Source organism: Lynx rufus, unplaced genomic scaffold (genome assembly GCF_022079265.1).
Source record: "Lynx rufus isolate CCGP_SWC_20201006 ecotype Redwood Valley unplaced genomic scaffold, mLynRuf1.p SCAF_8, whole genome shotgun sequence".
NCBI lineage: Eukaryota > Metazoa > Chordata > Mammalia > Carnivora > Felidae > Lynx > Lynx rufus.
Window position 1 is genome coordinate 22,244,320 of NW_025814896.1, and position 70,662 is coordinate 22,314,981.

Here is a 70,662-nt window from a genome sequence, read left to right on the forward strand (position 1 = left end):
GGGGACATGCCACAGTGAGGGAGTGCAGGACCTCGAATGCAAACCCAGGCAGAATTCAAGCCCCTCTGAGAACGATACTCTGGCGGTTCTGTCCTGCCCAGACCTTCTGTGAGCCTTGGCCTTCACAGCCTTCACCTATTTCACATCCAGAAGGGAGAGGTGGGACACATGGAGCCTGGCCCAACTGCTGATCTCCACCCCAGTCCCCTCCCTGAGCCTCCATTTCCACCTCATCTCCAAAGGCTCCCAGGCTTGTTGGAAAGACGGACTGTAGCAATGTTTTGTGGGAGGGCTTTGAAAAGTAGATACCAAAGAAGCAAAAATGTTAATACTATACTCCGCCTTCAAGGAGAGGAGCATAACTCCTCCATTCCTTAGTGACTTCCTTCCTTCCAAGGAGGACAGCATGGAAGGTGGGGCAGGGAGGTAACTTTGCAGTAGAGAAACCCAACAAACATTGCCTCAGCCAGGTGGTCAAGGTTGACATCAACAGGGATAAATCATGGTGATAACATGTGCCCTTGATAAGATGTGATGAGAACAGCACTTCACCTCTGTGGTCTTCTTCCCAGGAATCCATAATCCCAATGTAACCATGAGAAAAACATCAGACACATGCCAGTAGAGAGATAATTCTACAAATATTAGCTCACCCGTTCTCCTTAAAACTGTCAAGGTCATCAAAAGCAAGGAAAGTCTGAGAAATTGTTACAGCCAAGAGGAGCCTAAGGAGGAGACACGATGATTAAATATAATGTGGCATCTGGGGCGCCTGGATGGCTTAGTAGGTTAAGCATCCGACTTTGGCTCAGGTCATGATCTCATAGTTCATGAGTTCAAGCCCCATATCAGGCTCTCTGCTGTTCCCCCTGCCCCCCCACCCCCACCGCCACTCCCCTGCTGGCTCGTGTGCACACGCGTGCTCTCTCTCTCTCTCTCTCTCTCTCAAAATCAATAAACTTGAAAAAGAATGTTTTAAATAAATAAATAAATAAATAAATAAATAAATAAATAAAATGGGGCATCCTGCATGGGATCCTAGAACAGAAAAGGGAAATTAGGGAAAAACTAAGGAACTCTGAGTGAAGTGTGGACATTAGTTAATAATAATATACCACTATTGTTTCATTAGTTGTAAGCAATGTACCATACCAATGCAAGATGTTAACAATAGGGGTATATGCCACATTATGTTCTAGAGCCAGAAAAAAGAAAAAAAGGGGGTTTTAGGACAGGCAGGAAGCCAAGAAAGCGGTCTCTAAACACTTCCTTCTAAAGCTGGGGAAACTGAAGACTGAAGAACAGAAGGGACTTGCCCAAGGTCATACCGCAAGTTTATGACAGCCTGGGCTAGGATCAAAGTTTCTTGATGTCACAAGAATTTATTAAATGTCTACTGTATACAGTGCACCAGCCTATGTCCTTGTCATGGTGAAGGTGGGTTGAGAGGTTCAAAGATTTGTCCTTGGCTCAGCGACGTCTTTGGGCCAGGTGTCCAAGGACACAGACCCTGCCCCTTGGGGACTCTCAAATCAGAAGGGGAAACAGACGCTGAAACATCCTGAGCTAGAGGGCCAGGAGCCATGAACTTCCATGACCGAAGGATCCAGCCCCACCATCTGCAACCCGTGGGACTTTGTGAGGCCTCACTCTGCTGCTGGTGACGTCGAGCACCTGGTGATTGATTGTACCAACTACCAGTGACGCTGAGAGATTCCAATAAAGTGTCAAGGCTGAGAGGTAGCTAGCACGGTGCCTTGAGCACTGCACAGACTCAATGAACGGTGATTCCTTCCGTCTATTTTTTTAATGTTTATTTATTTTTGAGAGAGAGTGAGTGCAAGTGGGGGAGGGGCAGAGAGAGAGGGAGACAGAGGATCCAAAGCAGGCTCTGTGCTGACATCAGAGAGCCCGACGTGGGGCTCGAACTCACGAACCATGAGATCATGACCCGAGCCGAAGTCGGACACTCAACCGACTGAGCCACCCAGGTGCCCCATTTCCATCTGTTTTTAAGTTCAGTCTGTGGGCTGGAGGAGCTGAGAGAGGTAGCCATTTCTCAGCTTTCTCCGGGAGGCACCCAGATGAGGGACATTTAGGTTGGGTCCTGAAGGATAGGAAAGGGTTTGCCAGGCAAAGAGGAAGTGGAAACTGCGGCCCAGGCTTCCGGAATTCACTGTCTGGTCTGGCAGAGAAAGAGACGTCAGGGCATTTCCACACGACAGGACTTCCTCTGGCCTCTCCCTGGGCTTTGGGGCTCACCACTACCTGAGCGGAGGGCAGAGGCAGCAGGGGATGGGCCAGGGTGGGGGCAGGCACCAGAGCCAAACGACTCCAGGACTCGGTCTGGAAACGAAACCAAGTCGTGCCTCCCACTCACCAGCTGAGTGTCGCTTATAGAACTTCCTCCTTCTGTTCCTGTTTAGGAATTACCAGGGCAGGCTCTGTGGTGGCTAGGGGATTGCCCCAAAGGCCAGGCCTGGAGCCTCTGGGTCCTCTCTGGCCCCTCAAAGACTCCCAGACCCTTTGTCTGGTCAGTCTCCTCCTTGTCCTATTCCTGCCCTTCAACACATCCTTTCTCCTTTCTGCCTTCACACATCTGCCTGTGCATAGGCTCCACCGTCTCCTCTCGCTCTGCTTGTCCAAACCCTGCTTGCCCCTGGACCCCTCCTGGAAGACTTCCACAGACACCCCTCCCCATCCTGGCCTCTGTATCCCATTCACAGGTCTCCTATATGGCAAGACTTGTGCCAGGACAGATGTAGCAGTGATGGTCCTTTGAAGCTTGGGCCTCTAACCCCTATGTCCTTGTCCGTCCATCCCGTATGCTTTGTTCACCCCCGGAGGACAGAATCGAAAACCAGGACCCCAGTCCAGTGCAATCTCTCCACAGTGCAGCCTTAGGCACGTCCCTTCCCCTTTCTGGCCAGCATTGTTTCCATAGCTGCAGAGTGAAGAGGTCAATGACACATCCAGGGAGCCATAAGAAATCGTCAGGAAGGATGACGAGGCCTGCCCTCACCCCGCCCTGCCAACCCCAATATAAAACCTCCCCCTCCAAGTGGAACTCGTAAAATGCATGCACAAGGCTCCAATTCATGTGAATTTCTGGGTGGAAACAAATATGGGGGCCCAGGAAGGAGTACCCACCAGGCGGCCAAATATCATTGTTAAGAGCAGCTACAGACACCTGGCTTTGAATCCTGCCTCAATAGCCCTGTGGCCTTGGGCAAGTCACTTGACCCCCCCTCACCCTCACTTCTCTCATTTGTAAACTGAGGGGAACGGACACACCTCCTGTGGCTCTTCAGTGATTAGCTTGACATGCGCATGTTAGATGTTTGGTAAATGGATATGTTGTTGTTGTTACTATTATTTCTGGTGCAGCTGGCCCAAGGTTTCATTAATAAAGTGGACAACATAGCTCTGTCTCTCAAAAATGAATAAACATTAAAAAAAAAATTTTTTTAAGGGGGGCGGGTGCCTGGATGGCTCAGTGGGTTAAGTGTCCAACTTCAGCTCAGGTCATGATCTCACGGTTTGTGGATTCATACCTCACGTTAGGCTCAGTGCTGACAACTGAGAGCTTGGAACCTGCTGCAGATTCTGTGTCTCCCTCTCTCTCTGCCCCTCCCCTGCTCATGCTCTGTCTCTGTCTCTTAAAAATGAACAAATGTTACAAAAATTTTTTTTAAATAAAATAAAGTGGACAACGTAGGCAGCCTTAAAATTAACAATGTAGATCTATATACTTTGCCATGGAAAGAGTTCATGCTGTATTAGTAAATTAAATTATGTTACAGTATTAACATATAATCCCATTTCTGTTAAAAAAAAAAAAGTGGGCATAGGAAAAAGAGATAAACATCAGTAGGTTTCTAGCAGTTATCCCAGGGATAGAGGATCATACATGAGCTTAATCATTTTTTTCTTTTGTGCTTGTCCTTACTTCTTTAAAATTTTTTTCTTTAAAAAATTTTTGATGCTGTTTATTCATTTTTGAGGGAGACAGAGAGAGCGAGAGGAAGACACAGAATCCAAAGCAGTATCTAGGCTCTGGGCTGTCAGCAGGGAGCATGGAGCCCGACACAGGACTGGAACCCATGAACTGCAAGATCATGACCTGAGCTGAAGTCAGTTGCTTAACCAATTGAGCCACCCAGGTGCCCCCAGGCTTGTCTTTACTTTTTAAGTCTTCTACAGTAAGCTCATGTTCCTAGGGCAATAGGAAGTAATACAGGTTATTTGTGACTCTGACCACAGTGGGTCTTTGCTCCCCGACTGACCTGGACACGCAGTACAAGGCCTGGTCACAGAGCTCCACAGCTCAGGGCTCCTGGGAATCTAAGTCCTCAAGGGTGAACTGGTCGCGCGCTTGACCTCTCTCTGCCTCATGTGGGCTGGCCCCTGGAGGTGCATCTGTCTGGGATCTTGGTGCTCATTTTGCTCCTGGCTCCATCTGATGAGGAAGAGAGAAACTCCCAGGGGAAGTGCCCAGTTCTCTCCCAGGACGTCCCAGAACCCCCTCTTCCCCTTCCCCCTTCGCCTTGACTCACTCTGTTTACTTCCACAAATCCTTCCTGCGGGCGGAGGCAGTAATGAGTGGGGGGGCTCTTTGGCCCTAGGCCTAGGTTTAAGGCCAAGGACACAGCCAGCACTAGCCCAAGAGTCCCGAAGCTTCAACTAGACTTTACCTTAGCCCTCCCCGCCCAAAGCAGAGTGTGAGACAAGCACTCACTCGGGGAGGGATCTAAGAAGCTGCAGAACCTAGGAAGGAGAGAAACCAAGAGAAGATGTGCTATCCAGGTCACTGCTACAGGCCACAGGAGCTTCAGTCCTCTGCGACGTCCAATAGGTTTCCACATGCGTCCCAGAAATGTTTCATCCATCCTAAGCTGGGGGCTGGACCCTTTGTCCCCCACTCCCATCTCCCTTGGCTTTGGGGTGCTCTTAGGGCCATTAGCTCCCTCACTTCCTAGCCAAGCCTGCTCCCTGCCTCCAGGGAGCCAGAAGGAGAAGATCTGAGAAGGGACACCACCCAGTTATCCCCCCCTGGCTCCCCAGCCCTCGTCTCCCCACTGTCCTGCAGACCCCTACACCCATCCATTCATCATTCTGCAGGCCTTTCCCTATGACCTCCCCAACCCCCACCCCGGTCTCCCAGGTATCCCTCTTTTCCTAAACAAACACATCCTCCACTCCCTGAAACTGGCCCCTCCTGTGGCCCCAGTTAGAGATAGCTGCTCCGTCCTCCCAGGCACTTCAGCCAGAAACCAGGCATTCCAGCCTCCCCCCCCCCCCGCCAACACACACACACTCAAGACCTGCTGCCTCTACGCCTCCAGCCACCCCTCCTTTGGCCCCCTCTCCTGTGCCCAGGAGGAGCCTGGCTCATCCACACACCATCCCGTCCTCTGAGCTCCTGGCCTCTGGTCTCCTGTTCCCGATTCATCCTATAACAGCCCTTATGCTCCTCTTTCCAAAACACAACTCTGGTCCTTCACTGACACTCTGTGGCCTCTGGCCAGAGCCCATACTTAGGAAGCCACACAGGACCTGCCAGCCTCTCCAGTCCCAACTCCATCTTGGTCACCCCCGCACCTGTGCTACTGTCTCACCTCTAGGCTTTTCTCCTGTTTTCCCTCTCACTTGGGGTGTCCTCCCTGCCTCTCCTCCCTGGTTAATCCTGTTCATTCTCTGGTCCCTCCTCTGACCTTCCAGCCTAGGCCAAAGCTTCACAGGCCCCATCTGTTCTTCCTACAAGGAATGCTCAGTTTAACCCTTCCACTCCCCACCCCCCCCACCCCCCCCCACCTCTACCCACAGACCTAGAGCTCCAGGAGTTAAGAGTTGGGGCCTGGGTCATGCTTGTGCCCCAGCACTGCCCAGACCAGGACTTGACACTGAATAGGCCCCATGCTTGTTGGGACAAGAACTTCAGGCCTGGATTGCCCCTGTCTGCTGGAACAGTGCCAGGCCTATCCCAGCCCCTGCCTGAGGCTAGCATATTAACACAGGCTTTCAGACCAGGAACGGAGCCAACCCTGCCCCAAGTCACGCCCTGAGTCTGGCCTCACCTTCTCCCCAGACCCATGCCAGCTCAGTGGGGTGGGGATCTCAGGAGGAGCCAGGAAGGATCCCAGCCCCCGTGTTGGCCCAGGCTTCGGCTCCCTGGGGCCACGGTCCCTGGCTAAGACCTCCCCCGTCCAGATGGCTGGATGGGGGAGGCCCGGAGCTGGCAGGGAGGCTTCTCCCCACAACACGAATTTGAACCAGGCCTCTTGCTGCTTGCGGTCTGTGCTCTACTTCCCACTACAGGTACTTCCCAATAATTAAGCGTATTTAATCATCCAATAGTTAAATTAGCTCCCTGGGCCTTGAACTAGCTCCCCTGTAGGCTTCCCATTCCTAGAGGTGCTGGTATCTGTGTTTCCAGGGCCTTGGGGCAGGACTATTTGACTTGATTCAACTCAGCAAACACATACAGAGTGTTTTCTGTGTCAACAAGAGGAAATGTGCCCCGGGAAATATACAGCAGGTGAAACGGCCAGCCTGGGCGGCATCCCCGCCCTGCTGCACCTTGCGCCAAGGCAAGGAGGAGTCCATCACCAGCCAAGCCCCTCTATCTGCCAGACACTGGAAACTCAAGGCCCAGAGAGGGTGAGCAACTTCCCCAAGGTCACAGAGCCCAGGTCTGGATATCCACTTGAGGCCTTGAGAATTGATGAAACATTGCCCGTCTGGTGGTTGCACACTGGCTGATAAAATACACACAGTTCCTGCCTTTAAGATCACAGGTTGAGATCTTGAGAAAAGTGAGGGGTAGTCAATAAACCAGAGAGCAACCCTGCTGATGCAGAAACACAGACTGTGCTGTGTACCAGGGCAGGAGCCAGTGGGGGGAGGCGGGCAGGCTGGGGGGCAGGGGGCGTGAGGACAGGAGGACAGGAATGGCTTCACACAGGAGACGGATTTTGGTGAAAACCTGAAGGACAGAAAGAGTGGCCCTACAAAGATTGGTGGGGTTCAGGCAAAGGCCCTGGGGTGAGACTGACCTGCGTGGGGGATGCAGCTGGAACCTAGAGCCTCGTGGGCTGTGCTGAGGGCCAAGGAGGGAGGCACATCCCGCGGATGTTTTTGAAAGATCTCACTGGCAGCTGCGTGGAGGGGGAGTGGAGGGGCAGAGAGGGGCCGGGCAGCCCTCTGGGAGGGGGTGCAGTGCTCAGCCCTGCCAGGAAGGTGAGCAAGGAGCACCTGATTCAAGTGCATGGAGGAAGACCAGGGTCCTCAGTTGGATGGGGAGTGTGGGCACACAGAGATGCCGAGTCAAGACCGGTCCCCAGGCTTTTCGTTTGAGTGGATGGAGTTGCCATTTACTGAGATGGGGAAGCCTGGGTAGGAGCCCGCTGAGGGGAAAAAGTCGAGTTCAGTTTTGGCCAAATTATGTTGGAGAAACCCTTTAGGTATCCATGGAGATTTTGAAAAATTAGTAATACTTCAGCCAACAGTTATTGAACACACTGCTTCAGGCACTAAGCGCCTTATTTGTGTTAACTCATTTGATCCCTGCATCATCCCCTTGGCAAAAGGTGCTTTTCTGTATGCTCATGGGGAAACTGAGGCCCAGAGTAGGACATTGTGTATAGGGTGAGAAGAAAGCAGGCAGTGTCCCAAGGAGCCTTCGTGTCTAACAGGCTGAAGGGGGGGAAGGTGCCTGGGTGGCTCAGTAGGTTAAGCGTCCGACCTTGGCTCAGGTCATGATCTCATAGTTCGTGAGTTCAAGCCCCATGTCAGGCTCTGTGCTAATAGCTCAGGGTCTGGAGCCTGTTTCAGATTCTGTGCGTGTGTCTCTCTCTCTGCCCCTCAACCCACTCATGTCCTCTCTTGCTCTCAAAAATAAACATTAAAAAAATTTTAAAAGGCTGCAGGAGGAGGCCTCTGAAAGGGTCAGATGTTGCCGGGAGGCCATAGGACTGAGGACAGGAACACAGGGTGTTCAGGGGATTGAGCCACAGGGCAGCTGTGGCTGCACCCCAGGGGAGCAGTGGCAGGGGGGTCGGGTGGAGGGGCAGAGGGAATGAGAGGAAGGGTGGAGAGCAAGTGGGCACTTTCCCGGGGGCTCAGCCTGGCTAGTAAGGGCAGGGGTGAGATGGGGAAGCTGACAGACTGAGGATCCTGCCCACCTGGGGTCAGGGACTCCTGCCATTTGCCAGAGGGACAGACACTTCTGAATAACAATTTCCTTTTTGATATCATCCAGCCCACTGTGCGCCTAATCCCTTTGTCAGCCTCGAGAGCTCTCCCCCTCCACCCCCGGCCAGGGCAACTCTGCAATTCTCCCGTGGACTGAGGACAGGGCGCGGGGTCAGGGGAGGGAAGGGTGACTCACTCCAACCTCTCAGCTTGGGCTGTTCCCACATGAACTGGGACTTGGTCGGAGCTCAGAGGGTGGCAGGCGGCCCTGTGCTCCCTGAGGAGTGTGGGCCTAGAAGATGCGGAGGGCAGAGGCATTGAATGCCAGAAAAAGGCAGGTCTCTCCTGGCTGCTGGACAAAGCACTCTCCAAGCTCAAAACTATAATCGACACTTTCCCCACCTCAGAAAACCAGACTAGGGAGACCACGGCCATCAGAACAGTCAGCCACCCCCCCACAAATGCATTCTAGGGAGGCTCAGGCCCAGAGTGGGGGAGGGGCTTTCCCAAGGTCTCATTCCATCCCCTCCTTTCATCAAGGCCACCTGATGTTAATCCTCTGACTGTCACCTCCCTGGAAGCTTCCCCTGACTCTCCTCCAGGCTGAGGTCCTTCCTCTGCAGTCCCAAAGCCCCTCCGGAATGATATCACCAAGCTTGCCACAGTCTATTGTAATTGGCTATGTGTCCATGTGGCCCCACAGGTTGAAGGCAGGGGCCACATCTGACCCACTTTGGTGTCTCCAGTGTCCAGTTTAGGGTCTGGAGAGAGTTGGGGCTTGGGTGTGTTTGTTGAACCAGGCTCGACTGAACTGAACCACTTGGTGCCTGATGAGGGCCACAGACCTTGACCCTTCTCTGGCTTTGGAGGCAGAACACCGTATTTCAGGTTCAGCCTTTCTATCAGGTGGACGTTTAGATGCAGATGGCCCCCAGATGATAGAAAACCAAAAGGGATATCAGACTCCCTGCCCTCATTTTCCAGAGGAGGAAGCTGAAACTCAAAGCAATGAAGGCACAGTCCATGGGCCCACGACCAGTGGGAATGAATCATACTCAGATGGCCTTGGCCCTGCTCCACGGCTCCCCTTCTCTAAGTGCTAAAACCTAGGGTTCCTTGTCTGCAACACTGGGTGAGGCCCAGCAGTCTCTAAAAGCCCAGCCTCGTTCAGTTCTATGAACCCACAGGCCCCGGGCCCTGCAGTGAGGGGAGGAGAGATCATTCAAGAGGCTGTTTATCATCTTGTTGTACCCCCCCTCTGAGCTCTTGGAGCAAAACATTCCCAAGAAACAGGGTGATTCATTCACAGCACCATTTGCCAGTTCCAGAGAAAAGGCAGACCATGAAATACATTCTGCAACTTTGGAAGAGAAGACAAAATAATCTCAAGATGAAGTTTCTCTTTAGTGGACTCAGGCTGGGAGAACATATATATTTTATATATTTATAGACTGTAAATATTTATATATTTCTATTATACATTTATATATTTTTCCTCTCAGAGAGCCATACTTTGGGGGAAGGAAGTTGTCGTCGTTTAAGCCAAATTCCCCCCAAACACAAGGTACGGCCCTCTAAGAACACCAAAGACTGCATGGCTTTTAAAACACTCTTAACACCGATTGGATGTGAGTTAAGGCCAAAGAAGACGAGCTGTTTGGTTGTTCTTTTAGTTTGTTTGTGGGGTTTTTATGTGGTTTTTTCTTGTCGTTGTTGTTGTTCTTGACGCTAAACCTTGTCTGAACTCCAACGGTCAAGGAGAAAGTGAGAAACTCATGCCTTCTCCTCTTAAATTAAGTAGACGGAAGCTTGCTGAATGTGTTGGAGGCCTTGGACATCTTGCAACCAAGAAGACACAGTGAGGGGGGCCTGGGAGGCTCAGTTGGTTAAACGTCTGACTTCAGCTCAGGTCATGATCTCACAATTCATGAGTTCGAGCCCTAAGTGCTGACAGCTCAGAGCCTGGAGCCTGCTTCATATCCTGTGTTTTTTCATATCCTGTGTTTTCCCCTCTCTCTGCCCCCCTGCTCATGCTCTGTCTCTCTCTCTCTCTCTCTCTCTCAAAAGTAAACATTAAAAAAATTTTTTTAATAAATAAATAAATAAATAAAGAAGACACACAGAGAGGTAACAGGTGAGCCTGGTGATAGGGGGTGGCGCTTGGGGGTAGCATGGCTTAATTGCAGGGAGTGTGAATGGCGAATGTCCACGAGTCACAGGAAACCTCTGGAACTATTCTAGCAGTACAAAGACAGATGGAAAATTCAGTCTCTCATTTTGAAGTCACAGTGCCCTGAGTTTGGGTCTCCCATAATATGAATGTTATACTCAACTCTTTAAAAATTGTACTTTTAGGGGCACCTGGTTGGCTCAGTGAGTCGAGTCCAACTTCGGCCTAGGTCATGATCTCGCCGTTCCCGAGTTCGAGCCCCACGTCGGGCTCTGTGCTGACAGCTCAGAGCCTGGAGCCTATTTCAGATTCTGTCTCTCTCTCTCTCTCTCTCTCTCTCTCTGCCCTTCCCCCACTCATGCTCTGTCTCTCTCTCTCTCTCTCAAATAAATAAACATTTAAAAAAATTGTACTTTTAGCTCCAGATCCTGAGCGGAGTAGGAGTGAGCTTGACCTCTTTAAAGCCCAAGTAAAGATGTGTGCTACGGTAAGAAAGCCCCAGAGATCTGGGTTCTAGTTCAACTCTGACTCCAAAGAGCACAGGTGGCATTGAGCGTGTCTCTGGTGCTCATATGTACCACGCATAAAAGACATACATTTCACTAACACACTTTGCACACGCAATTTCACAGCACATACATCACACAGACACGATGTCACCCCATCTTAAACATGTACTACAAACACACATACCACACATATGCCAATCATTACCAGACATATCACACAATTTCCCCATCTGTAAAATGTTAGGGAAGAAGATGGGTTGAGGGACAAGTGGGAATCTTGGAGGCATGGGCTTTGGAATCATACTGCCTGAGTTCTAATCTAACTTTTTTTAACTGTGTCCTGAAGCAGATTGCTTAAACTTTCTGAGCCTTGGTTTTCTCATTTGTAAAGCAGAGACAATAATATCCACTTCATGGGATTTGCTGACAAGTTAAACAACATAATGTATACAAAGCACATAACTTAGTGCATGGCCCACAGGAAAGTGTTTTAGTAAGGTGTAATTTACACATAATGAAATGCTCTAATCTTAAGCATTCAATGTAGGTAGCTGCGTATCAAGATACAGAATATTTCCATCACCCTAGAAAATTTTTCTTGTGCCCCTTCCTAGTCAGTCCTTCTCCTGGGAACCACCACTGATCTGATCAGTCTATTTTAGAATTCCATATGATCCAGACACCATTTATTGTACTTCTGTGTTTGTGGGTATATTGGCTTCTTTTATTCAGTATAATAGTTTTGAGAGTCATTCATATAATACTGTGTGTAGAGTAGATCATTTATTTATTGTGTGTAGTATTTCACTGTATAACACACTACAATTTATTCATTCTACTGAAGGTGAGCATCTGGGCTATTTCCAGTTTTGGCCTTTTGTGAACAAAGTGGCTATGAATATTCTAGCTAGAATTTAGTGTAAGACTTTTATGGACGAATATTTTCTTTTCTCTCAGGTAAATTCCTAGGAGTGGAGTGCTGGGTCACAGAGCAGATATGTGGTGAACTTTTTCAAGAAACTCCCAAACGGTCTTCTAAAGTGGTTTTACCATGTTCCGTGTCCAGCGGCAAGGTACAAGAGTTAACTCCATGTCCCTCCCAACATGTGGTGTGGTCAGTCTTTTCCATTTGTCATTCCAGCATCACATTGTGGCCTTAATTTGCATTTCCCTGATGACTAATGAACTCCCTCCATGTGCTTATTTAGAATTTCTTTCAAGGTAGCTCCTCTCCCCTTTGCTGCTCTGTAGCTTTCCACCTCCATCATTTGAAAAACGAGGAAGGGAAAAACTGATAGCAAAATCTACTAGAAATATAAAGAGCTCTGCAAATACAAACACAATTATGAGCTTAGCCTCAGAACCCTTCCCTTACCTCTGGTTTCCCAGGACTGAAAAGCTAAGGACCTGCTTGTCTTCCAAAGAAGCTAAGATCATGGCTAGCTGGAGGTCAGAATGTGTGTGTGTGTGTGTGCGTGTGTGTGTGTGTGTGTTTAATATTATTTATTTAAAGCAGGCTCTGTGCACAATGGGATACTCGAACTCAGACCCCAAGATCAAGCATCGCATGCTCTACCAACTGAGCCAGCCAGACACTCTGAGGTCAGAATGTTTTCATGATACATTTATCTGATCGAATAATCATTTTTAGTCATTTTCATTTATAAACTACCCACTATGCTCTAGGCACCTCATATACACACAGCATGTCTAATCTATTTTAAGATTTTTATTTTTAAGTAAAGTCAAGTCCCAATGTGGGGCTCGAACTCACAAACCTGAGATCAGGAATCATACTCTCCACCGACTGAGCCAGCCAGGTGCCCCCAGCATGTGTAATTTTTACAATAGCCCTGCAACATTATTGTACGATCTCCATTTGGTGGACTGAAAATCAGAGATGTAAATTCCTTGATAACACCACACAGCTACATCTCCACCAGGTCTAGGTTAAATGCTGTGGGCAACTGTGCGCACGCCCACCTCAGTAATCCAGAACCATCCCCCCGTCTCAAGATCCTTAATTTAATCACATCTACAAAGTCCCTTTGCCATGTAAGGTAATATAGTCACGGGTTCCAGGGATTAGGGTATGGACATCTTTGGGGGGGCCCATTATTCTACCATATGAGACATAGTATCCAGAAGAAGTGGGGACAGCAAGTTCAAAGGCCCTGAGGCAGGGCTCTTCTGACATGCCTGAGGAAGATGGAGACCGGTGAGGATACAGTAGAGTGGGCAAGGGCAGCGTGACGTCTCACGAGGGCAGAAGGGTGAAGGAGGTAGGGTGGCTCTTGCAGGCCCTTGTGGGTCCCAGTGGGGCTTTGACCTTTCCATGAGTGAGATGGGAGAAAGGGAGGGACATGGTATTACAGGTTTTTCCAGGACCCCTCCAGCTGCTGTGTGGAGAGAGGACTACCCACAAGGAGGCTGCTACAGTATCCAGCTGAGAGGATGGTGGCTGGACTGAAGCAGCAGAGGGAAATGGTGAAACAGGTCTCATTCTGGACTTCGAAGGTTGAGTCACAAGGGACCACTTAAGGGTCAGGAGTGGAGAGGAGCTGGAAGAGGGGAGACGTCCAAGGTTTTTGGCCTGAGCAACTGGAAGAATTAAGATGCTCTTAAAGCTGGGGAAGTCTACAAAAAGCTCAGACTTGGGACTGCCCATGAGAAATCAGGAATTTACTCTGAGATGTGTGTTGGGAACCCGGATGGAGAGAGAAGTAGGAAGTCGGATATGGGAGTTCCGGAGCTCAAGGCCAGGAATCTGGAGGGATTTGTTTGGGAGACGTGAGCATGTATGTAGGTGGAATTTAAAGCCAAGAGACTGGATGAGGTCTCTGAGGGATATGTGCAGAGGTGAGAGGACCAAGAACGGAGACCTAGGGCCCCTCCAATGAGGAGGACCAGTGATGCAGGAGGAAAACCACGTGAGGGGGCGGTTCTGGAAGTCAAGAGAGCAGAAGGCTACAAACTCTGTCCACAGTAAGCACGGCATGAGGGGCTGGTGGAGCACAGGATGACCCTTTTGCCTCCTAGGGCTGTTTTCTGGCAAAGAGCCTCTAAGGGAAACAATTTAAAGGAGTTTGGCCTACTGAGGCAGCCTTGTTCGTGCGGGCCAGAGGCGGCCTCTCCTGCAGGAGGCTCAGCACATCCGCCCAGCGGTCTGGCCCCCTGTCTCCCAGCATGATCTCCTTCTGGTCTCACCTCCAGCCAGGCTTTAAGACTCAGTTCAGTCACCTCCCCTCTGCCAGGTGGCCGTACTGACCACCCGGACTGAGTTGGGTGCCCCTCTGCTCGGCTCCTGTAGGATCTGCTGCACGACCCCCCCTTTGGACAACTCCCCACCCCAAGCCAGTTTCCACATCTGAGTCTCCCACTGGGCTAGGCGCACCTGGGTTTCTGGCAAGAAACCTGGTTCCTCCTTTCTGCAACCCCGGTGCCTCCCTGGTGCGAGGCACCCAAGAGACTCAGTGTCTGGCCACTCCCGGTCCTGTTACACGGAAGCTCCAGCCCCTAGACTTCCCAGACCTTAGTGGGGACGTTTACACACTGCGCCTACGGACATTCACTGAGTATTTGTTAAATACCAAGGAAAGGGCCGTGGACTCTGGTCCAAGCCTGACTTCTGGCACTTTCAATCACTTTGGACTTCATTCTCCCATCTCCAAAATGGAGGTGATACAGGCTCCTCACTGGTTGTGACAACATTCGGGAAAGTGTTTGGCAAACTGAAAAGCAGCCTGGCAAATCGGAGTTACCGTAGCTCAGGGCTTTTCCTTGGCAGATGATTCAGGGCACGTGACTGGACCTGCATGACCCACTCCACGCCATGTGAGCCTTCTACTTGGTTTTTTTTCAAGCCACTTGGAGGACAAGCAGCGTCTTCCTCTGGCAATGGGAACTGGGGAGTGAGTGGGGCCCAGCCCCGAGGGAAACTCTCACACACGCATGGACGTTCACGACTGTTTCCAGTGACTAAGGACCACATGAAGCAGTTGGCTGGACCCTTCCTGAAACCTGTCCCAGAACGGCTCGGTCTAAAGCACTGCTCTGGCCATCCTCGGCCCCACTGTCCCACTTCTCTGGGGGACCCCCTTCCCTATACCCAGGGCAGGGACCCAGCCTCCCCCTTTCCCTCAGCAGCAGGCAACACACAGGAGGTCCAGCGTGGGAGGCAGTTTATTGATGTTTATTTGCCCAGATGACTCTTCCTCACTGTTCTGGGGTTGAAAGAATTAGGGGAAGTGGAGACGTGTCAGATGGAAGCCAAAAGGCACACACTGAATGTACCATGATGGGCTAAAAAGAGGTCGGTCTGAGATTGACAAGCCCCCCATTTCAGAGGCTCAGAAAGACTGGGCCCAAGAACATGGGCCAAGTCCCTTCCATTTGCCAGAGAACCAAGCACAACCCTGGCCAGCTTTCCTGCAGGCTCTCACACCAGGCATCTTCGGACCTGGCTGTCGTGCCTGTGGGACCACCATCACAGTGGCCGTGGTGTCTTGACCTAAACAAACAGGGAAGGCCTGGCTTGGCTCCTTCTGTACTAGGAGAGACAAAGGTGACTGGTGAGCAGATCTGCGGTGCACGAGTAATGGGAGGGGCAGTGCTTGTCAGCGTGAGATCATGACTCTAGAATGTAGTGTAAATCCACAAGGTGGGTAAGTAAAGGCTGGCCACAATGATTAAGCATGGAAGTGTCACTCTGAGCCAGCCCAACTTCTGAACAGGCGGACTTCTTAGACAGCCTCTGCTCGTAGGGGGTTTCAGTCCCCTTGGCTCTAAACTGTCACGGAAGCAGAAGGAAGTGGAACTGCCCAGCTGGGGCCTGGGGACTGCCACGATTGTCCAGATCTCTGTGGTCAGAGAGCGGCCCAGCCACCTCAGCCCTGCCCCTGGGATGAAGGAGGGAACAGGACGTTGAGTCCCGGGAGGGCTGCCCCCTGGGCCCGCGCCCCGCCTGCCTGGCTCCGCAGGCCTCTTCTTCTACCGCTTCTTCTTGGCCTCCTTCTTGGGCCTCTTGCTGGCAGAAAGAGCAGCAGCCTTGGGCTTCCTCGTCACCTCCACACTTCTAGGCTCGGAGGGTTCTGCCTCCTGCATGGCAATAGAAAGGAGAGTCCCGTTTAGACGAGTCAAGCCTGACACCAGCAAAACGAGACTGTGTCTGAAGGGGGCTTCGCAAGCTAAAGCACACTGCCACAGAAACACCAGGGGCAGGAACCGTCAGCGCCGGGACCCCGGACCGCAGGTCTGCAGGGCTGCCCCTGGGGGAGCAGGGCGGTCCTCAGTGAAGAACAGAGGAAGAGGCCCCAAGGGAGGAGGCAGCCTCTGGAGTCTCAGGAGGCCTGGGTGGCATTGAGGCTCCTCCGCGTACCAGCCAAGTGACCTTGTGAGCAACTCACTTCCCCTTCCTGTGTCTTTGGCTTACCCACCTCTGAGATGGAAATAGTGATGCACGTCCCGGAGGGCTGAGGTGAGGAGGCAAAACGCATGGAAAGCGCCCCGGGGCCGGCTGGCTGCTGGCCCTGTGCTGGTCCCGGGCAGATGGCAGGTGGGGAGCCGGCTGTGGGACAGACCCACTGTGGCTTGCTCTCCTTCCGGCCCTGCTGTTCTCCTTCTCCCGTTCAACCCACAGACTGCCAGGGCCGGGAGGGGTGGAGAGTGCCGGCCGGCAGGTGGGCAACCCCCACACTGTGTTCTGTGGGGCCTGGCAGAGGTGCCCTGTGGGGGAGGGCAGAGGGCAGCCTTGGGTGGAACTCCAGACTCTCCCTACAACTGGGGCAGCCCTGGTTTGTATCTGTCGGGACTCGTTCCCTGTAAGATCTGGTTTACACAGAGGTCCTGCTGCTAAAAAAAGGTTCAAAACCGCAGATCCAGCCCTGGCCTTCGTTGCACAGATGAAGACAGAGGACTCCAGGCGAGGGACTCGGCTTGCCACAGCCACAGAAGCCTATGTCCAAGAATCTGGAGTGGATTCAGTCCTGTCAAGTGCTCCCTCCTCCCCTGGGTGATAAGTCACGCTGTGCCTCGGCCAGGCAGGATGCTAGCGAGGCAGGTCCAGCCCAGAGAACACTGACCACAGCCCCCGGGCCTCCTCCGGCCCACAGGCAGACTTCAGTTGGCCTGCAGTGTTTATTTCTAAGCATTTGAGCCAACTGGTAGACTTCCCATTCAATCTGGACTCCTAGCTTTTCTTGAAAACTTTAAACACCTAGTAACGCTGGCCCCTAATCCCCCGGTGGAAAAAAATGGGCTGGGCAGCGGCTGCCCCTTTATTCAGGTGCCCACGCTCTCCACACCCCCCACGGCCCGCTGTCCCCAGCACTACAGAAAGGAAATGTTTCTCAGTACCTGTGTCCTTTTATCAAAAACGGGAAAATAAAAAGCAGACTAAGAATACTAAGAAGGAGCACACTTCTGGAAGAGAAAAATATTTCCCCGTGTTTAACCGGCCGACTCCCAGCTTCCAGCTTGCTTTGCTCTCTGCCCTTCCCTGGCCCTGCACCTTAAGCTATGTGCTCACAGAAGCCGCGTGACCGTGGCTGGGAGAGGCAGTCCACACCTATGTACTGGCCTACTCCAGAGATCTGTCGGCTCCCTCTCATCAGCCATCACTGCCTCCTCTCCTCCCTGCCAGCCTCCAGCAGAGACACCAGATGTAAAGGCCCAGACCAGCCCCGGGTACCCGCAGGTGACCTTCCCAAGATAATGAGGGGGCTGGTCCCTCCCCTGGCCAGGTCTCCGACGGTGGCTCTGGACTTTCCCAGCCTATCTACTTGTGTGATACTGTTAATGTAACTTGGCCAAAAAAAAAAAAAAAAAAAAAGGAAGAAAGAAAGAAAAAAAACAAGTTGGCCTGTTAGAAAGACAAACAAACAAAACAAAACCTCAGAGGAGCCAGTGTGTCAAGTGCAGGAGTTGCCGGCTGCAGAGCACAGCAGGAAGGCTACTGTTTAAGGCAAACCCCACAAGGCACGATGCCTTTGGAGACCTTGGGAGCTGGAAACCGTCCCCACTGCAGTACCTATGAGGCCAGAGGAAACCAGTCAGTCCCTGAGTGCCCCAGGCAAAGGCCCCATGAGACGATGGCTTATGCACAGGGAACTTGCCAAGCCCGCCAGGATCTCCACAGATGGAGCCCCCCTCCCCCGCCACTCGAAGCTCGAAGCTGGGTGCCTCCTCCACTTTCAGTAGGGCCCAGTTCAGAATCCACAGGGACGGTGACACCCGGCTGCCATCCCCAGTGCTTCCCTCAGACCCTCTCTTAGGCACCTTATCTTTATCTCTCCTGAGCAGGCCTCGCTCCCAATCCAGCTGTCTGTCAGATGACTGGACTGGCACCTTCCAGGCACCTCCAACCCCACTGTCCCAGACCAAGCACGGCCCCTTCTCCAGCAGGCCGGGTCCTCCTCCCCACCCGAGGCAGAGCAACTGGAGTCCCAGTAACCCCAGCCCTCTCTCCTCCCAACTGTCCAATCAGTCACCAGGTACCGGTGATTCAACAACCCCTTCCACCTCCTGACTTGGTCACCCTCTCTAGCACCAAAGTCCCTCCTTTGGTCCCTCCACTGCTAACTGACCTCTCTGCTCAGTGCCACAGATCCCCCCACCTTAAACCTTCCAGGGGGCTCTCTATCCCCCACGGTCCCATGCCCCACACATGGGATGGCATCTAAGGAGGCCACATCTCCAGCTTCTTCTGGGCTCTTCTCTAGACCTCACACTGGGTCAGGTGTCGGGGCTTCTGCCAGTCACTCTTAATAAGAGGAGCGCCCTTCCTGGCCACCCAGCAAAGCCCTCCCTGTGGCCCAGGACAAGAACACACTCCTACTCACCATCCAGCCTTCCTTCCCTGCTCCTCCACCTCCAGCAGCGTCCATCCCTCCCTTCACCCCTACCCCCTCCCACCCCCAGTACCGAGGAACTGTGCATTGTCACTGTTACCTTACCACAGTAACATATTCTCCTGTTTGTCTCCCCTACCAGCTGTGAGCTCCTTGGGACAGCTTCAATTGTGAAAGAAAAGAAAAGAAAAGAAAAAAGAAAAAAGAAAAAAGAAAAAAGAAAAAAGAAAAAAGAAAAAAGAAAAAAGAAAAAAGAAAAAAGAAAAAAGAAAAAAGAAAAAAGAAAAAAGAAAAAAGAAAAAAGAAAAAAGAAAAAAGAAAAAAGAAAAAAGAAAAAAGAAAAAAGAAAAAAGAAAAAAGAAAAAAGAAAAAAGAAAAAAGAAAAGGAAAAGGAAAAGGAAAAGGAAAAGGAAAGAAAAGAAAAGAAAAGAAAAGAAAAGAAAAGAAAAGAAAAAAAAAGAAAAGAAAAGAAAAAAGGGAAGGGAAGGGAAGGGAAGGGAAGGGAAGGGAAGGGAAGGGAAAGAAAGGGAAAGGAAGGGAAGGGAAAAGAAAAGAAATGGAAGATCAGGCAAGATCTCCCATAACCATGGGGACTTCACTCTTGTTTATCATCATGAAAACAGAACACACTTAAGGGTGCCTGGTTGGTTCAGTCAGTAGAGCATGTGACTCTTGATCTCGGGGTTGCTGAGTTCAAGCCCCACTTGGGGCATAGAGATAACTTCAGTAAATATTTACAAATATATGTACATAACGTTTAGTGCTGGGTCTCAGTTTTCCCATGGGCACAGAGGACATAAGCAGCTTTGAAACCCAATATACATTCCCAGAAGCATGGCCAGACATAGCCACCAGTAATAATAACAACAACAACAGCCACAACGGCTGCTGATACTACTGTTTACAGGAGGCCGGGCCCTGGGTTATATGGTGTGTACATACCTTATTTTAGCCTCACAAAGTGCCATAACGAGTCCCATTGTACAGATGAAAGAAACACTCAGATCGTGTGACTTGCCCAAGGTGTCACTTGGTGAGCAGCGGTGCCAGCCTGTGAAGTGCGGTCTTAACGGCTCTAGGATATCATCTGTCCCCGGTTTCCTCGGGACCTCAGGGCTGGAGACTGAGAACCAGAGTCAACTGTGAAATCTATTCTCTATTTAGTAGTGGCTGGAACCACAGGTTCTACAGGTGGCCGTGTGGAACGACAAGAATGGCTTGTTCCAGATTCTGTCGATGGGTCACTCGGACCCCTTGTTTGTGACTGAGGTTCCCACAGGAGTCAGGAGGGTGGGTGAGTGCTCCCCGCACCAGGCTCTGTTTCCCACAGCTGAAAGCAGCTCTCTGTGGGCGTATGTACATGTTACCGTCATCGAGTCATCTGGATGCATGATCTGTCTCCTCCTCACCCCAGACCTCCTCCTCTCCTCCCCATCAAAGATTCTGGCATCGTCACCCACCCAGTTACCCAAGCTAGTAACCTCCAAGCCGGTTCTGAGTTCTCGCCGCCCCCTCGTGCCCCCCCGCATCCCATCGGCCCCAGGTCCTGCCCGCTCTACGTTCTGAGGGTCTCTCGAATCCACGCGGCCCCCCTGGACACACACTGCTGCACCAGGTCACAGCCCGCGGTCTGCCCCCTCACTGTGTCAGCCTCCCACACGCTCTCCTCGCCACCTACCTCACCGCTTTCAGTCTATTCTAGAACAACAGTCCCAACCATGTCTGTTTTCCGCTTTAATATGTTTCTGGTTCCCTCTTCATAGGAGACAAATTCCAAGACCTTCCTTGTGGCCTCCAGGGCCACTCCACTCCAGAGCCGGCCCTGCCCCCTGGCACACCCCCTCACAGAGCCCACTCCGTCACCCCAGGCTGCCGGCCCACCAGTATCACCCACTGCTTTGTTCCCTTTCCTGCTCTGCCTAGGTTCCCCGCACCCCCACCTATCTATCCACACCCAATGGATGCAGGTTCCGTGCCAGGCACCACGGGGTAATGAAGAGAGCACATGCTTAGTGATGCGCACCAAGCGTCCGCTCACTGAGCCCCCATCACCCCAATGAGCCAGCCACTGTGAGCTCATTTGACAAGAAGGGAAACTGAGGCTGAGTCTCGGTGACGGGTCCAATGGGGCACAGCCACCTTCCCCCCAAGCTACAGGGAAGAAAAGGCAGCTCTTATGCACATGATAAGACTCTGGGGTCCTAGCCACAAAGAGCTGTAGCTCCGAATTCTTAGCTAGTAAGGACGACTCTGCATGAATGACTGACTCGTAATTTCTCTTCAAACGCACGTTGCTGGTACAAGCGAGGCAGACTCTGAGTACCACAGCCCCACCTTTAAATCTGGGAACTCCGGGCCTCACCTGAGGCAAGTTTTAAGTTTCCTCAGCGAGCACGCCATGGCCAGCCATGGCCACCACCACCGGGAGGATCAGGAAACCTCCCCCGCCAGGTGGCTCCGGGCTCTGCGGAGGCACCCGTCCTCTGTGGACACAGGCCTCATCAATAATGAAGCAGTTCCACAGCTGCTTACGAGGCCAGAAAATTGCTGCTATTCATCAGATTCGAATAATCAAATCTGCGCCACAATGCATCAAATCCCTTCCAGCAGGGAAGGCACTCAGGATTTTATGATTTCCACTATACAGTTCAGTGTGGATTGAGTCCGATAAATCAGGACAGAATGTCATTCCACACGGGCTGAAACCACTCTCTCCTCTCAAGTGGTCCCGGGAAGGAAAACCACTGTGCTATGCTCAGGCACCCTCACGCACCTTATCTCACTTGATCCCCAAGAACTCTGGGTTGGGTCTGCACGCCCTCCTTTTATAGCTCAGGACACAGGCTCAGGGACATGAAGGGCGTGCCCAGTGCCGATGCTCCTGTTGGTCCTGGTCTCTTGCCCCAGGCCTGGGTGGGGTGCCCCCCCCCTCAGAAGACCTTGCAGGGGTAGAACTAGCACTGGCCTTGAGGGGGAGAGAGGACTGGCCGAAACAGGGAGTGGGGGAGGCCTTCCGTGGTGGCTCAACAAGGCGCACGAAGATGGAGTGTCCAGGATGCGCCTGGCAGGCAAGAACTGTGATTACAGAGAACAGCCTTGGAGCTCATTCCAGACACAATTCAGCACGACTGCAGGCCCGTCCCACCGGCTGGGCTGTGGCCCTTTGCGTCCGGCTGTCTCTCCCATGAGACGGCACACATCTCGAGACCATGTTTATACCGTCACCCTGCCCGCCACACAGCAATCTCTCCAGAAGGGCTCGTTAAGTAAAAAACACCCTGCTGCCCAATTCAACTGCAAACTGCTCCCAAGCTTAAAAAAAATACAGGGCAGAAATGCAAAGTTAGTTCTACGAGGCTGTCTCCTAAGGTGTTGAGAGTAGGTATAATATACACTTGCCCAAGTTAATTATTTACTCTGGCAACCCCAGGCGGAATTTTCCAAAAGGCTCCTGAACTTCCAGGCCACAGCCAGAGCTGGGAAGGCTCCCTCATTTTTAGGGCTCCAAATCTGCAGAGCTTTCTGGCTGACAGTGAAGTCTACGTGGGCATCACACTGAAAGCCACCACTCTTGCTGTCAATTCTGGTGAGTTCTCCACTGGATCACAATGCTGGGCATCAGTTGTCTCTGTCTGCCCAACACCCCCTTTTGCACTGGGGCTCTGCCATTTCTCTATCCCATACGGTTCTAGGGGGACTCTCAGTCACGCTGGCCACTCCTGTGGCCAGTTAAATGTGGCCTGGCCAGAAATGGTACTCACTGCCCCTTCCTATCGATGGGGCAAGGTGCAAGCATGTGGCCAAGCCAGAGCCAGGCAGAGGACTTCCATGAGACCTGGAAAGTGAGCACAGGCAGAGATATGGCTTCACTTGCTTATAAACCATGAGCAGTAAGGATGCAGACTGGGGCTGCTGCAGCCATCTTCCTGACTTGTGACGAGTGCCTAAGAATGAGGCCAACACTCACAGGAAAGCCAGGAGACGGAGACAGAGCCCTGAAGACCTTTTGAGCCTCTGCACCCAGATGTGCCTTGAAATTCCCAGTTCTGAGAACCAATACAATTTCTTTCTGGAAAAACTGCTGGAGCTGTTTCTGACTTTCAACACAGAGTCCCCATTACTGCAGGAAGAGACTGTGGCAATCCACACAAAGACAGCAGAGTGCGAGTTGAAGGTACCGGCTAGGGGCTGGCAGCCGGCTGGGGAGACATGAACCCAACACATGAAGAGATGGGAACAGTCAGCGTTCGAACTAGTAGGAGAGTCTGTGATTCACTGCCAGAGGAACCATTCCTATCTGCTAGGTGAGTCGCTGAACCAAAAGTCAACACCCACTTGCTTAGGGTTAACTGGATCAACATTCTGTGTAGAAACTGATCCGAAAGAGGCTGGGAGTAAGTTCCAGCAGGCTTTTGGGGAAGGGGGAGAGGAGCGTGCTGCCTTTATTTCCTCACTACCTGCTCCTTAAACTCCTGGAATTTGGCTCCCACCTCATCAAACTGAGAACAGCTATAGCCTGTCTTCCCAGAAAATGTGCCTGAGCATAAAGATATCTAGCACATTTTTGTTCACAATTTCAGGGACCCTGTGAACTTCTGAAGCCTATTCAGGGACCCACAGGGACCCAGGAACTCTGTTAAGAACTTTGTTCCACTGAAGCCGAACTCTGGAGGAGAGCAGCCTTTCCTCGGTCGCTCAGGAGTTCTTGTTGTGCGGTCCCCATGGGGACTGGGTTGTACACGTACTCTCCTTGAACCACGGTGGTTTTCAGGGAGACCACAGTCCCCTCTGCCTGCCGCTCTGCCCTGTCTCTCCTGAGACAGCGACAGGAACGGAGACCCCAGCTTTGTCTGCACGGCACCCCTGTCCCTCCTGGGGCGGGACCCTCCCCTCCCGCCACACTGGCCATAGCTGTCCCAAGCTGGGTCAGCCACAGTTCCTTCCCTGGGGATTCTGGAACTGGGACCAAGCAGGAAGGCAGCCTCCAGATGCTGCAGCTGAAAGACATAAACTTTGGAAGCTGTTAGTGGCCATGTTTCATCTCACCACAGGGACAGTGAGCAGAGGAAGCAGGGCCCTGGTAAGATAAATGAAAGACAGGAGATGGACAGGGAGGGAATACAGAGGAGATGCAGATGGTGAGTGACAGAGTCCCTGGTTCTCATCCCTTCCAGAGGCCCAGCTGCACCCCCGCTCTGGGACAGCACCCGCTGTCTTTTCAGTACATCTTTTCAGTATATCCACACTGCACAGAAACCACTTCAAGCAGGTTGGGAATGCCCCAGGTTCAGGCCTTTTCTGAATCTTAATTTCTGTTGAAAAGCTCAGCAACACACTCTCAGGGTTTCAAGTAATAATGCCATATTGATAAAATAATTCCCAGGCCTCTATCCCCAACTTCTCACTGGCTGTTTCTTTCCCACTTGGACGTCTTGCTATTATTTCAATCTTAACACATGTAGAACTGAACACTTCCTACCCTCCCAAAATTGGTTTGTGCTTCAGGGAAATCGTCTAAAGATTGGACCAGTGGCTGCATAATAGAATCACCAGAACACTTCAAGAAAATACTGATCCAGGCTACAGTGAACAACAGAATCAGAATCTCTATGGGGGCAGTCCAGGCCTTTGAAAACTCCCCAGGCAGGCGCAGACAGAAGGAAAGTAGTGGACCAGCCCAAGGACTCCCTAGGCCTTTACTCACAGCAGACATCAATGAGGCTTTACCTGGAGCCTAGAAGCAGCCCAGAAGCCTTTCACTATGGCCACCACAAAATCAATCAGAATGGCATGAGAGATGAAATGTACCTGCCAGCCTGGACTAGAGAGAAACGGTGTAAGGATCTACGATCTTATACTTTAGAATCCAACCAACAAGAAAATGCTTGGATTAAGTGTGGCCCAGGCCTCAATCATTCTCACACAAATGTTTATTTTCTCAGGTCTTAGTTTAATGAGGTGTTGACGAGAACAGTTCTCATTTGGCTTAGGACTGGAAGGACTTTAGTTTTGATTTTGCAAATTGGTTCTTACTCCCACTATGAAAAGGAAGGGGGTGGGGTGGGAAGCATTCGTATGTGTTCCTTCTTTCTTCCCTGATTACCCCCAAAAGAGCTTTCAAAATAATCTGCTAAGTATTGAAGTACTGAAGTCATAAACTAGTTGCAAAAAATCGGCTTACTGGAACAACAGGAAAGACATTCTTTCGCTTTTCAAAGGCTTTCCCATCATCTAGAGCCAAAAATATTATCTTCTGACCCAAAAAGCCACTAATAAACCTTGTTTCTATAGGCCAAGCAAGAGGGATGATTTTGCCCGAAGCAAACTGTCAAAAAGAGCGAGATTGTTCTCTGGGTCCTCCCACCCCCACTTCTGCCCTCTCCCACCTCCTGGCACCCTCCACTTCCCTCCTGCCCTCAGGCTGCCCGGGGTCCCCACCAGCTATTCTCACTCCACAGGTACCCTTCCTCCCTAAGAGCTCCCTGGCTCCAAGCAAGATCTTCTTTTCTCCATCCCCATCCAAATCCCACATCCCAGCTAGCTGTCAGGCTCAATCCCTGAACACAGGCTCAGCGCCCACCCTCCCTTCATGAGATGGCTTGTGCGCAGAGTGCCGTGTCCCTTTCTATCTATTTAGGAGTGTGGGGAGTCCGAGAAGGCTGCCTGATGGGGGCACCCTGAGGAAAGCTATCAGCAGAGTCTCTGCATAACTGGGGGCCTGAGGCACCAATAAAAAGTTTAATGACCGCTACTGTTATTTGTTGCTACTGATCCACCGAAAAGCTTTAAAAAGCTAAAACAGTCATGAAGACAGTTCACTTATGCGAGCCTTACTGCTCTAAACTGCAAGATAAATTAAAATGAGATGTTATGTACTCTATTTATATTTTAAAAGACGAAGCTGTTGTCCCAAATTAACCTCTAAATAGCAGAGTGGGGAAGTAGGCATATTGCTGAGCCCTTTGTCAACTCCCCGTCTCAAAAGACCGCAACCCACTGCGCCGCTAAGGACAGCAGAGAGAGGAGGAAAAGGCACCCCTTTTCCCTTGTTTGCTGAACTGACCCAGGCCTCTGTGGCTAGCCTGGAAGGGTTAAGAACATGACAGGAGGTGAGCAGCAGCTCTCCAAAAGGCCACACACCTCTGACTCTACATCTCTGCCTACAAAATAAAAACATTCATCACCTCCCTCCCTTGGGACTCTTAGCATTGGCTTCATCAGTGGCCAATGACAGTAAAAATGTTTGTTATTTATAATCGCCAATAGCATGCCGAGGCTGGGAGGACAGAGCCCCAGAGCACAGGGATTACGCTTTTAGAGTGTGATACAATTGTGGGTGGAAACACTCCAATCGTGACCTCCTTCTCCAAATACCAGAATAAGAAACAGAGATGGACAGAACCATCCGGAGGCCACGGGCCCATGTCCATGTTCACCAAAGTTCTCGATGCCCTCACTGGCTATGCCTTCCCCCCGCCTGCCCTTTAAATGCTAAATCCTCGCAGCTGTAGCCTTGGACCTCTCCTCATCTCAGCCCATGTTCTCAGCCCAGAAACTTCGTCCTCGCCCGACTTCAAGTACATCTCGACTCTCACATGTTGATGGACACTCAGCCCAGACCCTCCTCCTGCTAGAGACCTTCTGCATACTTGGCAGAGCCACCTGGTATCTTTTCTTTCTTTTTTTATTTTCTTTTTAAGTTTACATCCAAATTAGTTAGCATATAGTGCAACAATGATTTCAGGAGTAGGTTCCTTAATGCCCCTTACTCATTTAGCTCATCCCCCCTCCCACAACCCCTCCAGCAAGTTCTCCATATTTAAGTCTCTTATGTTTTGTCCCCCTCCTGTTGTTATCTTATTTTTGCTTCCCTTCCCTTATGTTCATCTGTTTTGTATCTTAAAGTCCTCATATGAATGAAGTCATATGATATTTGTCTTTCTCCGACTAATTTCGCTTAGCATCATAATACCCTCCAGTTCCATCCACGTAGTTGTAAATGGCAAGATTTCATTCTTTTTGATTGCCGAACAATACTCCATTGTGTGTGTGTGTATATATATATATATACAACATCTTTATCCATTCATCCATCGATGGACATTTGGGCTCTTTCCATACTTTGGCTATTGTTGATAGTGCTGCTATAAACATGGGGGCGCATGTGTCCCTTTGAAACAGCACACCTGTATCCCTTGGATAAATACCTAGTAGTGCAATTGCTGGGTTGTAGAGTAGTTCTACTTTTAATTTTTTTGAGGAACCTCCATACTGTTTTCCAGAGTGGCTGCACCAGTTTGCATTCCCACCAGCAATACAAAAGGGTTCCTGTTTCTCTGCATCCTCATCAACATCTGTTGTTGCCTGAGTTGTTAATGTGAGCCATTCTGACAGGTGTCAGGTGGTAGCTCATTGTGGTTTTGATTTGTATTTCCCTGATGATGAGTGATGTGGAGCATTTTTTCATGTGTTGGTTGGCCATCTGGATGTCTTCTTTGGAGAAGTGTCTATTCATGTCTTTGCCCATTTCTTCACTGGATTATTTGTTTTTTGGGTGTTGAGTTGGTAAGTTCGTTATAGACTTTGGATACTAACCCTTTATCTGAGATGTCGTTTGCAAATATCTTCTCCCATTCCATTGGTTGCCTTTTAGTTTTGCTGACTGTTTCCTTCGCTGTGCAGAAGCTTTTTATTTTGATGAGGTCCCAACAGTTCATTTTCACTTTTGTTTCCCTTGCCTCCGGAGACATGTCAAGTAAGAATTTGCTGCAGCCAAGGTCAAAGAGATTGTTGCCTGCTTTCTCCTCGAGGATTTTGATGGCTCCCTGTCTTACACTTAGGTCTTTCATCCATTTTGAGTTTATTTTTGTGTATGGTGTAAGAAAGTGGTCCAGGTTCATTCTTCTGCATGTCGCTGTCCAGTTTTCCCAGCACCACTTGCTGAAGAGACTGTCTTTATTCCATTGACTATTCTTTCCTGCTTTGTCAAAGATTAGTTGGCCATCTTTTCTTTTTTAATGTTTATTTTTGAGAGAAAGAGAGAGACACGGAGAGAGAGAGAGACAGAGACAGAGAGAGAGGGGGACAGAAAATCCGAAGCAGGCTCTGCACTGATAGCAGCGAGCTTGATGTGGGGCTCGAACCCACAAACCGCGAGATTGTGACCCCATCCAAAGTCAGGAGCTCAACCAACTGAGCCACCTAGGTGCCCCCGAACCACCTGGATATCTTAAAGGCACCTGTTTAAAACTGAACTCAGCACGCTCTTTCCCCAGCTACACCCCAAGTGGCTCCTTTGCCAGGGCTCCCCACTGCATCAGTAAACGGCTATGACTCTCCCAGCTACGTGAGCAGGATCTCTGGGACAGAGTCAACTCCAAGAAAAATTGATTTCCAGAATATCTTCTATGTTGTTTAGCGAAAAAGAAACATGTGAAGCTGTATTTAATAGTATGCTATCTTTTACGTGTCAAAGGGGAGAATATTTATATATGTACGTATGTACATACACATCACACACACATATATACACATTTGCTTATGTTTCCAAAAAGAAACAAAAGAAGAATAAATCAAAATAATAAAAATGGGGGTGCCCGGGTGGCTCAGTTGGTTAAGTGTCCAACTCTTAATATTGGCTCAGGTGATGATCTTGCAGTCAGATCAAGCCCTACATCAGGCTCCTCACTGAACACAGAGCCTGCTTGGGATTCTCACTCTCTCCCTCTCTCTCTGCCCCTCTCCAACTTGTGTGCACACATGCACACGTGCTCGCTCTCTCAAAATAAATAAATATTTATTAAAAATGCTTATTTATTTATGGGGGGGTGGGGAGGAAGAGAGAGAATCCCAAGAAGACTCCATGCTATTGGCATAGAGCCCGATGTAAGGCTCAAACTCAAAAATGGTGAGATCATGACCTGAGCCGAAATCAAGAGTCGGATGCTTGACTGACTGAGCCACCCAGGCACCCCAATAAACTTTTTTTTTTAATTTAAAAAAATAATAAAAATGGTTACCTATGGAGGGAGGAAGGGAATAGGGTAGAGGATATTGATATTAAAGGAGACTTCTGTTTCTGAAGACAATTTTATCTTGTATCATTTTGATGTGGGAAAATGGTGTACATACACATTTTATATCTTTTAATTAAATCAAAAAGGAAAAACATATAAAAGTTCAAAACAAGCTGAAGCAAATTAAGCTAAATTCATATGAGGATGGGAGTATAACTATATGAAAAAAAGAATTACTAAACACAGTACTCTGACCATACATCCCTACTGGGACATATGCTAAGGCCAAATAGACCCTCAGAAAAATCTTAAATTTCATTCTGAGTCTTACTGTTAGTAGTAGAAAACAATGCAGTTTTAAGTTATAATAAATATATTATAAGTGTGCAGAATAGAATCAACATAAAAAAAAACAAAAACCTGCTTTCTTTAGAAAAGCCTACTTGCAAGGTTGGCCCTTGGAGGGCACCAGTGAAATTGGATTTTGGGTGGTTCCTACAATTCCCAGAACTGGTAAGAGTGACTCACTGTACCTAAACCAAACAATATGGTTTATGCTGAATACCTGCTTTCCTGCTGGAAGTCTAGAATTTTGTCCATAAGCAGCTTATGTAACGTACACTCAATATTATTAAGTCCTAGGCAATGAGTCTCTAATGAACTTCCCTGGTAGACAATATTTCACACAACTTGATGAGGCTCCCATTGAGACCATCTGAGCATTAAAAAAACTAAAGGGGCACCTAAGTGGCTCAGTCAGTTAAGTGTCCGACTTTGGCTCAGGTCATGATCTCACAGTTCGTAGGTTCGAGCCCCGCATCGGGCCCTGTGCTGACAGCTCAGAGCCTAGAGCCCGGAGCCTGCTTTGGATTCCGTGTCTCCCTCTCTCTCTGACCCTCCCCCACTCATGCTCCGTCTCTTTCTCTCTCAAAAATAAACATTAAAAATTTTTGTAATTAAAAAAACTAAAAACGTGTCAAATGTATAAAAATATATGTTCAAATGATATAAAAATCAAAGTTTCATTGGTCAAGATTGGAGGCTGCTGGAGTCCAAACTTACTGCTCTGAAAATTATAAAGGGAAAGAAGCAATAATTTATCCAGCCTTTACTATGAATAGCGTTTCAGAATAACCATACAAGCAATGAAGAAAAGGTCTTCTTCACTGAAGAATTCCAGCTAGTAAAAGCAGAAGGAAATAATGGAACTTAGCAATGATCACCGAGGGATGCTAAAACGACTTAGGTGAAAGACTAGTGGGGATTTTTTAATAGAGGGATCAGCTAACACCACCTGAATCCACTGATCAATCCTAGAATCTCTAAACGTGTGACAACCAGACACATGTCCATTGATGACATGCAACAGGAAGTTCACAGCACCAGCTATGAGGTGTTCTTACCAAATAACCTGATCGGAGCTGACTCAAGCCTCTAGACTGAATTTCCAATTAATAGGAAGTATGGGGAACAGAGAAACATGTTAAATGACACCACACAGAGGCAATCAGCTAAATCCTGGATATGGATATCGTAGATGACAATGACCTGCTTTCTCCAACAGATCAATGTCATGAGAAAACAGAGGGTAGTAGGAGTGTGAATGGCTACAGGATAAAGAGACCTATAGGAAAACGTCAAAACCACAAAAAGCCGATCTGATCATGTCAGTCTCCTACTTAAAACCCTCTGGGCCCTGCCCACTCTTCTGCCTGCACCTCTCATCATGACCCCTCTGTGCTCTGGCCACAGTTACCTTCGTTCAGTTACTTGAACTAGAGTCCTTGCAAATGCAATTCCCTCTCCCTGGGGGAGGGGCAACAGGCGGGCCCCTGCCCCAGTAAAATCAGGCCCTTCCCCTTGATACACACCGGCACAAGTGCCCTGGACTTATGGCAACATGCACGCTTGTTCCATATCTGCCCTTCTCTCAAGGATTAGAAGCTCCATGAAGACAGATACTACATCTCGAAGCAGGATGACATGTAGTAGGCACTAAATAAAAACCTGCTTAACACATGTGAACAAATAAAATACTGGTCACGTGGTTCGAGGCCACTGGGTGGGAATGTGACATCGTCCCAACTGATCTTCTCTGCTGTGCTGTTTTTAGTACCTAGAACCCCGTCTGAGGAGTGGAGGCTCACAGGGAAGAACTCACCACCTCGTGGGACTTGGGAACAGGTACGATGATGGCCAGCACACAGATGAGCTGGAAGATGGCTCCCAAGAAGAGTCCGTACCGTAGCAGGTTCTCCAGGAAAGTAGGCTCGGGCACCTCGGGGGGTGAGAAGTCCAGGTCGGAGGCCATGACCTCAGCCGCCTGCTGCCTTCGGTCGGGCTCCTCTGACTCACCACCCTCCAGAGCCAACTTCTAAACACAAAGGTTAAGTGTCATGTTTCTACAACTGACTTTTAAATAGTTCCACTTGCACAAACACACACAAACTTGCAAGAATACATAAAGCAATTATAGTGAAATGCTAACAATTCTTGAATCTAAGTAGAATACATATGGATAGTCGTTGGACTATTCTTTCAACTTTTTTGTGGGTCTGAAATTTTTCCAAGTTAGAGAAAATAAATAAGTAAATGCAAACACTTCAACACAAATCTCTAATCAACATATGTTTGAAGGCCAGCTATGTTTCAGGTTTTGTTCATTCATTCACTTATTCATCCAGTTATCCATTCAACAAACACTTACTGAACACCAAGTACTGAACAGAGGGCAAAAGAGACAAATCCCTGCTCTCTTGGGGCCTACATCTCAGGGCACAGGCAGGCAATGCATCCAGACATGCTACGTCAGCTAGTGACAACTGTTTTGAACAAAACTTGAGGGTACTATTTTAATTTGTACAGGGTGACAGACAGGAAGGGCTCTGAGAGAGACAGGAATCGAGTGGCAGAGACACGAAGTGTAAGCAAACCACTGGAACGCATGAGAGAAGCATATCCAGGCAGAGAGAAAGGCAAGTGTCGAGGCCCTGGGGTAGGGAAATGAGTCCAAAATGTCAGAGAAGAATGCTCGGGAAGGAAGAAAGATCAGAGAGGAGTGCAGGCTGACCCACTAGGACCCTGACACTTCCGAACTGATTGAAGCCACTGAAGGGTTCTGAGCAGACAAGTGACATGATCTGACTTACATTTATATATATATATATATATATATATATATATATATATACACACATATTTTTTAAATTTAAATTTTAGTTAACATACAGTGTAATATTGGTTACAGGTGTACAATTCAGTGATTCATCACTTACATACAACACCCAGTGCTCATCACAAGTGCCCTCCTTAGTACCCACCTCCCTCCATCAACCCTCCTCAGTTTGTTCTCTATAGTTAAGAGTCTCTTGCAGTTTGTTTTACTCTCTCCTTCCCCCCATCTTCCCATATGTTCATCTGTTTGGTTTCTTAAATTCCACATGAGTGAAATCATACGGTATCTTTCTCTGATTGAAAAAGTATGCTATCTTATTTTGCTTAACATTATACATTCTAGCTCCATCCACGTCATAAATGGCAAGATTTCATTCTTTTTGATGGCTGAGTAATATTCCATTATGTATATACACTACATCTTCTTTATCCACTCATCAGTCGAAGGACACTTGGGCTCTCTCCATAGTTTGGTTATTGTTGATAATGCTACTATAAACACTGAGCTGTGCGTACTCCTTCAAATCTGTATTTTTGTATCCTGTGGGTAAATACCTAATACTGCAATTGCTAGATGGTAGGGCACTTCTATTTTTAGTTTTTTGAGGAACCTCCCCACTCTCCCCTAGAGTGACTTACATTTTATTTTTTATTTTTTTTAACTTTTTAAAAAATGCTCATTTATTGAGAGAAAGAGAGAGTGGGAGAGGAGCAGAGAGAGAGAGAGAAAGAATCCCAAGCAGGCTCCACAGCACAAAGCCAGACACGGGGCTCAAACTCACGAACCGTGAGATCATGACCTGAGCCAAAAGAGTCAGACGCTTCATCAACTGAGCCACCCAGGCACCCCGAGTGTCTTACATTTTAAGTGGTGGGATGAGGGGGTACAGAGTAGACACAGGAGGCCAGTGAGAAGGCTACTGCCAGTAACCCAAATAAGAGATGCTGGGGACATGAATGACAGGGGGCATGGTGGTGGCCAGTGGTGACAGGTCCAGCCTCAGCCAGCTTCTGCTTTCAGCAGGGACCCCACTCCTAATACCCTGGTCAAGCCGAAAGAACTGCCTGTAGTTCTCCAAGAGCCCGGGCTCTTTCAAAATCCTGGGCCTCTTGGGGCACCTGGGTGGCTCAGTCAGTTAAACGTCTGACTTCAGCTCAGGTCATGGTCTCACAGTCCGTGAGTTCGAGCCCCGCGTAAGGCTCTGTGCTGATAGCTCAGAGCCTGGAGCCTGCTTTGGATTCTGTGTCTCCCCCCCTCTCTGCCCCTCCCCTGCTCATGCTCTGTCTCAAAAATAAAAATAAAAACAAAATCCTGGGCCTCTGCCCAGGCTGCACACTCTTCCAAGAATGCCCTTTTCTGTTCTGACTGCATGGTGAAGCCCCCACTGTACCTCCAAGGCTGAGCTCAAGGGTCACCTCTCCAGCATGCCCTCCTTATTGCCATCCTCTTACCCTGGTATGACTGAACTGTTTCCCCTCGACCACAGCACCTAACAGCGTCTTCCTCCTGCCCACCCCAATGAGAAAGGGGCAAACTTACTTTGGAACCAGGCCCACCTGACTCCAAAGCCCTCTGTATTTTCAGAGATCTGTGCCACAATGCAATTTCCTGCTAAAATTGAGCTGTCCAATATGGTGGTCATGAGCCACATGTGGTTACTGCGAGGTGAAACAGAGCCGATCCAAACTGAGAGGGCTGTTAAATATATACTCAATTTAGGAGCTAGCAGGAACATAAAAATGTAAAATGTCTCATTAACGAGATTTTTATATTGATTACATGTTGAAATGATATACTGGATTAAGTTGTATTATTTTCACCTGACCTTGAAAAAGAACAAAATTGGAGGATTTACTTTCTGAGTTTAAAACTTACTAGACAGCCACAGTAAGCAAATCAGGCACTGGGATAAGGATATAGACTAACGGAATAGGCAGCTGAGAAATACATCCTCACGTGTAGTCAACTGATTTTCAAACAAGGGCACCAACACCACACAATGGGGAAGAACAGTCTTTTCCACACATGGTGCTGGGAAAACTGCATAGCAACATGCAAAATAATGAGGCTAGACTCATACCATATACAAAAACGAACTAAAAAATGAGTCAAAGATATGGGGCACCTGGGTGGCTCAGTGAGTTAAGCATCCAATTCTTGATTTCGGCTCATGTCATGGTCTCAGTTTGTGGGATTGAGCCCCTCATCAGGCTTTGTGCTGACAGCATGGAGCCTGCTTGGGATTCTCTCTCTCCCCACCTCTCTCTGCCCCTCCTCTGCTCACGCTCTCTTCCTCTCTCAAAATAAATAAATACACTTAAAAAAAAAAAAAAAGAATCAAAGATCTAAACTTGAGAGCCAAAACTATGAAACTCATACGAGAAAACATAGGGGAAAATCTTCATGAAACTGGACTTGGCAATGATTTCTTTGATGTGACACCCAAAGCACAGGCAACAAAATAAAAAATAAATTGGACTTCATCAGAATTTAAAAATTGGTGCATCAAAGAACACTATCAAAATACAAACTAGAGTGAAATTATACTAGAGTGAAAATAGAAACTAGAAAACAGTTTGGTTGCTTCTCAAAAAGTTAAACCTAGAACCACCACATGAAGGGGTGCCTAGGTGGCTCAATCAGTTAAGCATCCAACTCTTGATTTCTGCTCAAGTCATGACCTCACAGTTCATGGGTTCAAGCCCCATGTCAGGCTCTGTGCTGACACTCGGAGCCTGCTCGGGATTCTCTCTCTCCCTCTCTCTCTGTCCCTCCCCTGCTCACGTGGGCTCGCTCCTGCACACTCGCTCGCGCTCTCCCCCAAAATAAATAAACTTAAAAAAAAAAAAAAGAATTACCATATGATCCAGCAACTGCATTCCCAGGTATATGCCCAAAATAACTGAAAGCAGGAGCACAAACTGATACTTGTACACCAGTGTTCACAGCTGCATTCACAACAGCCAGAAGATGGAAACAACCAAGAACCTATCAACAGATGAATGGATAAACAAAACGAGGTACATACATACAAAGGAACACTATTCAACTATTAAAGGGACTGAAATTCTGATACACGCTATATAACATGGATGAAGCTTGAAAACATGATGCATGATACTAAGTGAAACAAGCCAGGCACAAAAGGACAAATATTGTATGATTCTACTTCTAAAAGGTACCTAGAATAGGCAAATTCTAGAGACAGACACAAATTCTAGAGGCAAAGTCTAGAGACAGAAACTAGACTATAGGTTAGCAGGAGCTGGGGGAGGAGGAATGGGGAGTTATTGTTTAATGGATAGAGTTTCGGTTTGGGATGATGAGAAAGTTCTGGAAATAGATAGTGATGATGGTTAGACACCACTGTGAATGCTACTGAACTATATAGTTAAAAATGGTTAAAATGAGGGGCGTTGGGTGGCTCAGTTGGTTAAGTGTCCGACTCCTGCTAAGGTCATGATCTCACAGTTCACAAGTTCGAGCCCCGCGTCGGGCTCTGTGCTGACAGCTCAGAGCCTGGAGCCTGCTTTGGATTCTGTGTCTCCCTCCCTCTCTGCCCCTCCCCTGCTCATGCTGTCTCCTCTCTCTCTCTCTCTCTCTCTCTCTCTCTCTCACACACACACACACACACACACATAAGCATTAAAAAAAACCTGTTTAATAAAAAATAATTTAAAATGGTTAAAATGAAAGAAAAAAGGTTAAAATGGTAAATTTTATGTTATATATATATTTTACCACAATAAAAATTTTTTTTACCTTTTTCTTTTTACTTTTTTAAGTAGGCTTCACACCCAGCAGGGAGCCTGGCATGGGGCTTGAACTCATGACCCTGAGATGAAAACCTGCACGGAAATCAAGAGTCAAGACTTGGACACTTTAGGGGACTAAGCCACCCAGGTGCCCTGTTTTTACTGTTTAAATGTAGCTACTAGAAAATGTAAAATGACCCAAAGTGGCCTGCACTGTGTTCCTGTGGCACAGCTCCGGGCTAAAGAAAACGTTCTGCTCCGGGCTGAAGAAAAGGTTCTAAGACCTTCCTCCACTTTGGCTCTGCAGCATCACTGCTTTGCACGACTGTCCCAACGCCAGGGAGTGACTAAAGGATGACAAAGCCACCTTCTCAGTAAACAGAGTGGGACCTATGCAAATTCACACTGTCCTGGACACACAGGAAGGTCACGTGCCTGAGCCAACAGGGTGGCCACTCTCCCATCACTTCTGCTCTCTTTGGGAGCTGCCTTCAAAGCCCAAGGCCCCTCTTTAAAAAAAAAAAAAAAAAAAAAAAATCCTCAGAGCTGGCAGATCTTCCTCCTCCCAGGAAGGATTTGACTTCTGGAAAGAACCCAACCTCATCTGGATCCAAGTGTGGTGAATCAGGTGGGGCCTTGAGCTCAGGAATACCATTTTTGGTCAAATACAAGGTATGCCGCTCAGACACCAGGCAGCTTGTTTGGGGTGGCTCATGAACTGGCCCCGAAGTGAATTCCAGGGTGGCCACGAGAATAGCTTCTCTGGAGGAAACACGCGGCTCTGCCAGGGCACCACCACGTGAACACCAAGGTGTAAGAAAAAGCTCACATTCCTTCACAGTGGCAGCTCATAAAGTATACATTTTTAAAAATGCCCTTGGTCCCAAAGCTGTAACAAGCCTATTGAACTTATGGATACTTAGATGAACTCTGCTGAACGGCAACATTGTTAATGAATGTTTGGAATATCATAAAAAGATGGGGCCTGGGGGTGGAGGCAAAAAGCCAGACTCTATCAGCAATTAGCTACACTTTGGGCCCATCTCTTGACCTCCTGGGGACTCGATGTTCTCAGGAGCCAAATGACAATCATCTCTATTCTGAGCTATAATGCATTTAGGATTCTTTTTTTTTTTTAATGGCAGTAAGACAACCTATAACAAGAGCCATAAAAGTGATTATATCCTTTGACTGAATAACTCGCTTCCTAGAATTTACAGCAAGGAAACAATTCAAACCAAGAAAAAAGGCTTCAGGTACAAAAAAGTTCATGGCAATGCTATTCATTATGCTGCAAAACAGGAAGCAACCAAAACGTCCAACAGTAAAGCAGTTAACCCGATTATGGCGCATCCCGGCACAGTCCCCCTTCACTACAATGGCAAATATAAACAACACGTATCAGGCCAGCATAAAGTCTTTGAGAATAACATGAGCTGAAAAAAGAAAACAATTATATAAACCCTGCGGCCGTGACCACGTATAAAGTGATTTCACCGGCCAGAGATCAGAAGAGACTAGGAAAATGGAAATCGCTGCTGTTCAAGTGAGGACTCCTATACTGGACAGCACAGGTGTTACGGGAGGGTGGTTGTAAAAGGGTCCTGGGAAACATCAAATGCTCTACACATATAGTGTATGCTTTAGAACACTTCCCTAGCTTTCTCTGCACCCCTGTGCTTGACCTCCCGGCCTTCCTGCCAGTACCCTGGGTCTTCCTTTCCTGAGTACAGAAGTCACATGAGTCCTACTCATCCTTCACATCTCAAGCGGGAGGCGGCTGCCCTCAGGCTGCCTGGTGCCCAGTGGTTCCCCGGGCCACTGTTGCGGTAGCAGCAACAGCAAGGAGCGAATCACTTGCCGGATACGCACGACACTTCCCAGTCAGTATCTCATTCACTTCCCAACCAGTGGGGAGGTGGGTATTACTGCTGATGAGGATGAGGAAACTGAGGCTTGAAGAGGTTACATGGCCTGCCCAGGGATTACTTGGTGGATGAGTGGTAAAGTCAGGGCTCAAATTGGCTGGCTCCTCCAGAGCCTGAGCTTTCCCCACCAGGTCGACGGCTTTCCAGCTACAGGCTGTGACCCATTAGGTGAGCTATGGAAACCACTTAGGGGGCTGTATCCAGCACGTTTTCCCTTTCCCTTCATTAGCTAGCACTTTAATTAAATAAATAACAACAGAAAATACCGTAATAGTAAGGATCAATATTGTATCCTGAAGCTTGATTTCAGTTGTAGCCATTTACATCCAAGTATGTGTGCTCTAGGCCAAAATTCAAAACCAATTGCTTGTTATCTGAGAAGTAAGGAGTCTGGAGTCTTAATGTTTTTCACTTGCTCACTATAAGGCCCTGGTCCGGACCTGACTCAAATATTTGGTAAATGACGATGCCTATGCCTGTCTCCCACCATGAAAGCAAGAGCAGATGCCTCAACCAAATGCCTCATTGAACAATGAGAAGTAGTTGAGAAGCCTGGGGCCTGCTTAGGCTTTCCCAGTGAGTCAGGGCAGAGCTGACTATCCTCCGGTGTGACTCTAGCCAGAGTCACTTTAAGAGCAGAGGTTTTCACACGTTGTGGAAATCTCTTACCCCTACCAGAATTTAATAAAAACTACTTACTCATCTATTACCAAACATGGCAAATAATTTCATAAGCTACTAGAACCCTTGAGGCTCATCCCTGCATGCCAGACTCTAGTGGTCTCAGATAGTCGTTCATTGGATACATATTTATTCAGCACCTATTATGTGTCGATATTATTCTGACTCCTGCCAGGGAGTTTTCATCCAAATGAAATTTCATCCAATCACACACACACACACACACACACACACACACACACACACACACACACACACGTAATACAATGTCAAAGGTATTAGGAGAAAATATAGAGGGAGTGCTATTTTATATGAGACGGTGAGGGAAGGACCTCTCTGAGAAGGTGACATTTCAGCAGAGGCAAAAAAAAAAAAAAAAAAAAAAAGCACAGGAATGAGTCATTTAAATGTCTGCTGGACTATCCCAGGTTAGAGGAACAGCGAGGATAAGGTCCTGAGTCAGGAATGAAACATGATGATCCAGGAGAACAGTAGAGTGAGCAAGCTGTGTAGGGCTAGCAGGCCATTATAAGACCTTTGGCTTCTCCCCTTAATAAAAGGGGAGCCACTCGAAGCTACTTAGCAAAGAAGATGATATGGTCTGACTTATTTTAAAATGGTCCCTCTGGCTGCTGTGTTGAGAACAACAGACTGCAGAGGGGTAAGAGTGGAAAAGAAACACGGAGACCACTTAGGAGGCTGCTGTAACAGTCAAAAAGACCTGCTTGCACCTGGTTGTAAAGTGGAGATGGTAAATTCTGGGGTTATGGACATATTTTGAAGAGAGAGCTACTGGCATTGCTGAGGTGAAATCTGAAAGAAGTTAAAAATAATCCCTGAAGGTGAAGCTATTCTGTATGATACTGTAATGGTGAATACACGACATTAAGGATTTGTCAACATGCATAGAACTTTATAGCACAATGAGTAAACTTTAATGGATGCAAATGTTTTAAAAAAATCATTTAGGAGGTCAAGGTATCCCAGTAGGGAACACAAAATGTGACGTTCTGAACTGAAATGTTTTACAAATGTATGGGGCGCCTGAGTGGCTCAGTCAGTTAAGTGTCCGGCTTCAGCTCCAATCATGATCTCACGTCTCATGAGTTCGAGCCCCACATCGGGCTCTGTGCTGACAGCTCAGAGCCTGGAACCTGCTTTGGATTCTGTGTCTCCCTCTCTCTCTGCCCCTCTCCTGCTCACATTCTGTCTCTCTCTCAAATATATATATATATATATATAAATATTAAAAAATATTTAAAAAAAAAAGAAATGTTTGACAACTGTATTAAACAACTTCACTGAAAGGGTAGGGGGAATCAGGTGTTGTGAGGAAATGAGTGGAGTCTGTGGACTAAAGATAAAAGGAATTGCACTTGTACAACTCTAGTTGATAACATTATTTCCCAAAGGGGATAGAGGTTAACAATTCTGAAGCCATTACATATGTATACTGAAACTGAATTGGGTAAATGGATGGTAGATGGTGGGAGCTAAGATTAGTCACAGATAAGCCAGAGGAGGAGGCTAGAATGATCCACGTGGAATGGATGAGAGTTGCAGACATCAGTATGAACCCGTATTTAGCTTAATATAGATACAGGTGACTCCACAGAGAAATATTTATAGACATGTGTGTATATATACAAGTTAGTACACACACATCTGTCTCTTGCACTGAAGGCCTGGAAACATGGGCATAATGATCACACCTAGCACCGAGGTCTTGGCATTTAATACTTTCTCCAATAAAAGGAACCAAGCTCCTTGGGGAAATGGTTAATTCTGGGACTGAGGCATGAAATGTACAAGATGAACCTGGAACAGAAGGTGTTCACAAAACAAAACAAAAAACACACGTGCCGGGGTACATCAAAGGGATAAAGGAGTGCCCAACCGCCGAAGCTGGGACAATCTGAGCAATAAAATAGAGCAGCACTGGATTGAATCCAAAGTATGAAAATAAATATGAGACCACACTGATATAAACTGAATAAATTAATAACTAAATAGGGCAGAGTTGACAAATTTCCTATGGAGAATTCCAAATAATTTACGTAGATTCATCTGACTTTAAGCGTGAAGCATGATTCCACACTCAAGTATGGGTTCCATGTAATGACTTTCTTCCAAGAGTACAATATGGAAGAGGGAAGGAAGGGGAGTAATTTTACTGGAAAAACCTGACTGCCTCAAGCTAGTGATCCAGGTTAACACCAACAGTGACCATTTATACTGATAGTACGTACCCTTGATATGATGTCATGAGAATGGCCCTTTACCTCTGTGGTTTTCCTCCCCAAACCCTGTAACTTCAATTTAGTCATGAGAAAAACATCAGACAAACCTCAGCTGAGGATCACTGTACAAAATATCTGACCAGTAATACTCAAAACTGTCAAGCTGACGAGGAAGTCTGAGAAACTATCACAGCCAAGAGGAGACAAGCAGACGTGACTACTAAACATAATAGAGTATCCTGGATAGGATCCAGAAAAAGGACATTAGGCGGAAACTGAGCAACTGTGAATAAAGCATGGACTTTAGTTGACACTAACTTATCAATATTGGTTCATTATGACACATGCACTACCCTAAGGTAAGATCTTAAGAACAGGGGCAATTCTCAGGGCGCCTCCCTGGCTCAGTCGGAAGAGCAGGGGCTCTTGATCTCGCGGTGGTGAGCTCCAGCCCCAGGTTGGGTGTAGAGATTATTTAAAATAAATAAATAAATTTTTAAAAGAATTCACCCAACAAACACGCACTGTGCACCTACTAAGCGCTCTGCACTCGCCATCTCATTTAATTCTCAGATCAAGCTATGCGCCCATTTTACAGAGGAGGAAACTGAGGACCAGAGGGGCAACACACAGCATAATGGGGCCCACTCAGCAGTCGAATTCTGGCCGGACTGATTCCGGCGCCCGAGCGCCTCCCATACTCCACGGATGGAAGGAAAGGCCAGGTCCCGGCAGCGAGCGCTGGGGTCGGGCCCGGGCTCGGAACAACGCTCGGGGCGGCAGAGGCGAGGCCGTCCATCTCCCAGGGACTCAAACTCCCCTCTGCAAGCAACTTCCTGAGGGGCGCCCCGGGAAGTTATTCTCGCCGCGCGCCGAGCGTGCCCGGGACCGGCGGAGCAGCGCCGCCGCCGGGAGCAGCAGGGCCGCGGGCGCCGGAGTCCAACCCCCTCAACGTTCCCGCCACCCCGGCGACTCCGCCCCGCCCCGGAGCCCGAGCCCGGCCGCCGCGCCGCCGCACTTACCTCCCGCGCCGCTGGGCCGCTCCCCCGGAAGTGGTTCCCCGCGGCGGATCCCGGAAGTGACGCGTGGAGCAACCCGCGGGCTCCGCTCCGCCCGCGCTGCTGGGGTTCCGGTCTTTGTCCCCACTTTGTGGGTTTGATCCCAAGGGAGAGCCCTGGGGAGGCGCGGTACAGACGTCCTCGGTTCTCTAAGCCCGTTTGTCCTCGGCCCATTTCGGCAGATGTTTACAGACGTCTGTACGTCTATAACTTTTTCGCTTCTCGGCCTTTTGGCTAAGATCAAGTGTACGTCTATAACTTTAATTCTATACTAGATCCTGAAACTAGGAGCCTACAGTGCAGAGGCGAGACAAGAATTCTTATCATTCAAACAGAAGTATGTTATAGAATTCGTTCAAAACTTTCACCCAGGGGCGCCTGGCTGGCTCAGTCAGTGGAGCATGCCACTCTTAATCTCGGGGGTCGTGAGTTCGAGCCCCACGTTGGGTGTAGAACCTACTTTTAAAAAGCGAAAAAATTTGCTGAACACGTACTCTATGCCCTGTGCTGGTTTTTGGAGATGAAATGAAATTGTGAGATAATAAATGTTACTGCTTTGAGCTACGGAGTTGCAGAATAATTTGTTACACAGCATAGATAACTAATAAAAGTTAGTAGACTTTTATTAGTCTATTCTATTAGTCTATAGACTGTCAAAGAGAAGGGATTGGATGGTAGAGATCCAAAAAAGAATTGAGACCTAACCTGGGGTGCCTGGGTGGCTCAGTCAGTTGAGCTTCTGACTTCAGCTCAGGTCATGATCTCACAGTTCATGCATTCCAGTCCTGCATCTGTCTCTCTGCGATCATATCAGAGCCTGCTTCAGATCCTCTGTCTCCCTCTCTCTGTGCTCTCTTTCTCTAAAAAATAAGTAAACGTTTGAAGGAAAAAAAAAGAATTGAGACCTAATCTTACCTTCAAGGAGCTCACTCTTAGAGGACACAGAAATAATGATAATTCAGTCAACATCCACCAACACCATGCTTTATGAGGCGATACAGAGGCTACAAAACTGTAGCATTCATTTATTCATTCAACAAATATTTATGGAGTTTCTACCCTGGATCGTGTACCATGGAACTGGGAAGACAATGGCAGGTAGGTGGGTTCCCAGCCTCACCGTGCTTACAGTGTAGGGGTTAATGTCTGACACCCCCATTAATCACACAGAGAAATGTATATGAATCAGGAGATCTGTTGGGAGGAAAGGGAAACCACGAGAGAATAAATGACATGGGAGATACAATCAAGACAGGGTGATCAGGGAAGGCCTCTCTGGGGAAGTAACATTTAAGCTAAGAAATGAGGAATGCGTAGGAATTTTCCAGGCAAAGAGAGGAAGGAAAGAGCATGGCAGGAGGTTGAAAGGCTGTGGGAAAGACTTGGAGCATAAGAAGGGGGAGAAGCTGAGCTTGAAGGGTACAGATATATAGGACAAGACTTGGTATTTGCCCTTAAAGGGACTCACTGCGGGATGTGGATGAGGAGGGTCATAGGAGACGGAGATGTTTTATGTGTTGAAATGTATTCCCTACCCCACACCCCACCCAAAAAAAATCTATGTTGGAGTCCCAACCCCCAGTACCTCGAATGTAATCATACATGGAGGTAGGGTCTTGACAGAGGTAATCAAGTTAAAATAGGTGATTAAGATGGGTGCTAATCCAATATGACTGGTGTCCTTATTCAAGGGGGAAATTTGGACACAGATGCACACACAGGGAGCATGCCATGTGAAGATGAAGGAAGATCAAGGATGATGCTTCGGGGCAGCTGGGTGGCTCAGTTGGTTAAGCGTCTGACTTCAGCTCAGGTTATGATCTCGCGGTTTGTGAGTTTGAGTCCTGCGTCGGGCTCTCTGCTGACAGCTCAGAGCCTGGAGCCTGCTTTGGATTCTGTGTCTCCCTCTCTCTCTGCCCCACCCCTGCTTGCCCTCTGTCTCTCTTTCAAACATAAATAAACATTAAAAAAATAAAAATAAATAAAAAGGATGATGCTTCTGCGAGCCAAGAAGTGACAAAGATTGCCAGCAAACCACTGGGAGCCAGGGGAAAGCAATGGAACAGATTCTTCCTCCCAGCCCTCAGCTTTGATTTCAGATTCCTAGACTCCAGAGCTGTGAGAAAATAAATATTTGTTGTTTAAGCCACCCAGTTTGTGGTACTTTTTTCGGGCAGCCCTAGCAGACTAATATGGATGTGCAGGTGCTTTGAGACCTGCCACTCCATCTCCAAATGTAAAAGATATCCAATGTGGCTGCTGTTGGCATAGCTACTGTTGCACTCTCTGGAAGCTCCTGGAAAAGGCTCCGGCTGAGTCTTGCTCATCCCTGGGCCCTGCATGGCTCCATCAGCACCGCAGCACGGTGAAGAACTCTGTGCCATGCTTGCTCCTATCCATAATACCTAGGCAAGGCACACTGCTCGCACCGTGAAAGAAAAAGTTGAAAAAGATATGGTTTCTGCTCTGAAAACAATTTCTAAACTAGATGAACACATGACAGTATAAACTGGTTTATAATTACCTTTATTCCATGTTCACTAAGTGCCAAGCACTTTCCATATATCATTATTCTCCTGCCAGCAAGCCTTATAAGGCAGCTGTAATTATTCTCGTTTGCAAGACACCTAGGGATGGAGAAGTTAAGCAACTTCCCAAGGTCCCACAGAGACTCTGTGCATAACCAACGCACACCCGGCCAACCTGTGCAAGCCAGATAGGTGCTCCAGGAAGAAAGGAAGGATCCACAGGGACTGAGGTATCTGCGAAGGCTTCGTGAAGGAAGCAGCTCAATGTGGGTCCCAGATAATGGGTTGGATTGAATATGGGAAAAGGGAAGTCGAGGTGCCAGATTTGCTACTTCTGAGCTCTTGGTTTTGTTGGTCTCTTTGCCTGGAATGCTCTCCTCTCTTGGCTTTTCACAAGACAGGCTCTTTTTCATCCCTTAGGGCTCAGCCCAAATACAACATTTTCCAAAAAGGCTTCCCTGACCACCCGTTCTAGCTGGTGGTGGTTTTAAAACATGGCTCCAGCGTATTACCCATCCCACAGGCTCTTCTGGCCCGTAACTGCTTTGACCAATAGCATACTCTGGAAGAGACTGTGTCAGCCTCAGGCATGGCACTTACCTGGCCTGGGAGTCAGCCACGTAAGAAGCGTGACTAGCCTGAGGTCAGTGAGCTGTGAGAAGTTCAAGCCACATGGGAGGAAGAGATTCCGAGGAGCATCAGACACCAGGTCAGGGAGTCAAGCGCCATCTTGGAGAGGTGAAGAGATGGGTAGATATGAGATAAAGGGAAGATGGTAGAATGTTAAGTGTACGACCCAGGTGGTAAGTATAATGTTGCCTGTACAATCCTTTTGATTTCTTTATATGCCTGAATGTTTCACTACAAAGTTTGGGGCAGAGAGAAGCCATCTTGGAGGTGGATTCTCCAGCCCCAGATACCTCAGCTGATACCACATGGAGCAGAGATGAAGCTCCCAGTCCAGCCTTTTCCAAATTCCTGACCCGCATTATCATGAGCTAAACAAATGAGTACTTTAAGCCACTAATTTTGGAGTTACAGATAACGGAAACTAAGTAGACTTCTCTTACTCTCCATCACAGCTCCCTGCCCCTTTCCTTTATAGCATTACCACAGTTTGAGATTGTCTTGTTTCCTTGATTATTCATCATCAGCCTCTCCCCCACTAGAGTGTAACTTCTGTTTCCTCTGCTCACTCCTTCTGCCAGCACCTAGCACATTGCCTGGTGCGTGGAGGTACAAGTGAATGTTTGTTGAGTGACTAACTGTGCCCGGGAGATGGAACCCTTCTGTAGAGTAATGGGGGAGAATATAGAGTTCGTGGATGGGGGAAAAGCTGGAATTTGTCAGTTGGGCTGCCCAACCCCCATGGGTACAAATCTCAAGAAGCAGAAAGAGGCAGCCCCCTCTCCCACTATGGCAGATGCATGGGGTAAAGACACCCTTACCTCAATTCCTGTTAGAGCATGGATGCTGGATGTACTCATGATGTGTCAGAGTCCCCCATCCCAGACCAAGTCCGGAGGCAGAAATTCCAGCCGTAAAGGTCAGCCAGAGACCGAGGCGAGTCCAGAGTCGGGGGCCTTGTTTGGAGCAGGTGGCTCCAGGGGCAGGATCTTAGCCACTTGGCTTTGGGCGGTTCCTGCCCGAGCCCAGTTCTGCAGTGTCCCATCACCTCCTTCTGTCTTAGGTTCAGCTCAGGTGTGAAACCAAGAATGCTGAGTGTGGCATATCCTGATAAATCTAGGACACAGGGCTGAAACAGGTGATCTGGACATCTTCTACGTGCCAGAGAGGCCAGGGACGTTTTCCCCTCTGAGGCAGCAAGGCCCAAACAGCCATGGAGACTCGTCACATCCTGGTCTCTTGCTTTGGGCCTCCAGGAGCCTCATCGCAGGTAACCAACTTTGATTGACAAGGCCTGTTCTCTTGCTTTCTGCCACGTATGAAATGGACTCAGGGCCGGATTCCACGCTCAGATGTCTATAAACACAAGGTACCCAAGTCCTATTCCTGTGCTCTAGGATCTTCCAGGAGCAGAGCTGCTATAAGGAGGGGAGGTTCACATTCCAGCGTGGAGCTCATGAGATTGGTCAGTAAAGAGAATTTCCATCAGAAGAGAGATTACATGTCAACACCAGCCTGCCCTTCCCAGGGAAATCCAAACACTCCAACTTGTTCTTGAGACCCAGGATCTCCCACAGTCCTGAGACCTGAAAAGCTTTACTCAGCAGACATTCTTTGAGTGCCAACCGTATGTCAGGTAACCACTGGGGACAAGATCTTGGGCTCTGGTGGGGGAGAGACATAGAAACAAACTAATACAATAGGATATTTTGAGTTCTCCAAAAGAAGTGTGTGCAAAGGGACATAAGAACCCAGGAGAAGCCTCGGATTTCTGCCTTTGGCAATCATGGAAGGCATCCCAGAATAGGTGATATTCGCTCTCCAGAAGGAGATTACAGCAGAAGCAAAGGACCAGGCCAGGGCTCGCACCTCTAGCTCTCCCCTCAGGGAGCGAGTCCAGAACTTTCTATCTCTGAAATGCTTCAGTCATAGGAGCAGCACAGACGTCACACGCACCTAGCATCTGGGTGATATTAATTACCACCATGTTTATTAAGTGCCCCATTAAACTTGATTCTCACCAACAGCATGGTTGGCTCCCTGGGCTAAATCCATGCTAAATATTCAATTACACACAGCACAAGCAGAATCGTATTTGGCAGGGATTAGTTCACTTGTCCTGCGAAGGCACTTTTCCAGCTGAATAATAATGGTGTCTTTTAATCGTGTGGTATCCTCCTCTTGAGGGACTTTAGGCCAGAACGTCTCCTCAGAGGGAGCCAGAACCTGGGTGTCATCATCTCCATTTTGTACTTGGATGAACTCGGTAAAGAGATCTGGCGCTAGCCGCATAAAGCTCCAATCTTTCTTCTCTTTCGGGGCCCAGCTCAAATGACCTCTTCTTTGAAGGTTTGTCAGCTCCCTCATCAGAATTTCTCTGAAGTACACGACACTGAAAGAAGCTGAGAGCATCGGCAGAGCCTTCACTGTGTCCAGGGCCCTGTGATGGATGCTTGGCCTGCGTTCACTCACTTGGTCGTCCCCTCCCCCCACCAACCCTGAGAGAGTGCTCCCATTGCATAGCGGAGGAAACTGAGACATAAAGAAGTTGAGAGATGCGTCTTGGATTGCGCAACTAGTAAGTGTCAGAAGTCAGGATTCAAACCCAGGCCTCTAAGCCCATTGTCTTAACCACACACAATCCTGGCCCACTTGTTCTTTCATTCAACTAGTATTTATTGAGCGCCTACTGTATACCCAGTCTGGCTAGGAGTATAGTACTTGCTAGGGATGCAGTGGTGAGGAAAACATCATCGTATCCTAACAAAGATTATTGTCTAGAAGGGAAGACAGATTTAAAATCCTTCCACAAACAATGATTTAATTCGACACATCGATCATCAGCCAGTGTTAACAGAATGTAACTCAACTGGATAAGACACTTAGCAGGGTGAGAAAAGAAATCAGGTGCCTGGATGGCTCCTTGTTTTCTATAATTCAGGAGTCAGTCAATTCTTCCTTTCTTCTTAGACTCTGTGGCTGAGCAATGCCTACCGATTCCCACATTTGCTTTGGGAATATCCACAAATCAGTTCCCTCTCTAAATCACAGTTTTCCCAGCTATAAAATGGGAATGGAAAGAACAAAAGACTGGAAGCAACCCAAATACCCATCAACAGGGACTGTTAACATAAATGATGGTACATTTACACCATGGAACATGCAGCTATTAAAAAGCATGAGACAACCCGAAATGCTAGAGAAGGATTGCTAAGACATCACTGAGTGAAAGAACAAGGTCAAGGATGGTGGGTATGGAATGTTCCCAGCTTCTTACATAAAAAAGGAGAAAGGATGGGGCGCCTGGCTCAGTCGGTTAAGCGGCCGACTTCAGCTCAGGTCACGATCTCGCGGTCCGTGAGTTCGAGCCCCGCGTCAGGCTCTGGGCTGACGGCTCGGAGCCTGGAGCCTGCTTCCGATTCTGTGTCTGCCCCTCTCTCTGCCCCTCCCCCATTCATGCTCTGTCTCTCTCTGTCTCAAAAATAAATAAAAAACGTTAAAAAAATATTTTAAAAAAAAAGGAGAAAGGAGATAAAGGAAGATGCTTATCTATGCATGGGCTATCCCAGGAAAGATGCACAAGAAACAGGTAATAGGACACGCCCCCCCCCTCCTGGAGGGGACCTGGACACCAGGGGTTATGGGGAGACTTGCTCTTTTTTTTTAATTTTAAAGAGAGAGAGCACACTCGAGCGGGAGAGAGGGGCAGAGGGGGAGAGAGAATCTTAAGTGGGCTCCATGAACCTGGGATCATGACCCAAGCCGAAATCAAAAGTTGGACGCTCAAGCAACTGAGCCACCCAGACGGCCTGAGACTTCCTCTTACTGTGTACCATTTTGTACCTTTTGGATCTTGCACTCTGTGCGTGTAATGTCTTGAAAGATAAACTAATCGATTCTTTAAAATTTTTTATACAACATTTTCATGGGAATACAAATGCAGTCAAATAGGGCTGCTCACATCCACCCACCTTACAGCGTTATTGTTAGTTTCAAAGGAGAGGTCAGATTTGGCAACCCTTGGAAAACAGAAAACTATTAGAACACATGTTGCTCCTAATGAGACGAGGTAGGAATAAGGGCCGAACAGAGAAGAAAGGAGCAGAAAGAAGGAGGAAAAGCAGAGAGAAACAAAGAGGCCGTGCATAAAGAGATTGACCCCAGCAGAGAGAAAATCACAGTTACTTTAGTGCCACTGAGACCCCAAGGCTGTGTGCTACCTGCTTCTTTCTAGCCAGCTGCCAGGTTGCCATGGTAATGTAATAGCCTGTGAAAAGCTTATTTATGAGTCTGAAAACATTAAAAAAAAAAAAAAACCAACAACAGCAAGCTGCAGATAGGCAGCAATGAGCAGAGGAGCCTGTGTGAAAGGAAGCATCAGGGTGACCTTCCTGGGGCTTGAGATCCCCCCTTAAAAATTGTCCGAGAGGGGCGCCTGGGTGGCTCAGTCGGTTAAGCGTCCGACTTCAGCTCAGGTCACGATCTCACGGTCGGTGAGTTCGAGCCCCGCGTCGGGCTCTGGGCTGATGGCTCAGAGCCTGGAGCCTGCTTCCGATTCTGTGTCTCCCTCTCTCTCTGCCCCTCCCCCGTTCATGCTCTGTCTCTCTCTGTCTCAAAAATAAAAAAAAACAAAAAAATTGTCCGAGAGCAGAGGGTTGCAAACTGGAGCACATATCCAAATCACCTGGAAGGCTAGTTAAAACACAGACTGCTATGTTTTAACCAACCCCAGAGATTGGTTGGAGGTCTGGAGTGGGGCACTTCTTTTTTTTTTTTTTTTATTTTTTTAATGTGTATTTATTTTTTGAGAGAGACAGACAGAGCACGGGTGGGGGAGGGGCAGAGAGAGAGGGAGACGCAGAACCCCAAGCGGGCTCCAGGCTTCCAGCCGTCAGCACAGACCCCGATGCAGGGCTCGAACTCAAGAACTGTGAGATCATGACCTGAGCCGAGTGCACCACCCAGGCACCCCTGGAGTGGGCACTTCTAACAAGTTCCCAGGAGGTGCGAATACTGTGGTTTGGGGCCATATTTAGAGAACCACTGTGCTAAAAGAGCTCTAAAGGGCTCTCCAACTCGGGGATTCCGTGAGCCATGTGCTCCAGCTCCCGTTCTCCCTGATCACATCCATCCCCTCCATCAGCTCCTCTGTTAACTAAGCAGCTACACCATCTCAAAGGATGGCCCAACACAGGTCTCAAGGTAGCTCAAAGCAAGTAGCGGGCCAAGAGCTTACAGGGCAGTTTCCAAGGCAGAGGCCAACACCTCATACAAGCAATTGCATGGAAAGATTGGCTGGCATTCCAGCTGCCTTTGCCAGAACTCTCTCATGGGGCTAATTAACTGGGTGCAATAGCCAACAGGTGCTGCTGGGCCAGAGGAAGGGTGGCTGCCAGTTAAGACTGAGGCTGAGCAAGGGCCAGGGCTGGTTGGAGAGGATTTGAAAAATGACAGAAGCCAAATCTTCAGGCATTATAATTTACCACAGTTGGGGCGCCTGGGTGGCGCAGTCGGTTAAGCGTCCGACTTCAGCCAGGTCACGATCTCGCGGTCCGTGAGTTCGAGCCCCGCGTCGGGCTCTGGGCTGATGGCTCAGAGCCTGGAGCCTGTTTCTGATTCTGTGTCTCCCTCTCTCTCTGCCCCTCCCCCGTTCATGCTCTGTCTCTCTCTGTCCCAAAAATAAATAAACATTGGAAAAAATAATTTACCACAGTGGGCTTCCGGTTCCCCGTAGAAATGGAAACAGGCAGACAAATCCAAACCCCCAACCCCATCCAACACACAGAGCGTGCTCAGTGAGAAAGTTCATGGCTAGGGTAGAATGCAACCCTTGAGGACAAGTCCTTCCCTATTCAGGTTTCTAGCACATTCAACAAATATTGGGAGAGTGCCAGACATGTCAGGTGACCCACACGTGGGCGGTGAGCCAGGGTAGCCCCTGCCCTCATGGAGTCTACATTTAAGTGAAAGGAGACAGACATTACTCAAAGAATCATACGATTTAATTGTGCTGCGGTTATGTAAATGAGTGGTCTGGTTCTTAGGAAATAATCCTTAAACATGTAGGGGTAAAGGAAAGATGCCTGCAACGTTTTCTCAAGTAGTTCAAAAAAATAACAATCATGTATATAGTGTATTAGCTATACATGTATGAATGTAGATATAAACTATATAATCGATCATGCACAGAGAGAGAAACAAAATAATAAAGCAAATGTGACAAAACATTAACAGTTGTTGAATCCGGACCAAGAATGTATGGGAGTTCTTTGTACTACTCTTGCAACTTTTCTGAAAGCTTAGTAACAGTACGAAGCCTTGAAGATTCTCTCTCAGGTCTTCAAATGAATATACAGTTATCTCCCTGGGTTGAAGAGGTACCACTGAACTACAACGTATATCCAGAAAAGCATATTGACAGAGAAGCTCTTGAACAAATTCATCTGTATAAGATTCTGTAACATTAAAATGGTCCCATCTAGTGTCATGTTTTCATGTGTGTATTACAAATTGATTTTTTAAAAAGCATCACCCCCCCCTCCAAAAAAAGAATCACATAAATACTTACAGATTGTAACAGTGACGAGTGCTTTTTTTTTTTTTTTTTCAGTACAGAATGATTTAAGGACCTAAAACTGGAGTGGTTCGTCTTAGGTAGAGAGGCCAAGGAAGGCTTTGTTGTAGTGGCAGGTTTGACCTCAGGTCTGAGCAGAAGTTGACCGGGAGAAGAGAGCCAGCTGCCTTCCAGGCAGAGGACAGGGCTCCAGCAAAAACCCTTTCACGGGAAACAAAAGCACATTGGAGGAACCGAAAAAAAGTGAAACCTGGGCCCTTGGGGCTGAGAGCTGCCACCCCCTCGCCTTCTAGCTCAGCATGTTGGTGAGGAGCTGGGACACGGGGCAGGGTTTCAGGAGAGGGCCGCTCTTCTGGCCCGGGGAGGAGTCCGCATTGTTTCTCCCCTGCCCCTTTCGGTCCACTTTCTTGTGTGTCTTCCTCTGGCTCCCCTCCGCCCTTAGTTCTTAAAGACTCTGCTCGAATGCAGCTCCCCAGGTGCCACTGGGCCAGAACGCCACAACAAACGGCACCGTATGGCCACCACTGGCCTTTAGCTCCATTTCAGCCCCAAATCCCTGGCTGCCGTTCACCGACCTCTTTACCTGCCATAGAAAGAACATCGGGCTGTCCTTTACACTTATTTCTACCGTTGGCTTCCAGGGCCTCAGGCCACCGGCTCCATCTGTGGGTGGCTTGTGCGGTTTCCAGCTGCTCTCCAGCCACCACTGGTTTCCCAAGAGGGGCACATGGAGCCACCTCCTAGATTTCCTCTGGGGGGTCAGCCAAGGGCGACCCTGGGTGATTTGGAAGCACGAGCCTGCATAATAAACACGTGGTGTCTCCACGGCGTCTTTCATCCAAGCTATGCAAGCGTTTTGCTGACATGGGGTAACATCAGACCAAATCCTGAAACTCAGGGGATGAGCGACATTTCACTAGGTGTTCATTGGATCAGAGAATTCAGAACTTTTAAGAAATACTTTATTTATTTTTAATGTTTATTTTTGAGAGAGAGAGGAGGGGCGGGAGCACAAATAGGGAAGAGGCAGAGAGAAGGAGACAGAGGATCTGAAGAAGCGAGCTCTGTGCTGACAGCGGAGAACCTGGTGTGGGGCTCAACCTCAGGAACCCGGAGATCATGACCTGGGCCGAAGTCAGATGCTTAACGGACTGAACCACCCTGAGTTCAGTCCCTCTGAATTCAGAACTTAAAGGGAACTTTGAGATCTTGTGGTCTAGCACCCTCATGCTGCAGATCAGCTCAGAGAAGTGAAAGAACTTGTCCAAGGTCACAGAGCAAGTCTGTAGAGGAGCTGGACCCAGAATCCAGGTTTCCTGACGCCTAGCAGAAGGGCAGAGCCCAGTTACTAAACCACATACAGGACCTCCCAGGAAGCTAGCGTTCTGAACGGCCGCAGGAAGCAGAGCAGGAAGTGAGCAGTCTGGGGAGCCTTGGTGGGAAATGAGCCCCAGAAGTCTGTCCCGTTGCATTCAGCAGCTACTCCTTGTGCTATTTTTATTGTTTGGTTTCACTTTAGACCCGGTTCCTATTTCACATTTATGACTAGAGGCCTCTGAGTGAGGAAAAGGGAAGTCAGAAAGAAGGATCCCTTCTTTTGTACTCTGCAAATCTTTCCAGACTTTTTTTTTTTTTTTCCCTTTATAACATTTCCTTCCCAGGGCCCCGACAAGCTTCGCAAATCTGCATTGCCAATCCCCTGTTCCCTTCTCTGTAATTATCTTGGGAAAATTTAAATTCCTTATCATGGCTTTGTGACAATACCGGCTCAAGATAAGCAGGCCAGGCTTCCATTCTGAGGTCTTGTCAAATTGCCCTCAGTAGGTTCACTTAATAAGAATTATTGTTAGAGTTTTTTTTTTTTTTCCGAGTGTGATAATGACATTGTGACTATGTCAAAGAAAGCGTCCTTATCTTTTTTGTGTTACATACTTAAATATTTATGGATGAAATGATAAGAGGTCTGGGATTTGCTTCAAAATACACCAGTGGGGAAAGGTAAAGAAAAATACGCTCCTTAATACGCTGTTTTCTACCCCGTTTCTCTTGTAAGCTCTTTTTGCAACATCTTCCCCCAGCCTCCCACCCCCAATCTATGAATCTGCTTATTTTGTCTCTGGGGATGGGCTTTGCCTCTTGGAGTCTCAGCAGAGAAGACAGTGTGGATGCTGGAGCCAAAGAGGCTCAGATTCAAAACCCTGGCTCCGCCCCGAGGAGCCCCGTGACCAAAGGCAAGACATTTATCCGTGACGTGGAAGTCATAAACTGACAGCAACCGGCCTCCTTTTCTGATTGTCTTCTTGCCCGCTGTTTCTCATTCTGCTGCCAGCTGCCCTGGGATGTGCATTCTAAGATCCCGCTGATGCCCCACAGCTTGGCTACCTTCTTCTCTGCACCGGCCCCTGGCCCAGAACCAAGCTCCAGACTGGGTCCAACTGCCTGTTACCTGCTTCCTTCTGGACGTCCTTTGAGTCCTAAAAACTCACCGCATGGAAATCAGAGCTCACCGCAACCTGCTCCCCCAGAGTACCCATCACCCCTCAGGCCCCCAGCTGGAAACATCAGCTCATTCTTAACATCTCCCCCTCCTCCACTTCCCTTGTCCTTTCTACCCCAGGCCCAGCGGTCCCATCTCCCAGGGCCCTCTCACATCCAGCCCCCTGTGCTCCCCGCCACCTGCTTGGTGGGCCTTGGCTCAGGCCCTCAGAACCACAGGCCTGAACACCTGTAAAAGCTTCCCAGCCAGTCTCCCTCCGTGTGGCCACTCTGCTTTTCAGTACCCGCTCCGGGCTGCTGGCTTGAAAGCCTCCCATGGGGCTCTCTCCACTGAGAAGGGAAAAGGCCCAAATTCCCAAGCATGGTGTTTGACACCCTGCACGGCTGGGTCTTCACATATCGTTCCAGAATCATTTTCTGTATTTCCTGCCAATGAAGTTGTAGGCCTGGGTTTCTCAGACTGTGCTCTCTCACACCTGCATCAGAATCACCTGAGGCCTTGGCTAAAACTGCAGAACGCTGGGCCCTACCCCAGACAACTGAACGTGGGGGTCCAGGCCCAACGCAAAGGCTTGAGGACCCTCACGGTAGCCACCCAAACGACTTGCCACGCGCTGACCGTGCAGCCCGGCCCCTGCTCATGCTGTAGTAGAGTTTCCCTTTTCTTCAAGGCCCAGCTGAAACGCCATCTCCTCTGCAGCTTTTGCTGAGCCCTAGCAGAGCAAACTCCCCACCCACCCTGTTCCTTTAGCACATGAAACACACCTCTGTTATAGACCATGTGTATCACACCATATCTAATTATCTGTTGGCCTGCCTGCCTTCCCAGCTGGAATGAAGTCTCCACCAAAGCAAGCCCACGGAATGCCTGGAGCCCCCAGCACAGCGAATGGCACACAGCAAGCACTGAATAAATATCTATTCATTTGAATTGTATCTTACCACTCCTTGGTTCCCGGATACCAAAACACGATGCTTAACACCCAGAGGGCATAATTACAGGGAGGTCTGAGGGGTGAATTGTCAAAGGATGGATGAAACCCTGAATGAATGATGAAATATGCAAATGTATTGGTGATGAGTGTTCATCGTTCTGAAATGCTTGTGCCTGCCCGAGTCTATTTCGAACCTGAAGGATGTGTGGTCAGATGTGAGGCTGGGACTTTTGGTTCCAGGTTCAACGGGGGAGATCACCAAAGTTCTGATGTTAATAAGAAATGTCACTGGGGCGCCTGGGTGGCGCAGTCGGTTAAGCGTCCGACTTCAGCCAGGTCACGATCTCGCGGTCCGTGAGTTCGAGCCCCGCGTCAGGCTCTGGGCTGATGGCTCGGAGCCTGGAGCCTGTTTCCGATTCTGTGTCTCCCTCTCTCTCTGCCCCTCCCCCGTTCATGCTCTGTCTCTCTCTGTCCCAAAAATAAATAAACGTTGAAAAAAAAAATTTAAAAAAAAAAAAAAAAGAAATGTCACTGTCACCACATCAAATGCATGTGAAAAGTACAGTGCCACTTGGTCATCAGACATGGGAAATCCTCACTCTTTACACCTCACAGGTCCACAGAGACCCTACTGATACTGCCCAAAGGGAAATCTGGTATCTGTTGTGAGGAGTCAGCAGAAATCAGCCTTGAGATGCTGAGGCTGGGGGCACTGGGGGCGCCTGGGTAGCTCAGTCGGTTAAGCGTCCCACTTTGGCCCAGGTCACCATCTTGCTAGTCTGTGAGTTCAAGCCCTACATTAGGCTCTGTGCTGACAATTCAGAGCCTAGAGCCTGCTTAGGATTCTGTGTCTCTGTCTCTCTCTGCCCCTCCCCACTTGCACTCCATCTCTCTCTCAAAAATAAACATTAAAAAAAAATTTTTTTTTTAAAGATGCCAAGGCTGGGGCGGCAGTAGCACTGCTCCAGGGCACTAGGGCATGTCTGGAGGCAGACCTGTGCCACTTCTGGCCATGGCTTCCCCCATTTACTGTCTGAGTGAGATTAGATGAGTTACCCAATGGCTCCAACACTCAGCTTCTTCCACAACAATTGGGGCGCCTGGGTGGCTCATTCGGTTGAGTGTCCAACTCTTAATTTCAGCTTAGGTCATGATCCCAGGGTCATGGGATAGAGCCCCACATCAGGCTCCGTGCTGAGTGTGGAGAGTGCTTGAGAGTCTCTCTCTCCCTATGCCCCACTCTCTCCCCGACCCTGTCTTAAAAAAAAAAAAAAAAAAAAAGCAACCACTTTGTGCTCCTAACCCTTAAATTTGTTGAATGAGATCATGCATGTTACATGACTGGTACATAGTAGGCATCAAAAGATATTACGGCTATACTGCTGTGCTGTGATCCAAGACAACTGGATTCCTATAAGGAGTTGGGTGGGGGTGGGTGGGGCTGACCCTGGGGCTGGAGTGACAGGAGTTAAGCAGAAAGCCAGGTGTCAGCCGTGGATTAGGGGTGGATTGTGGGGTTTTTAGAGGAGAGTTCCAGCTCCAAGGGTGGGGCTGGGTGTGGAAGCTGAGCTGCATTCTGCTCTGTGGCCTGGGTGTTCAGGGACCAGATGACACGGGATGGGGGGAGGTCAGGAGGAGGTGGCTGGACTGGAAACTTGAGCTCTGGAGAGAAACTAGCAGCTCTACTTCCAGTCTGGAAGTGTCTGAGGGCACTTTGGCCCTACTCTGGAGCCCAGGTTTTTGCATCCATGGCTAATGGAGCTCTGTTAACTGCCCTATCACCACCGTGGGGAAGTGCAGCCATATCCTGGCCCCGACACTGGGCACCCAGTTCAGATGGGAACCAGAAACTGGAGTCCCAGGCAGGCTGCGGGGTTTTCCTGTAGACAGTCAAATAATGCGAAGTTCCTCTGGCTGTGTCTGCAGGTCCCGTTGTCACTAAGATCCTCCAACTCAGCTTCCAAGTGAGAAGGGGCCTCCCGACAGACAGATGTCCCCTCCTCTGCCGGGCCACATTGTTGCCTGATGAGCCAGGCTTGAAGAAGTCTCCATATGCTGGGCTTTCTCCTCTGGGCTTTCTCCTGGGGATCCTGGGGCAGGGGCTGAGTTTGGGGAACACACAGCCTTCCCTAACTGGAAACACAACTGAGAACCCAAGGCAGGAAATGGGCAGAGAGAGATAGGCGGCCCAGGTGGCTGAGGAGGAGGTGGCCTGAATACATAACGGACCTGGACCCCTCGGTTCTCCTGGATTTCACAGGAAACAAAACCCGGCACTTGGGGCCTCTGGTGTTTGCAAGGAAGCCTGACATCTCCCAAAGACTGGAGAACAGCGACATCTCCCGGCTGCCTGTGGTCAAGGCCCTCCTCCCTGGTGAGAAAATCGCAAGGCCTTCAGAAACCATCTTAGGGACCTGATGCCTTTAAAATCCTAGAACAAAGAGGATTTGGCCTCTGATTCAGTCAATCTGGGGTGGAGCCCAAGATTCTGCATTTCCAACAAACTCCCAGGAGATACTGTTACTGTTGGTCTAGGAAACACACCTTCATTATCAAGCTTTATATATGCCAGTCACATCTTTTTAAAAAAAAATTTTAATCTTTATTTATTCTTGAGAGAGAGAGAGAGAGGGAGGGAGAGAGAGAGAGACAGAGAGCACGTGCGAACAAGCAGGGGAGGGGCAGACAGAGAGGGAGACACAGAATCTGAAGCAGGTTCCAGGCTCCGAGCTGTCAGCACAGAGCCTGATGCGGGGCTCGAACTCACAAACTGTGAGATCATGACCTGAGCCGAAGTCGATGCTTAACTGACTGAGGCACCCAGGTGCCCCTATGCCAGTCACATCTTAATAAAGCTGGGAAAAGAAAGAAGGCTTTAGGGGGCTCAAAAATTAATCAGATGTGGGGCACCTGAGTGGCTCAGTCGGTTGGGCTTCTGACTCTTGATTTTGGCTCAGGTCATGACCTCACGGTTCATAGGATCGAGCCCCACTTTGGGCCCTGTCCCTGTGCTGACAACGTGGAGCCTGCTTGGGATTCTCTCTCTCCCTCTCCCACCCACCCCCTCACCCCCAACTCATACACCTTCTCTCTCTCTCTCTCTCTCTCTCAAAATAAATCAATAAATATTAAAAAAAATTTAATTAGTCTGGTTGCAGACATCCCAAGTGTCTCAGGAAAGGAGACACTTCCACATATAAAATCAGTCAGGGCCAGGAGGGAGGAGCAGGGTGTGAGAATGCTTCTTGGGGAGGTAGGGTCCAAAGAGGTCTTTATTTTTTATTTTATTTTTTTTTCAATATATGAAGTTTATTGTCAAATTGGTTTCCATACAACACCCAGTGCTCATCCCAAAAGGTGCCCTCCTCAATACCCATCACCCACCCTCCCCTCCCTCCCACCCCCATCAACCCTCAGTTTGTTCTCAGTTTTTAAGAGTCTCTTATGCTTTGGCTCTCTTCCACTCTAACCTCAAAGAGGTCTTTAAAGGCTGGTCAGATCTCCACCAGGGAGAGCTTGCCTACAGGATCAGCTGGGGACAGCCTTCCCGCACGGTACCTACCAACCCAGAAAACCAACCTGGTTAGCATTCATAACTGACTTGGGACAGGCCTAAAGATTCCATGCAAGGTGAATATTTAAAACACTTATGAGAGTAACATTTCCAAACAACCCAGAATTGCTTAATTGATTTGCTAAGTACAATCAACTTCACCTCTTTAAAAAAGCTCTCCTAATGACCTTCCCAAAAGCAAACTTTTCCAGAAAGAGATGAACTTCTGATGGTTATTGGATCACCAACCAATCACGGGCACTTCTGCTTGGGTAGGATATGAAGTAGGGGGAAGGACCCCATCAGCCCCATTTTACAGAATGGGAAACTGAGGTTCAGGAAAGTCCCTTGACTTTGCCTGAGGCCCCCCAACTGGGCCAACCGTGTGAACCTTGGTCCCTCACCCTGACATAGCACTCATGAGTGCTCATGTGACATCTGCTGCTGCTGACTCCGTAAAAACAGGCCTAGAAGGCACACTAGGTGGGGAACGTCAAGGGAATCTGGGAGTCTAGGGTCCAGGCCTTCCCCTTCCCTGCACACTGGCCTCGGGCTGGGAACGCTGCCATCATCCAGGGAGGGCGATGAAAGCAGCTTTTATAAAGCAGGGTCTGAGGCCCTCAGACAGGCCCCCTTTGTCGACTTCCTCTGCCCTCCCCACCCGCAGGCCCACTGCCTTTAGCATCACCCTCCCTGAATGGCTGGCTTCAACACACTGGAAATTTGCAACACAAACGCGCGGCTTGTCTCTCTCCCAGCGGAGCCTCTCTGCCCCAGCCTTTTGGGGCTTTTTAAAGCCTGCCTTTCTCTGGGGCATTTTTTTCCACAGCTCAAGTCCCCAGCCCCTAGAGCAGGCACGATCGCTAATTAACTCTGGGTTAAAACCCGTCCTGGGAAGAAAGCCGGGTGGCAAGCGAGGCGTTCCCACCGCCTCTCAGAGGATAAGGACGAGGCGGCTGGCTGCGGGGATTGGTGGAGGGGGGGCTGCGCTCTCACTGTCAAGGCTGGTTCTGGCTTCTTCCCTCATCCTCCGCCTCAAGGGCTTTGAGAATACGCTGCAAATGAAGCCCCTCTTCCCAGATGGCTCCTGCTCTTCTGGCCACCACCCTGCCCAGCTTTCAGAGCTCCGCTCTGACCAGTAAGAGCTACAGTAACAGCTGCCTTTTGCCTCGTGCATCAGACACTTTACAAGCATATTCCTGACCCTCACAACAACCTGAGGAGGTAGATGTCCTCGCCCCCATTGTACAGATGCGGTAACTGAGGCTCCGAGAAGAATAAACCCCTCGCCCAGAATCACACAGTTTGCAAGTGGCAGAGCTGAGTTTCAAATCTAAATCCGTGGGCCTCGTGCTTCTCTCTGCTTTAGGCTTTAGGCTTCTCTCTGCTCCTCCCTGAGGCTCTCCCAGCTTTAGCGTGACTTTCCCCTTCTCTCAATTCTTGGGACATTTAACCCACGTAACCTTGTGCCTGTCTCCATCTCCCTGCCTGAGGTAAGTCACTCAGCTTCTCACATGCCTGCCTCCTGCAGCTCTGAGTACAAGCACATGCCACTGTCCTCCTAGTGCTCAAGAAAATGCCATGCAGGGGGAAAGGCCCAGCCCACTCTCCTAAGAGGAGAATAGGACCGGGCCTTCAGAGACTGACAAACTCCTAATCCAGCGAGCTCTGTGTGGGCCTAATTCAGTGCTTCATAGGTGTTTGCGGGGTAAAGAAAGGCTGGTTTAAGGACTTCCCCACGGGACTCTAAATCACAGCTGGCAGAAATGGAATGGGGGTGCCACTTCGGAAAACAGCTTGGCCGCTTCTTAAAAAGCAAACCGTTCACGTACCACATGACCCAACAGTTCCTCTCCTAGGTAATCACCCAAGAGCAATAAAAGCACACGTTCGTACAAAGTCTTGTACACGAATGTTCATAGCAGCGTTTTTCGTCACCGCCCCAAACTGAAATCTGCCTAAATGCCCATCACGGTGAATGGGTCGACAAGCTGTCAGACTTTTGCACAACGGAACGCTACTGAGCAATAAAGTGGAACAGGCTGCTGATATGGATCCAACACAAATGAATCTCAAAAACAGGTGGATGAGTGAAGGAGACTGACAGCACAGAGTACGTATAATTCACATGAATCCGTATGAACGTTCTAGCAGAGGAAACAGTATAGAGGCAAAAGGCAGATCAGTGGTTGTCGAAGGCTGGGGTTGGAGTGGGCGTTGATAGCAAATGGGACTGGAACTTTTGGGCTGACAGAGGTATTCTAAACGGGGTTGCGTGACAGTGACACAATTTTATAAACTTATGAGAACTTGTTGAACCATAGGCTTCAAGCAGGTGCCTTTTACAGTGTATGAGTTATATATACGTCAATAAAACTGTTAAAGTGCTCGGGGCGCCTGGGTGGCTCAGTCGGTTAAGCGTCTGACACTTGGTTTCAGCTCAGGTCACGATCTCCCAGTGTCATGGGTTTGAGCCCCGCGTCGGGCTCTGTGCTGACAGCTCAGAGCCTGGAGCCTGCTTGGGATTCTGTGTCTCCCTCTCTCTCTGCCCCTCCCCCGCTCACACTCAAATAGAGTGTCTGTCTCTCAAAAATAAATAAATGTTGAAAACAAAATTTTTTAAATTTTGTTTAAAAATAAAATAAAATAAAAGTAAAGTAAAAAGCAAAACTGTTAAAGTTCTTTAAAAGAGAGTAGAAGACCCAGTGGGCCACGGAAGGGCCTTAGGAGAACATTAGCCTGGTGTGGGGCACTGGATTCGGGAGTCGGAAACCTTTGTTTGAGTCCTGGCTCTACCGCTGCCCAGGTGTGTGCCTATGGATGAGTGGGTAACCTCTCTGTGCCTCTGTTCTCTCCCGCTTATTACAATAGTAGCAACGGTAAGTGAGAGCTATTTTTTTTTAATTTTTTTGTTAACATTTATTCATTTTTGAAAGGCAGAGAGAGACAGAGTGCAAATGGGGGAGGGGCAGAGAGAGAGGGAGACACAGAAACAGAAGCAGGCTCCAGGCTCTGAGCTATCAGCACAGAGCCCGACGCGGGGCTCGAACTCACGGACCAAGAGATCATGACCTGAGCCAAAGACGGCCACCTAACCGACTGAGCCACCCAGGTGCCCCTGTGAGGGCTAATTTTTGAGACTTACTCTGTACCAGGCCTGTGCCTTATGCACTGGCACCTTTAATCCTCACCCAGCAGCCTCATGAGTCGAGCCCTATCACTCTCCTCTTACAGATGAGAAAACTTGAGAAGAGGCATGAAGTCCTTAGCAACAGAACTTCAACTAAGGTTGCATTCTGATCCCCATGGCTTCTCCAGGCAACTCCATGTGTCCTACGTCTGTACTCTGGCCTGGTGTCCATTGTGGGTACTCGAGCTGTAGGTGGTCCCCACCTTGCATTCCCTGAGATAACCTCACACCTCCTGACTGTATGAGAACCTATTGCCCGGGGGGCTCCCAAACGCTCCATCTGCCCACTCTCAGTCCCTGGGGACCTGGCCTGACCTGACCACTTGGTGTCCAGGCCGGCACGGTGACAAGCCACTCAGTCCCTGCTTCTATGGGAAACACCCCTTGTGTGCTCTGTGCCAAGAACATGGCTCGGTGCAGGCTAAGCCGAAGGATCACAACGTAACATTGCCAAGAGGTCCATTCAGAAGCTGCTGGTTCTGTGGCCCATGGAGGTACCCCAGGTGCAGCCAAAGGGAGTCTTCACTCCCCCCTCTTCAACCAGAGCAGTTTCCTGTTTTAAATCTGCTTTATATACTGCACTTCCATAGAAGATTTCCGAAGAAAGTTCTATGCCACCTTTTTTTTTTTTTTTTAAGTTTGAAGGCTGCTATTCTCTGGCAGCCCTCGCTTTTCCAAGTTTAGAAACTGAGATCTGGAGGGTAGAAGTAACTTGCTGAGGGTCACAGAGGTCATGACTAACAGACACAGGAGGGCTGGGCTTATGGCTCTTTCCACCCCTCCACAACAGCCTCGTGGAAAACTGGTGTTTCTGACTCACACGCTTTTAGACCATTCTCGAGGATTCTTTAGCTACAGGCTAGCAAAATCAGGAAACACAACGACCCTCCCAAGGTTTTCCATCTCCTTCCATGTTTGGCTGCCTTGACACATGAGAACAGGTGCTCCCCGGGCTAGCTGCCTACAGTGGCCTATGACTGCAGCAGATGTAAATCGAATAGGGGGAAATCTTGATAATTGGATGCTGCGCTAAGGAGAGAAAAACACTTATCTGTAATAAGTGGACTACCTGAAAGTGAGATAAAGTTGCACACGGACAAAAAAAATTATATCAACTTTTTAAAACGCACATTTAACTCAGAGAGTAAATGAACCTTTGTTGTTTCACTGTTATGATTACTCCAATTATTAGAGAAGCAGTATTATATTCTCTATTCCCCTCGGAATAACATCATAACTTTGCGTTCTGTCCGTAAAGGGAAAGTTCCATACAGGTCTTCATCTGCAAGGGGAAAAACCTCTTTCCCCTATTAGGGTTTGTCAGTATGATGCTAAAAACGGTCCTTTGGTTGACTTGTGGGTAATTGATTCTCTGACGCTGGCGACGCTTAGGAAAATGAAGGTATAAATGATGGAAGCGTCACGCAGTCACCGAACAAACGCTGAGCCCCAGGTCCAGGCAGCAGGAGCAGCGCCTCATAGCAGAGGGGACACCTGCCATATCGGAGGTGAGAGGGGGTGGTCCTGGGGGCTGGGCTGGATGGGGGCAAGACGGTTGACCTTCTCACCAACTCAGAGACACCGAGTCAAAGAGGCCCACCATCATCCTCGTCGCCTGTGGACTAGTGAGTACACTCAGGTACCTGGTTAGGGGCTCTGGAACACGCTTTTGATGGTTGGCTCCATGTTGAGGTTGTTTTGGATACATGGCACCTCAACCATGGAGAAGGGGCAGGCAGACGGATGTGTTCCAGGGGTTTGTCAGGGGGCGGATGAAATCTCAGCACTCCTTCTCCGGTGTGCAGGCAGGTGTCTGGGGCAAGACACAAGCTGGCTAGATTCTCCCATCAACGATGGGGGTCTGCCATGGATCGGAAAGGAGCCAAGTGGCTGTGCAAATCAGTACATCCCATCTATCGCTCTGAACCCATTCAACATAATTGCCTGGAAATTGATAACATTTTGCTTTCTTGCTCAATTGCTGCTGCGCTCCTTACTCGAGGGTTCAGACACAATTATCTGCCCCTGGAGCACTCCATTACCCCCACGCTTGTTTCTTGATCCATGTTTTGATGGTCTCGTAGTATTTGTGTCTTTCACCATAAGCCGCCTCAAACTCTTCCAGGAAGGAGGCGGGGTGTCTCTCTTTTGAATGACAATTCAAGATGCTTCCTCATTAAAAACTTAGATCTCTTTCAATTTGGAATGCTATTGCTGAAACAGTTTATAAACTAAATCAGGACGTCAGTGCCTCAGCGTTCTTAAATTACAAAGCAGAATGTTTAAGAAAGGTAAACGAGAAACACCTGGGTGGCTCTGTTGGTTAAGCATCTGACTCTTGGTTTTGGCTCAGGTCATGATCTCACGGTCCATGGAGTTTGAGCCCCAAATCGATCTCTGCGCTGCCAGTACAGGACCTGCTTAAGATTCTCTCTCTCCCTTTCTCTCTCTGCCCCTTCCCTGCTCGCACTTTCTCTCTCTCTCAAAGTAAATATATAAACTTAAAATAAAAAAGAAAGGTAAAAGATTTTCTTCCTAGTTGTCCAAAAGTGGCCTTGCTAGGTTGGGCACATGAGACCTGACCTCTGTCATTAGCAAAAGGTGCATCTGGAGAATTCTCATAGCATTCTTGGCATAGAGGCTGGCAAGAGGTGCCAACTAATGTAGGTCAAGTGTCCATTTATCCTGAATCCAGATGACCTCAATTAGATCTAACCGCAGAATTCACTTGTCAACACTGCAGAAAGCTAACTGATACTCATGAGGATAGATGATAAACCTTAAAATACCTTTGGAGCTATCAAGGAGTTGTTGAGGATGCTGTTGAATTTGTACTACACTTGATTCAGTGGAATTCTGTCTCTGTAGATTGCTCACATGGAATACGTCTGTCAATAGCTACTTTATCCGTGGTGATACAACATCTAATTCTCATCGGACCGTAAGCAAGAGAATTCTTGTCGTTTCCCAACTTGGTCCAGTGGAATTTTGCAACCCCAAGGATTAGAGGTTGCAACCCCAAGCCTAGAGGTTGCAATGGTGTCTTGACTCACCCCTGGGGCACACGGTTTGTAGTAAATGTGCCTCTTGGTTGACCAGACTATACAGTTGCTCAACCTCGTTCCAAATAAGCTAGGGGTTACAGAATTTACTGTGACTTGCCCTCCAAAGTCTGCCCTCGTATCAGGTTATTTTCAACTCCCTGAAACCACTGGCTGCACATAGGAAGGCGCCAAGCAGGCAGGTGTTCCTGTGTGTGTCCCTTTTTTTTTTTTAATTTCCCTGGAGATCCAGTGACAAAGAGCAAAAGCTTTCTGTTTTTCAGAACGGCTTCCCATGTGCAGGTGATGAATCCTGCAGCACCTCCCATGAACGGGGAGCTGAATAGGAAGCTGTGAATAGGGTATTGTATCTGGGAGGCAGCCTCCACGGAGCGGGAGGGGCCTGCTGGCCTGGGAACTTTGAGGCCCATTCTGAAGTGTCCAGTCAGAAACCAATGTGATGGAGGACCATGGAGAAAAGGTCCTTCTCCTCTCTGGGCTCGTTTCCTCAGCTGTAAGATGAAGACCCTGATACCTGCTCCAGAGGGCGAGTGTGAGGGTGGGCTGTGCAGGCCAGGGGAGCACAGGGGCTGCGAAACACACGAGAAGGGGCGGGAGGTGGGGAAGCCAAGGGAGAGCTTAGCCCAAGAGCAGGGGGTTGGGCTTTGCTCTGGAGAGCAACCAAGGGCCTCTGAGCAGGGGAATGAAGTGATTCGGGGCCTGGACGTACCCAGGTCTTTCAAATATCCGCAGCGGGCACCTGGGTGGCTCAGTCAGTTGAACGTCTGACTCTTGGTTTCATCTCAGGTCATGATGTCACGGTTGGGGGGTTCGAACCCCGTGTCAGGCTCTGCGCTGCTGGTGTGGAGTCTGCTAAGGAGTCTGTCTCCCTCTCTCTCTGCCCCTCCCCTGCTCGCTCTCTATCTCTCTCTCTCCCAAAATAAATAAATAAACATTTAAAAGAATTTTTTTAAAGATCAGCAGCAAAGAAGGCAAGGAAGTCCAGCCAAGAGACAGAAAAAAAGAGGGCTCGTTACAAGGGGCCCTCCTTACCTCCAAAGAACTCCCTGCTTAGGAAACTCCATTGCTAGAGAGGTAGCCTGGAACCGGGCCGGGAGACGGGGGGCCAGATGTGATATGGTGTGACAAAGAGGCCAGATGTGATATGGTGTGACGAAGAGGACTGAGATCCTTGGTCTGGAGAGCAAAGGCCTAAGTCAGATCCACCTCATGGGGATGAGGGTACAGAAGCTGTGGGTGGCACAGAGGGTGGATGTCAAAGCCGGGGAGAGGGAGGGGCAGGCAAATGCCATGTTCTCATCTTTCCTCCAGCCCCAGTCCTTCCCAGAAGAGTAGAAGCTTAACACGTCTTTTTGCACTTGACACAATGAGAAAAAAATCCTAACAAGAAGAGCTGCCTGGAGATAGCACGTCCTGGCTCGGGGGTAGTGAGCTCTCTGCCACTCGCTGGCAGAGAGCATTTGAGCAGGAACTGGAGGATTGTTGGGGAGACAGTGAGGCCTGGAGGGCTCCTCCCTTCTGCTCTGGAGGTGCAGAGTCACAGGTTGCTCTGAGCCCAGCTCTGCAGATGCTCCCTGGCTTAGTCAAGACCCTGGTGTCTGGTAGAAGGGAGGGGATGCCCTAAGAGGGCAGGCGAGACCAGAAAAGGAAGGTGGGTTCTGCCAGTGCCGGCCCTGCTTGCTGGAGATCACTCTTCAACAGGACAGGAGAGAACACGGAAGACAGGGGGTGAGGTTGGGCTAGGATGGGTTCCTACCCCTCTCTGGGCTCGCTGGGTCCCCACATGGGCCTGTAGCCCCATGGAATGGATATTCTACTGAGGGGGGCATGAGAGTTGGGGAGACCCAATTCCTAGGTCTCCTAGCTGAGCCCCTGCTTCCACACTGGGCAGGTCTGGGTTGACCGTGGAGCCTCCTCCCCGAGCCCAGGCGGGCTCTTTCTCACGTTGCCTGTTCTTTCCCTGATTGCAGAGCACGGTGTCAGCAGGCCCCAATTAAGGGTAATTACATGATCTATTAGATGATTCTACCACACTGGCTCCCCAGGCTCCCTGGTCTCTTCCAAGGCTAAAAGCCTTCAGCGAAATCGAAATGTCTGGAGCGAGAAGTAGAGCTTTCCCTTCCCTCTGACTTCACACAGAACCAAACAGGACGAGAGCCTGCCCCCTCGAGTGGGTCTGATCTGAGGTCGTCGCAGCAAAAGTGTTTGGGAGAATTCCTTATGCGCCAAGCATCTCATCTCATCCTCACAAGGGCCCTATGCAGTCAGTATAGTCATAGACCCCATTTCATGGATAGGGAAACTGAGGCCCAGAAAGGAGAAGCCACGTGTCCGGGGACACACAGCTGGTGACAGTGGAGCCCAGATAGGAACTGAGATTTGTCTGACTCAGAGACTGAGCTGTTGGCCCTGCTCACTGTTGTCAAGTGTCACAGTGGGTGGGGTGACTTAGGAGACTAGGAGAAGGTGTAGCCCCCAACCCTTGCTGAGGCCTGAATTCCACATATGATGCCTTACAGCAAGGGGCATTTTCACCAATGTCATTAATTTTCCATGCAACCCTATGGGGTCAGCAGGGTAGCTTATCAGGCCCATTTTATAGATGCAGAAAATGAGGTCAAAGCTTGTGACTGGCAAAAGCAGGACTTGAACCTAGGTCTGTTTGACTTCCAGAGTCTGGGTTCTTTTTCGTACCTCACCGCCTCCAAATGACAAGGACTAAGGTTTGTATACAGCCAAGCCCAGAACTGGGCCCAGCCAATAAAAGGCATCCTTGTGGCTATGGCTGCAATTGACCTTCTCCTTCTGTCGTTTTCCAGGAGCCACCGGAGGGGTGAAGGATGCTGCTCTGGGTGTTCTTCCTGGTGATCCTCACCCTCGACAGTGGCTCCCACTGCTCCCCGCCATCCCTGCCCCTCAGGTGAGCAGTCCTGCCGCCAGGGCCTAGATACCCAATGTCCCAGAACCATCCCTGCAGCCCAGCGGGGGATGATTTAGGGCATGCAGAACAGAGCCCTAAGCAGGCCCCAGCCATCTCCTCAGGCAGCCCCCACTGCCTATCTTTGGGAGGGGGGCAGATCCTGAGTTCCAGAGAAGCCTCCCAGCCCTAGGTCCTACCTTCTCCGGGGATGAGTAGGGCAAAGGGCAGAAGGACGTTACGGGGACATGGTGAGTACCCCTCACCCCACCCCTGTTTCCTCACCTGGCCCTGCCACCCAGCCCTTTGACGTCTGACTCCTTCCATATAGAATGCCTCGGTATGCAGATGCCATCTTCACCAACAGCTACCGGAAGGTGCTGGGTCAGCTGTCTGCCCGCAAGCTACTGCAGGACATCATGAGCAGGCAGCAGGGGTAAGCAGGTGTAGTGGGTTTTTTCCCAGTCTTCCAAGCATCAGAGTTTGGAGGGACTTTTGGTCCCTTGCCTGGCACAGCATCTATTATTTCTGGATTTGCCATAGCAGAAAGGCCCTAACGCGAAGCCCCAGCTTACCTCTAATTATGCTATGATTGTTGAACACCAACGATGTGCTTCTCCCCATGTTAGGCTCCAACAGGAATGATACCAATGATAGTTACCATCTGATCATGATTCTGTGCTGGACACAGAGGCTGTGCCCTCAGACATTTACATACATTCGGGACAGTGCTGGGCTCACAGGAAGCCCTTGGTAGTATTAGCCATTACTCTTGGTTTCTTGCCTGTAACAACCCTACAAAGTAGGTACTGTTTACTCCCATCTTACGGGGCAGTTAATAGCTTCTAAAGGACGCATACCAGACAGCTAGCATCCAAAGAGCCTGACATCACAGCCTGTATATTTTTTATTTTGAAAAAGTTTGGCGCATACAGAAAAGCTGCAACAATAATACAATGGACTTCCACATCCCCTTTCCCTATCTTCAGCAATTGCTAATATTTTGTCATATTTGCTTATATACACATGCAAACACATGTGCACTTTGTCATTACTTTGTTGAACCATATGAGAGTAAACTGCGGTCATCACGACCATTTACCCTTAAGGAGCTCTGCACGGTGTCTCCAAACAGCTAACAACAGGACATTCTCTGATATAATCACAGTGTAATTATCACTTAGTGTATACATTCACCTTTCACCAGTTTTCCCAACATGTCCTTTATGGCAATTTTTCATTTTCCTGATCCAGGATCCAAGCCAGGGTCATGGATTGCATTTAATTGCCATGTCTCTTTAGTTTCTTTTAATCTGGAACTGCTCTTCGGCCTTTCGTGACATTGACATTTTTTATTAGTAAAGTTCAATTATTATTTATAGAACGTCCCTACGTTCCTCATACTGGATTTGCCTGATGCTTCCTCATGATTAGATTCAGGTTATGCATTCATAGCAGTGATATTGTTCCTTCTTGGTGCATTATATCAGGAGGCACATGATGTCAATTCATCCCCTTATTGGTGATGGTAACTTTAATCGCCTGGTTAACGTGATGTCGGCCACGTTTCTCCTCTGTCCAGTTAACATTTCTCCTTTATCATTAACAAGTAATCTGTGGGGAGGTGTTTTGTAAATCTATTTCGCAGCCTATGCTCTTCACTACTATATCGAGCACCTTCCTAAGTGTTGCTGAATCTAGTTCGATTGGGTGAAAGAGGCCACACCAGATATTGGAATAGGTTTAAGGATATACCTGTTCTGCTTACTTGGCCCTGGCCTTTCCCAGGCTTCTCCACATCCTATCCAAATAGTCACCTCCACTGCTGCTCTTTTTCTAATCCAACAGAGAGAGAAACCAGGAGCAAGGAGCAAAGGTACGGCTTGGCCGTCAGGTGGACAGCGTGTGGGCAGGTCAAAAGCAGATGGCGTTGGAGAGCATCCTGGTGGCCCTGCGGCAGAAGCACAGGTAGGAATATGTGTGTGCATGCACACGCGTGTGTGTGTGTAGTTAGGGACCTTGCAGGCTTCCTTCCACATGGGTTGCCAGGAAAAGGAAAGAATCTCCTCCTCTCCAAAGACATGGGTTCTTGCCAAGGAACAAGGTTCCTTCCTACACACATGAAGAACTGGAGGAAGGGGAGCAAATGCATAATAGAGACCAGATCTTACCTACTGCTGTATCTCCAGTGAGAAGCAAGAGGCCAGGCTCAGCGTCTGTGTACCAAAATGTTCCCTACTCAGTAGTTCTGGGATAGGAACAAGGCACCTGAATTTTAAAAAATGTCCAGGGGATTCTGATGCAGACGATGTGACAGGCACATCCTGGGTCCATTGGCAAGTTTCCAAAACTACAAGGCCAAGGAAAGGCCAGCCCCTCCCAACACCCTCGGGCAGACTAGCGTGGGCAGCACTCACGACCAGGAAAGTTGGGAAGGACAGTCACCCCTCCTTTCATGGCCCCTCATGTTCCCCTGGGTATCAGGGAAGCTCAGGGAGTGCTCTCAGCTCAGAGAGGAGGGAAACTGAAGGAAAGAGGGGCAGCAGCTGGCCCCAAGTCAGGGACTGGAAAGCCAGACCCAAGACCTGTTTTCTTCCCTTCTTCACACGGAGTTCCACTTCACAGACACAGCTCCCCAGGGATGGCAGGACTGTTTGTGGAGAAACTGCTGTATTTTTGAGCCTGATTTTAACTGTGAGCACAAACATGTCCCAGCAGGGCTCTGCCAGTCACCTCTGGATGAGCCTATTAAGCAAATCCATTCCCAGCAGAGCTCTCCATGTGCTCCCGCACCTTCCTCCCAACCTAATCAGACACCAAGAGCCCAGAGATCTCACCAACCACAGTCCTGTGGAGACACGAGCGGCAGGCAGATGGGCAGGCTGCAGGAGGGGCGAGAGCCAGCCTGGGAGGCACACACAGCAAGTTGCCTTCTTTGTCTCCTCCTTTGTGAAGGGAGGAGGGGCTCCAATCACCCCTAAGGATCCTACGACTAGAATTCTAAAAATAATGCCTCCCCCAAGCAGCCCACGCTGGGATTAGGTCATCATTCACCTGCTTTAGGGCTCCCGCCAGGCCCTGGTGGGATAGGGTGTAGTGGCCCCAAGGAGGGCCAAGTGCTAAGAACACAGGCTGTGTTCCTGCAGGTTAAAAGCCAGAGACAGTTGCAGAGCTCAAGGTCACAGAGCAGGCAGGAAGGGGCCTGGAG

The 70,662-nt window shown here is 48.9% G+C and overlaps 2 protein-coding genes across 10 annotated transcripts; one reads left to right on the plus strand and one right to left on the minus strand.

Moving 5' to 3' along the window:
- Nucleotides 1-15,036: 15,036 nt before the first annotated feature.
- MANBAL (mannosidase beta like) lies at nt 15,037-41,550 on the minus strand. Of its 9 annotated transcripts, none has more exons than XR_006960235.1 (4): nt 18,825-18,961; nt 17,763-17,899; nt 16,308-16,438; nt 15,877-15,969 (listed from the first exon to the last, which is right to left on the minus strand). XR_006960235.1 is itself a non-coding variant. In XM_047068869.1 (3 exons), exons 2-3 carry the CDS (start codon nt 31,044-31,046, stop codon nt 15,862-15,864), a joined length of 258 nt encoding a protein of 85 aa, XP_046924825.1. In that variant the 5' UTR covers nt 31,047-31,109; nt 41,537-41,550; the 3' UTR covers nt 15,037-15,861. The 9 variants fall into 9 exon arrangements, 3 of the variants coding, with proteins under 3 accessions (XP_046924825.1, XP_046924826.1, XP_046924823.1); XR_006960232.1 differs by having other exon boundaries at nt 16,308-16,596; XR_006960230.1 differs by having other exon boundaries at nt 16,308-16,825.
- A 25,827-nt stretch (nt 41,551-67,377) lies between these two features.
- GHRH (growth hormone releasing hormone) lies at nt 67,378-70,134 on the plus strand. Its single transcript, XM_047069147.1, has 4 exons — nt 67,378-67,457; nt 67,786-67,890; nt 69,303-69,422; nt 70,080-70,134. The coding sequence occupies exons 1-4, from the start codon at nt 67,378-67,380 to the stop codon at nt 70,132-70,134; spliced, it is 360 nt and encodes a 119-aa protein (XP_046925103.1).
- The last annotated feature ends 528 nt before the right edge of the window (nt 70,135-70,662 follow it).

Excerpts from the sequence above, each read along its gene's own strand:
- MANBAL (XM_047068867.1), bottom strand. The coding sequence starts at position 34,789 with ATGCAGTTGCTGGATCATATG. Across the intron at positions 31,110-34,768 it reads TGCAGTTGCTGGATCATATG|AAGTTGGCTCTGGAGGGTGG; the intron begins GTAATTCTTTTT and ends CTTTGTGTTTAG. Across the intron at positions 15,970-30,896 it reads TTCCCAAGTCCCACGAGGTG|GAGGCAGAACCCTCCGAGCC; the intron begins GTGAGTTCTTCC and ends ATTGCCATGCAG.
- GHRH (XM_047069147.1), top strand. The coding sequence starts at position 67,378 with ATGCTGCTCTGGGTGTTCTTCCTGGTGATCCTCACCCTCGACAGTGGC. Across the intron at positions 67,458-67,785 it reads CCGCCATCCCTGCCCCTCAG|AATGCCTCGGTATGCAGATG; the intron begins GTGAGCAGTCCT and ends CCTTCCATATAG. Across the intron at positions 69,423-70,079 it reads GCCCTGCGGCAGAAGCACAG|ACACAGCTCCCCAGGGATGG; the intron begins GTAGGAATATGT and ends TCCACTTCACAG.